This window comes from Gracilinanus agilis, chromosome 1 (assembly GCF_016433145.1).
Source record: "Gracilinanus agilis isolate LMUSP501 chromosome 1, AgileGrace, whole genome shotgun sequence".
Classification (NCBI taxonomy): domain Eukaryota; kingdom Metazoa; phylum Chordata; class Mammalia; order Didelphimorphia; family Didelphidae; genus Gracilinanus; species Gracilinanus agilis.
In genome coordinates this window covers 53,999,752-54,071,840 of record NC_058130.1, presented here as the reverse complement: position 1 = coordinate 54,071,840, position 72,089 = coordinate 53,999,752, and the positions used below count along the sequence as shown (strand labels likewise).

General features: G+C 42.6%; 2 protein-coding genes across 2 annotated transcripts in view; both read left to right on the top strand.

Annotated features, from left to right (window-relative positions):
* Positions 1–28,353: 28,353 nt before the first annotated feature.
* Positions 28,354–47,719, top strand: SEC13 (SEC13 homolog, nuclear pore and COPII coat complex component). Its single transcript, XM_044656848.1, has 9 exons — positions 28,354–28,432; positions 30,685–30,729; positions 32,145–32,260; positions 34,947–35,098; positions 35,408–35,541; positions 37,370–37,503; positions 38,310–38,433; positions 39,806–39,952; positions 47,189–47,719. Exons 1-9 carry the CDS (start codon positions 28,430–28,432, stop codon positions 47,297–47,299), a joined length of 966 nt encoding a protein of 321 aa, XP_044512783.1. The 5' UTR covers positions 28,354–28,429; the 3' UTR covers positions 47,300–47,719.
* A 20,815-nt stretch (positions 47,720–68,534) lies between these two features.
* GHRL (ghrelin and obestatin prepropeptide) overlaps positions 68,535–72,089 on the top strand; it is a 3,885-nt gene continuing 330 nt past the window's right edge. The window contains exons 1-3 of the mRNA XM_044656847.1: positions 68,535–68,665; positions 68,923–69,021; positions 70,244–70,352. Of these exons, the coding sequence (XP_044512782.1) occupies positions 68,558–68,665; positions 68,923–69,021; positions 70,244–70,352 (316 nt within the window). The 5' untranslated portion in view covers positions 68,535–68,557. The remainder of the gene's footprint in view (positions 68,666–68,922; positions 69,022–70,243; positions 70,353–72,089) is intronic.

Genomic DNA, 72,089 nt, shown 5'->3' with positions numbered 1-72,089 from the left:
AGGGAAAACAGAATGAGAACAATTTATAAAGTTTCCAGAACCATGTAAATAGTAATAATTATAACGTATTAACTTACTTATGTGCTTATATAATATATTTATATAACATAATTTATTATATTGTACTATAATGATAAAAACAGCAACAAGATACAGAAATATATTCAGAAAGAAAGGTCTTCCAAAAGGAACATGGGATCAGAGAAGACCAAAGAGCATTTTTTTAAGTACCTACTATGTGCTAGGCACTGGGAACGTTTTTTTCTTCCTATCTTGTGGGCATGGAGGAAATGGGGCATAAAAAGGGGAGAGAGGGGCCCCAAAAGGAGAATTGGAGGATTTGGGGAACAGCCAAACCAAACTGCAGTTTTGTGCAGTATCCCCCTTGTTACCCGTCTTCCTTCTGTCCAGGCATCCTTAAATCCTGATGGCTTTGCCAGTGTGGGTGTGAACATAGCGAGTTTTGCAATACTTGATTTCTTGTTGGGCTCACTCATTTTGAGGACAAGTTGATAAGCTCAGGAGGTCAGGAATGTACCTTTCTGAGCCTCAGATCAGTCAGCAAATGGGTCTTCTCAGCCCTTTTCTTCTAAAATTAACCAAACTGTTGAAACAACCCACACCCCTGGGGCACAGAGCTACCTAAGAAGTCCTGTCTACAAAAGAAACTGGATGGCCCAGTGGAAAGAGCACTCACTGGTCTAGACTTTAGGAGAACAGTATTCAAGTCCCAGTTCTGTTAATAAATCATTGCGTGAGCCCCTCTCAGATACTTCCTAGCTGTGTATGACTCTGGGCAAGTCACTTAACCTCAATGACCTAGATTTTACTGTTCTTCTGCCTTGGAACCAAAACTTAATGTTGATTCTAAAAGAGAAGGTAAGGGTTCTCCTCCTGGTACATGGGAAAGAGGGCTGAGTTTAGGTCTTCCTGACTCCCAGCTATGTCTACTTACTACCTGTGTGACCTTGGGCAAGTCACCTAATGTGTGTGGCCCTCAGTTTCCTCATCTTTAAATAGTGATAATAATAACAATATTAGAGGCAGCTAGGTGTTATAACGGATGGAGTGATGAACCTAGAGTCAGGAAGAGCTAAGTTCAAATCCTACCTTGGCATTTACTAGCTGTGGAACCCTGGGCAACTCATTCATCTGTCTCAATTTACTCATCTGTAAAATGAGAATAATAGCACCTATCTCCCAGGGTTGTCATCAAAGTCAAATGAGGTATTTGTAAAGAAATTTGCAAATCTCAAAGCATTATATAAAGGTTGGCTATTATGATTATCTATAAAAAGAAGAGGTTGGACTAGAAGGTCTCTGAGGCTCCCTTCCAATTCTAAATCCATCTTCTGATAAATCTAAGTCTAGCTACTGAGGCTTCCCAGCAGGGCATAAATGAGCAAGTGACCTTAACCTCTCTGAAATTCATGTTCTTCATCTGCAAAATGGGAATAATAAATCCCATTGTGTTTCCATTCAAACAATGAACGCACAGTGCTTTACAAACCTTAAAGACCTCTATAAATGCCAGTTGTACTATTAAAATTAGGAAGCTGGACTCGATTCAAGGGCTCTTTCCCTGGGGTCCATGAATGTTTAAAAATTGTTATTATTTTGATAACTTTGTTTCAGTGTAATAGATTTCCTTTGTAATGCTACAGAATTCATTTTAACCCTTTAAAACATTCCTTTGATAAGAGGTCCAAAAAGCTTCAGCAGATAGTCAAAGGGGGCCACAACACAAACAACTCCAGACTAGATGCTGTCTAAGGTTCCTTCTAGTTTGAACATTCTAAAATCCTCATGTACCCATTTCTTTCTTCCCAGAAAGGAGAAACAAGAACAGCCTTGAAATCCTGGGAACCTGGGGAGGAAAGACAGTCAAAGGGATGGAGGGATAGGAGAAGGGTACAAAAAGAGCAGTCAGGGACCCCAAAGTAATACATGCCAGCCTTCAGAGTTGTACTAGGGGCTGGTTCTCTTTTACCTTCCTGCCGTTTGGCAAATTAGGTCATCCCAGGACAATTTACTTCCCCTCTGGGATCAGTGATGCTATTTCCTAACTTTAGGAAATTATAGCATCTGAAAGGCCTATTTTTTTTTCTAGCAGTAAGATTGAAGTGTCTCTATTTGAAAACTCTTCCAGGGTATTACCTAATTCAAATCGAGGACAGATCTAGCTTCCTGGTAGGTCTGTGAAATAAACTCATTGTACAAAGGTGCAGACCACTTACCTAAGGTAAGCAGAAAGCCACCCTAAGAAAATTCAGGTCCCAACTGGGACGCCCCCCCTCACCCATACTCCAACATAGGAACTCACCTCTGCATCTCTGAACAAAACATGATTAATTCAAATTTAGATATTCCCCGAGGCCTGAGTGCACTGAGGCTACTGGTAGGCAAGACAAGGCAGGAAGGATTTATTAAGTATTTACCACAGTCTCTGGTCACAAGGAACTTATATTCTAATGAGGAAAGATAACATAAAAAGGAGATGACATATGAAGAAATAGGAGGGAGAGTGTACCTTTAGGAATGTCTTAAGTACTTTAAAAGGCGTACAAGGCGTGCTGGGAGGTCTGGCACCTCTGGTAGGAGGACTTGCTGAACCCTTTTCAGAGCTGCTCATCCACCTTTGGCATCCATCTTTCACCCAACTCTCACCTGTGGCTCCAAGAAGCTGTAGCGTACATAGTGGTCAGTCATACTTTAGTAAAACCATCTTAGCAGTCCAACTAAGCCAGGTTGAGGGGTAACCCACAGACCTCAAACCCATGTTGGAGAGTTAGAGGGATGTCTACCCCAAGCACATGAAGACTTTCCCTGGAGGAACAGGGAGATGAGAACAATTTGCTCCAACTCTATGGAGTGCTTAGAGCTTGGTGAGACATCAAAGGGGCCACAGGCATCCACTGTATCCCACACAACCGCCAGTCATCAGGATTTGAACCCAGATCCTCTGATTGCAAAGCTAGTGCTGTTTCCACTGTTTTCAGATCCTTGGTTCTCCCACATGAGAAACAGATCAATAGACAAGTAATAGAAAGATGGTAAATAATAGAGGATAGACAACAGGTAGATATTCAAAGAGATAGATGATAAAGGATAGATAAACAGAGAGATGAGAGAGGTAGATGGATGGATGGATGGATGAATGGTTAGATAGATAGATAGATCAGATGGACAGACAGACAGACAGACAGACAGACAGACAGACAGATAGATAGATAGATAGATAGATAGACAGATAGACAGATAGATATGGATAGAGTATTTATAATGTTATGTGTTTTGACATGTCAGTGATTCCCAAAGTGGGCACCACCACCCCTTGGTGGGTGCTGTAGTGATCCAGTGGAGTGGTGATGGCCACAGGTGCATTTATCTTTCCTATTAATTGCTATTAAAATTTTTTAAAATGTAATTTCCAGGGGGCTTAGTAATATTTTTTCTGGAAAGGGGACAGTAGGCCAAAAAAGTTTGGGAACCACTAACCTATGTCAACAGAGAATACATATAAAAACAAGCAAAATCATCTGTGACCTCAAGAAGATTACACTTTCCTTAGAGAAGACAACAAAGGGAAGGTAACCAGTTAGGAAGGGAAGCACATATCTTATATCTCTGAAATTATGGCATTCTGTGCTTTTTTTTCTTAGGGACTGAATGATCTAGTCTCTTACTATTCTGGGTATTATATGACTACACCCTGACACAGGTGATGGCAGATCTGTAATTGGGACAGAAATGTGCCCAAATAAACCAAGGAAGAAAAAAGAAGCTCATCTCTGAGGTCAGAGCTAACAGATGATCAGCTAAGGAAGCAGAAAACCCCAGTGGAGTTAGGGTTTAATTTGGAAATATGGCCTCAATGATTATCCACAGAGTTTAGACTGAGTTCCCTCAGTCCTGCCATGGCCTTCTCAACCTGGAACAAACTGGTTCATTCAGCCCCCTTTTCTAGTAAAGTAACTAAAGTTAGTAAGTTACTCCCAGAAGCACCATTTTAAGGAGGGGCCCAGACCAGTCATCTTTCATTTCTCTCTTGCTCTCCTACTGAGTCTCTGGGTTTTGCCACCATGCCTCTACTATTTCCTCACCCTTAAAGTATCCTCATCCCATACAGCCTTCTAGAGTATTCTTCTACTCCTGAGGACCTCTTCTCTCCTTGATGAGTTCCTCCAGAAATCTCTATTTTGAGGAAGAACCCAAGCTGGCCATTCATAATTCCTCTCCTGGCTCTGTTTCTGACTTTCTAGGCTTTGGCACTCAGCCTATCATCACACCAGTGCTTTCCTCTCCTACCTACTCCTTTTCAACTCCCTAATATGTGTTACCTTCTCCCTCCCCCATCAGACTAGAAGCTTGAGGACAGGATTGTTGTTGTTTCTCTCTTTGTGTCCTAATTAAGGTTTTCTTGGCAAAGATACTATCATGGTTTGCCATTTTCTTCTCTAGCTCATTTTGGATAAGGAAACTGAGGCAAAGAGGATTAAGTGATAGCTAGTGTCTGAGGACAGATTTGAACTCAGGTTTTCCTGATTCCAGGCCCAGTGCTCTATCCATTGTTTTACCTTTGTTCTTTTTGCTTGTATATGTATCCCCAGTGTTTAGCATGAAGCCTCGGACTTAGTAAGCAATAGCCCAGGGGAGTGGAGATGAGAGTCTGAGCTCAGTGGCTTCATGTGTGGAGAGAAAGGAATGAATGTTAAAGGTATTGTGGAAGTAGAATCAATAATACTTGGCACCTGATAAGCTATTTGAGGTGATAGAGAGGGAAGAACTGAGGACAAGTAAGGTTAAAAACCCAGATGACTTGAAAGAAGGGAAGTGTTTGGAAGAAAATATCTTGAGTTTGTCTTACATCTATTTAATTTAAGATACCTGCTAAACATCTAGTTGGACTGATGAAGAGGGATGTAAACAGAACCAGGACAATAACCTATATGACTACAGTAATGTAAAGAATGCTAATAATAATAAAACAATTGAAACTAAATACTGTTAAATTATGATGACCAAAGAAAAGATATGAGAAGGCATCTTCATCACTGGAGAGGTAGGGAACAAAGGGATAGAACAATGCAGATAATGTCAGACTTCTTCAATGTGTTCATTAGTTTTGTGGAACAGTTTTTCCCCCTTCTTTTTTCTTTCCTTCTTGTAGGGAATTCCATTCTTTTATATATATATATCTACATATATATATATATATATATATATATATTAAATGGGCAAATGGGCTTGAGTGACTTGACCAAAACGGCTACTAAGTATCTGAGGTCAACTTTGAACTCAAAAGGATGTCTCCCTGACTCCAGGCCTGGTTCTATATCCCCTGGGCCACCTAGTTGACCCAGATTCCATTTTTAATGATACTAAGATGGCTTTCTGGGAGGAAGAAAGCTTGGAAAGAACTATTGGTGAAAGTTCAAACAAAGGATAGCAATAAAAAAAATTTTTAAGAACCACAAAGAAAGGAAATCCGTGGCAACTTTGGAGAGAGGAGTTTCAGTCAAGCAGGATGAAAAACCAGGTTAAAAGGGCTTGAGAAGTAAGTGAAAGGTGAGAAAATGGAGGCATTAAGTATAAATAACTCTTTAATTGATTTAATGTATAGTCCATGTTCATAACAAGGTTTTGCTTTTTCTATTAAAAAGGAAGAGGGAGGAAGACGAGGTAATTTTTCTTCATTGACAACAATAAAATTATAAATAGGCAAGCAAAACAAATCCCCACATCATCCACGTCCAAAAAATATGGCTCCATCTGCACTCTGAAGGACAGCAATTTCCAAGGGGCATTGCTAAGACAGAGAAGACACACAGAGGACAATCCTTTGAGGGGTACCAGGAGCTACTGATGGTTCTTTTGGCATATAATTAGGAACAACTAGGTGGCTCAGTGGATTGAGAACTCAACTAAGCCAGTGGGCAGTATATCCAGCTGAATGTTATGAACTATGCAATAAACATTTTCCAATCATTTGAAGTCTCCCTTAGAGATTACTAAATCATTCATTCTCTTTTGAATGGCCCTAGGTTCCATTGAAAAGGAACATTTGATGTATGAATGAATGAATGAATCAATGAATGAATGAATGAATGAATGAATCAATGAATGAATGAATGAAAAAGCTTTTTTAGGCAATTACTGTATGCAAAGCTCTGTGCTAAGCTATGGTGATACTAATAGAAAAGCAAGGCAGTCCCTCCCTACCCTCCAGGAGCTCGCATTCTGATGGGAGACTCAGCCCATATAGGAGGTTTAGACTTTATGGTCCTTAGAGTCATTCTCATCCATAATGCCATCCACCTCCTAATATTGAACCATTTGGCAGTGCCAAGGCTCTTTGGCATGAGAACATTCTTTCCCAGATCTTTCAGTAGTTGTGATGGGTGGGGGAGAAGCAGATCTGGGGCACCTACACAGGAAACTAGTAGGGTTGCTTCTCTGGATCTTTACCAAGAGAACAAGCTGGAAGTAGAACTAGCAGTGTGAGAGGTGCTGCTCCTCCCAGGGGCCCTTTGGATTTACTTGCCCATGGAAGGCTGGTGGTACAGTGGATAGAGTGCCCAGCCTGGAGTCAGAAAAATATGGGTTCCAATATGACCTCAAATACTTACTAGCTGTGTGACCCTGGGCAAATCACTTCACCCTGTTTGTCTCTGTTTTCTCATCTGTAAAAATGTGGCAAAACACTGCAGGATCTGTGCCAAGAAAACCCCAAAAGCAGATGCCCAGAGTCAGACACAGTGAAAAGACGACTAAACAATAACAGGTGGCAGTTGTTTGGCAGTTGGTAGTGGTAGTGACAAGGGTGTTGGTCTCCTTTTCCTCGAGGATTGCCCTCTAGAAAGTGGCTGCTGGTAGCAGGCTAGACTCAAGACTGGCAGTGGCATGGGGATCTTGGACTTGCCCATCCATGGCATTATCTATAGGGAGCCCATCTTCTATTTGATTCTGTACAGGACATGCTCCAGAGCAGGAATGGAAACCTTTGTCAAGTACAATCTTCCTTAACATCAATAATCAGAGGCTTGCTATTAAGCAAAATCATATCTGGGGTTCTATTGATCAAGGAATCATTTATGATCTTAACTCTCTGTTAGGGGAGGACTTTTAAGGTGGCTATTTTTGCTTCATAAATTAGGTCTTGTTGAATCTCTAGGAAGGCTCTGATCTTTATTGGGACTTTGTTGTTGTTCGGTTGTTTTTCAGTCCTGTCCCAATTTGGCGTTTTCTTTGCAAAGATCCTGGAGTAGTTTACCATTTCCTTCTCTAGCTCATTTTACAGATGAGAAAACTGATGGAAATAAGGTTGAATGATTTATCCAAGGCCACATAGCTAATAAGACTTTGAGGTCAGATTTGAACTCTGGTCATCCTGACTTCACTCCATCTACTGTGCCACTTAGCTGCCTTTGTTAGGGCTTAGCTTGGTGCAGTGGAAGATGTACTGAATTCAGTCACGAAACCTGAGTTCAAATCCTGAGTCTATTTCTTATTTCCCTATGACCTTGAACAATGTCACAGTTTTCTTCTCTTTAATATGAGATATTTGGACTCAAAGACCCTTCCAGCTCGAGATCTAGACACTAGATACAGCCTTGGCTACTACCCTGCTCCCCACCCCAATTTGGAAAGTTTCTGAAGAATGAACATAGAGCTTAATTCACCATCTCCTCAGGTTAGGAACTCTGGTCTATGTGAGTTCCTGTTAATCAAAGGATGCTTGTACCTTGTGAACAAGGCACAGATGTACTTGGGTCCCTTTTCCCTTTGCAAATCTGAGGCTTGCTGAGGAAAATTAATTATCTGACCTTCAAACGTACCAGAGATGACGTTCTGTAGAAAGGCCTCTGCTTGTCACCATGAAGCCAATGATAAATATAGGACCTGGAGCAATTTCTCAGTGAGATTTCATGTCAGTATTTTAATAATCGTCGAGGAGAGCCCTGGGAACCAATTACAAAACTAGGGCAATTTCCCTAAAACTACCTGGTCTCCAACCCACGGAACTTGTCAGCATTTAACACTGACATGACCAGATAGATTCTGACAGTTTTACCCATGCATCAGATGAGCTGATTTACAATTTTTTAATAATAATAATAATAACAGCTCACAGTTCATACAACACTTTACAGGAATAACTCGAGCTTTTAGAATACTACTGTTCAATTCCCAACGGGCTTTCCTTACAACCACCCTGTGAGGCTGAAAGTAAAAGTATTATCCCCATTTTATAGATAAGTAAATTGATACTCATAGAGGTGATGTGACTTGACTACAGTGACACTAGAATGAAAGCCAGGACTTGAAAACAGGTCTTATAATAAAAATTGTATTTATATAGCACCAAGTAGGTATCAGTGAAGCACTTTATTCTTATTATCTCATTTTATTCTTACCAAAACCCTGGAAGGTAGGTGCTATTATTATCCTCATTTTACAGATAAGGAAACTGAGGCAAATAAGTTAAGTGACTTGTCTAGGGTCACACAGATAGTGTCTGAGGTAAAATTGGAACTCAAGTCTTCCATGACTCCAGGCCAAGTGCTTTGTGTACTCTGGTACTCTATGCATTTGGATACCAATTTTAGAGGTCTTTCTACTTCTCCTCCATCAACAAACACAAGGAACCTCACTACAGACCTCTGAAGAAGCTGGGATTCTCAGGGAGAGTGAATATGCAATGGATACTTTAGATGGAAAACACTTTTTCTTTTTAACTCTTACCTTCCATCTTAGAATCAATACTACGTATTGGTTCCAAGGCAGAAGAGTGGTAAGGGCTAGGCAATGGGGGTTAAGTGATTTGCTAAGGATGACCCAGCGAGGAAGTATCTGAGTTCACTTTTGAACCCAGTTCCTCCAATCTCTAGGCCTGGCTTGGATTATACTTTCTGTCAGCTTCTACCAGAAGCACTTATCCCCCGATACCCAGAGATGAATGGTGGTCAATGTTCCCTCAAAAACTCCTGAGGAATTAAGTAGAAATGCCAAGTCCCTAGGAGGAGGAGGAGCCTTGATCAGTTAAGGTCAGCTAAGCTGGCAGCCTCCATCGCATGATACCACTCTGGCCCCCAAAGGACAGATGATCTAGTCCAGAAGGACCCAGATTGATGACTGAGTTTAGAACACTTTCCATTATACCGAGCCAAGGCCCAGTAAGGATCAGTGCTTTGCCAGGTTCAACAAGACCTGATTCATGGAGCAAAAAGCAGCCTTAAAAGCCTTCGTTCAACAAAAAGTCTCCTCTGTATATACTAAGATCATACACAATTCCTTGGTCAATGAAACACCCCAATATGATTTTGTTCAACAGCGACTTGCCAATGAGGGATTGAGTTGGCCTTGGATAGCTTTCCCAGGGCCGAAGCCACATCCTCCTCAAGAGCACAAAAGCCTAGGGCCAGGGTCATGCAGGGAGTTTCCTTCTTTACCCTTCCTCCCAAGCTGCTCCTCCAAACTGCTGGAAGAAGTCACACATCCATACCAACCAATCTCTCTCTCCAAATTCCCCTTCCTAATCTCAACTGGGTCCTATTTTCTTCCCATCAATCTTTCTCTGCTCTCAATCAACTCTCTATCACACTCCCCACAGTAACTGTTCCAAGCTTTAGCTTGCCTTGAGTACTCCAACCACCTTCACCCCCTCTCTCTCAGCAGGCGATCTCACCTCCTACTTTAATGAGAAAATCAGGCTAACTGGTGTGAGCTCCCGCATGTCCCCTCCTTCGCCCCCTCATCTCTTTGGCTCCAGTCTCAGAAGCCCAAGGGAGTTTTTTCATTGCCAAATCCAGTCGTATCTCCTGAGGAGAGCCAATGAGGAAATCAACCAATCAATAAGCAGACATTAAGGGCTAGCTGGCTAGCAGGCACTATGCAAGGCATTGGAGATACAGAAATAAAAGTGATATTGTCCCAGCCTTCAGGGAGTTTTTGTTCTACTGGGGAGGCAGAACAGATCAGGAGGTCATGAGAAAAATGAGGGAGGAGGAGGAGGTTGGAATACTGAGAGGAGGAGACTGAACCAGATATCAAAATTATTGAAGAAGGACAATGTCCTAAAGGTACGTAGGTGATAAAGAAAAAGGATCTGAACAAGATAGTCAGTTTTCAAAGAGAAGAGGTGGTTGCTGGGTGATGGAGGCAGAAGGAGGGTTTCAAAGTGGGCAGGGGAGCACCAAGTATTCCAACTCTCACTCCTGGCCCTGAGAATCAATGGGGTGTGAGAGAAGAAGCAGGCAGCTTTGGAGAGGGTGCCAAGAGAGAGTCCAAGGCTTCAGGAGAAATTTGAGTTTCATTACCTAGTAAAGAAGGAAAGAAGATTAGAGGAAGTGATCCAGGATGAAGGAGAGTCCCTAAATAATCAAGAGCTCTAGAGGGCATGGTGAAAAGGGAAGGCAGGAGGAAACTAGGGATTATTCCAATAGGGAAAAGAATATGTAGAGAGGCACCTGACCTCTAGGGAGAACACAAGGAGAACCTCTAGTCTAGGGAGAACACAAGTATCAGGAGAAAAATCTCAGATGGGTGGACTTATGTCCTTCTCCACCTCCTTCAACCTATGACCAAGCTCTCCAGCCCTCTCTTGGCACTGCCTTCCCTCTGAACCTCCAGAGGAACTTGGTCCAGAGTCATGAGAAACAATGGCAGAGCTCTCCAGACCAAAGTGGAGAGGAACTAATGTCCCATTAAGGCGTGCTGGCAAAAAAGCTCCATCCTAGGTATAATTCTGCACATTGCTAATATTCTACAAGGGCTTATGGGACTATATTCATAAATGGGTAAACTGTAATGTTTGAAAGAACCAAATGATGCTACAACTTTCTAGAAGATTATAAAACAAAACTTCCCAGCAGCCTGATAAAGCTATTCTTCTGGCCTACATGATGTCTGGCCTGGAATCCCAAATAATTCAACAGTTCAATTCAACAAGAATTTATAAAGCTCCTGTTAATTGCAAGAGATAGTGCTAGGAACAGGGGATACAAAGATAAAAAGTGGAAAATAGCCCCTGACCTTAAGGAATTTACATTCCACCAGGAAACTCAAGTTAAGAAGAAAAGTCAATGTAAAGGGAGTAGGATAGGAGATCTGGAAGAGATTCCCATAGTAGATGGCACTAAAACTGAACTTTGAGGGCAGATAAGAAGGAGAGAGGGTGCTCCATGCTTGGGGCAAAGTCTGTGCAGAAACACTGAGGCATGAGAGACCATGCCAAGTTTGAGAAACAGCAAGTAGACTAGAACTTAGAATTTGGAAAGGGGAGTGATGTAAAGTAGGCCAAGAAAGGTAGGTGGAAAGCATACTGTAGAGGACTTTAAATGCTGAACTGAGAAGCTTATATTTTATTCTTAGAGGAAATAAGTCACTAAATGTTTGGGCAACTATTGGTATAGTTGATAGAGGTAGAGTTGGAAAGACCCAAATTCAAATCCTACCTCAGATACTTACATCTATGTGCCTCAGTTTCATCATCTGTAAGATGAAGACAGTAAAAACATCCACTTCATAGTGTTGTTGTTGTAAGTATCAAATGAAACAGCATGTGTAAAGTGCTATATTATCATTAACTAGCTATTATTATAGACAAGAGAATCTGGGTGGTATAGTGGATAGAGAACCCAGCCTGGAGTCAGGAGGACCTGAGCTCAAATTCAGCCTCAGACACTTACTAGCCGTATGACCCAGAGCAAGTCACTTCACCCTGTTTGCCTCAGTTTCCTCTTCATTAAAATGAGATGGAGAAGGAAATGGCAAACCACTCTAGTATCTTTGCCAAGAAAACCCCAAATTTGGTCATGAGGGGTTGGACATGACTGAAATGAATGAACAATTATACATGGACTATATATATATATATATGTATGTATGTATATATGATTATACACAATATGTATTAATCTTTATATATCTCATATCTATATTTAGAGAGAAAAAGACAGAGAGAGGTGGGGTCGATCCAAGAGAGAGAGAGAGAGAGAGAGAGAAGATATTTCTCTTTAGGGCCCTTATCAGCAGTGTTTTGGAGAAACAAAAGTAAATCTGCTTGCAATGTCACAGAAACTTAAATAAGAGTTAATAAACCAAGACATTCCTTAAATCTTTCCTCTTGCTCTCAAACTCCTAGAAAGACTCATCTACACTCACTGCCTCCACTTCCTCACTACCCACTCTCTTCTCAACCCCTAGCAATCTGGCTTCCACCACTCAGCTGAAGCTGCTTGCTCAAAGGTTCCTCATGATTTCTTAATTGTTCAATCCAATGGCCTTTTCTCAGTTCTTATCTTCACTGACCTCCCTACAAAGTCTTGATGCTGTTAATTATGCTCCTCCTCCTCCTCCTCCTCCTCCTCCTCAGTGCTGTCTCCTCTCTTGGCTTCCACTACAATGTTCTCTCTACTCTCCCCACCTACTCTACCAAACCTTCCTTCTCAGGCTCCTTTGCTAGATCACTCTCTACTCCCACCCTCTAAGTGTGGTTTTCCCCCAAAGTGCTAATCCAAGTCTCTTTCTACTTTCTCTCTCAGCAGTTCTATCCATTTCCATGGGTTTGTTTAATATCTCCACACAGATGATTCCCAAAAACGGTTTATCCAGGCATAATCTCTCTCCTGGGTTTTGCATCATCACCAATTGACTGAGAAATATCTCTTCCTTTATGACAAATAGGCATCTCATACTCCAAAAACAGGACTTGTTATCTTCCCCTCTAAGGATGCTACAGCTCTGAATCGTTCATCTCTACTGAGGGCAGAACCATATCCTTCAAGTCACTGAGGCTTGCAAAAGTCATCTTCCATTCTTCCCTCTCCCTTACGCTCCATATGCAATCAGTGAACAAGTTTTGGGTCTATTCCCTTCTCTCCATTCATATAGTCACCACCTAAGATCAGGTCTTCATCTCCTTCCATTGGACTGTTATTACGTTAACCTACAAATTAGTCTTCTTGCCTCTAGGCTCTTTCTTCTCCAATCTATGCTTCACGAATCTGCCATAAAGCAAAGTAATCTGAACATGGCTTTCCCCGGGCTCAGAAACCCATTCCCTCAAGGGTAAAAAATAGTCTTCTTGTCCTAGCTACCTAGTTTTATATTATACTCCTCCCAGCCTAATATTCCATCCCTTACTGTACAACCCCTCAGCCTACCCACCCTCCACCAATGTACTTCCTCTAAATCTCTGCCTCTCAGAATCTTTGTCTTCCTTTAAGACTCAGAGGCTGTTTCTTCTATGAAGCCCTCCCTGATTTCCTCACCCTCCCCCTAAATTTTAGTGCTTTCTCCATTTTCAACTAACCTTATCCTTATTTGTATATTTTGCATCCTCCCCCAATAGAATAATAAGCTCAATTATAAGCTTCCCCAATAAGTTCCTTGAGGGACAGAAACTGTTAAGATTTTTTTAACCCTTATCTACTGTCTTAGAATCAATAGAAAGTATTGGTTCCAAGGCAGAAGAGTGATAAGAGCTTGGCAATGGGAGTTAAATCATTTGCCCAGGGTCACATAGCTAGAAAGTATATGAGATCAGATTTGAATCCAGGACCTCCTGCATCTAGGCTTGACTCTCTATCTACTGAGCCACCTAGCTGCCCCATTATTAAACTTTTAACTACATCTAGCATGGCCAGAGGCTATGGTGGCAGACCTTGTTGGTAGTGTAGTGGATAGAGTGCTGGACCTGGAATTAAGAAAACCTGAGCTTAAATCTGGTCTCAGATACTTAACTAGTGGTGTGACCCTGAACAAATCACTTAACTTTGCTTGCCTCAGTTTCTTCAACTATAACATGGAGATAATAATAGTACCTATTTCCCAGAATTTCGTGAAGATCTAATGAGATAATATTTATAAAAAGTGCTTAGCATCACACCTGCACATAGTAGGTGTTACAGGAATTCATATTCCTTTCCCTCCCTTTTCCCTTACCAGACTGGATAGAGTTGTAGAACTTGAAATCAGAAAGACCTGAGTTTGAATCTTGCCTTAGCTGTGTGATCCTTGGCAAGTCACTTAAAATGATGGGGGTTAGACTGGATGGCCTCTAAGGTCCTGTCCAGTTCTGAATCTATGATCCTCTGATCCTTGCACAGAGTCAGTACTTAATTGATGAAGTTTATTGAGTTGCACTGAATGGTAGGCTTCGATTGCAGGAGAGGACAGAAGGCATTCTAGGGGGAGAGGGGGAATACTAGGATTAGAGGCAGAAATGTCCAAGACATACTCAAAGGACAGAGAGAGGAGCAGTCCAGCTAGAGCTGGGAGCATATAAGGGTGCAGAGAGAGATGGAGTTTGAAAGGTAGGTTGAGGCCAGATTGTAGAGGGCCTTGAATTCCAGACTAAGGGGTTTGGATATTGTGGTTATTTTGAGAAAAGGTCTGTTTGCATTCTCGATAAGGGCTGAGCAGGGGGTGGGGGGCCTCAAGGATTGGGCCAATGTGGAGCTTCAGATTGCTCCATGGGGCTCCTGCTACAGATGGTGCTCAGTACAAGGGATACTTAAGAACCAACGGCTGACAGATAGGAGCTCCCAGAGCAACTGTTCTGGGGAAAATTATAGCAAACTTTATTGTTATAGCAACCCAGGATTTCCATACTCATCCACCTGGCACCATGCCTAAGAAATACACTCACTCTCAAAAAGCCACAGGAAAAAAAAAGGGCTGATTTGTTTTTCTTAAGCCTAAGCTGAACATGGAAATAGAAGCATCCACAAGTCACTGAGGTTAGAATCTTGGACACAGCTGGGAAGAGAACAGGGCAGGGAAGACAAAGAGAGAAAGCGATTCAACTCAGCTCAGTTCAGTTCAGTTCAGAGCTTTGACAAGTATTTTATTAAGCTCCCACTAAATGCCAGGCATTATGCGAGGCAATGCAGATTCAAAGACAGAATTCCTGAACTCAAAGAGCTTACATTCTTCTGGAAGGAAGCAAAGAATACACAAATTAGGAAGGATGAGCATTTATTAAATACCTACTCTATTCCAGGCACTGTGGGAAGCACTTTTTAATGAATATCTCACTTGAGCCTCACAAAAACCCCAGAAGGTAGGTATTATTATCATCCCCATTTTACAGAGAAGAACAGAGGCAAACTGGGTTGAGTGACTTGCCCAGGGTTATATAGCTCGTAAGGGTCTATCTGATATGAAACTTGAACTCAGAACTTCCTGATGCCAGGTCCAGAGCTCAGAGGCAACTAGGTGATGAAGTAGATCCAGGCAACATCACAGGGTTGTTGTAAAGATCAAATGAGGTAATATTTGTGTTGTTTTTTTAAAAAGTGCTCCTCACAGTGCCTGGAATATCACAATAGGTACTTTATAAATTCTGCTGATCAGAATTACTAAATTTTTCAAAATTGTTTTTTACTGTATTGTTATTGTATAAATTGTTCTCCTGGTTCTGTTTACTTTATTCTACATTAGTTCATACAAATCTTCCCAAGTTTCTCTGAAACCATTCTCTTCATCATTTTATTATGCATTCCAAGGGAATGGGCCTGAGAGTCTTCCACTGGTCCCAAAGGTCTTCACCTGCCCCAAAGTGACAGTTTCCATCTGTGCCAGCAAAAAAGCAAATTCTACTTTCTGCTGCCAGCCTGAGCTCCCAAATGGGATGGGTGTCCCTTGAGGTAAAAGGAATAGGAAAGTCAGAGGGGAACAGGATGTCTTTCTCTGACTGTGTAGGTTAGCCTTCCATCTCTGGCTATGCTCTTTTCCTGCTTAATCTCCACCCTTCAGAGGGAGACAAGTAGTGAAGCAGGACTTCCCACCTGGTCATCTCACCTTGTGCCTCCCATCTTACACTGTACTTGCCTCCAGCCCAATCTTCACCCTCCACTGGGAAAAGGAGACCATCAAGTCAACTCTGGCCCCTTCCACTCATACCTGGTCACTTCCTTCACATCCCAGTGATTCTGAACTGCCATGGATCATCATGCAAACCCCATTCCCCAACCCCCAACAATGGATGTCTTTTTTTTAACCCTTACCTTCCATCTTAGCATCAATACTATTCTTTGGTTCCAAGGCAGAAGAGCTGTAAGGACTAGGCAATTGGGGGTAAGTGACTTGCCACCCTATCCAGTACTGGTTGTACCTTCACTCATTTTCCTCTGCTTACAAGGATTATGGCAGCAGTTTGCTGGTGGGTCTGCCTGCCTTCCTCAAGTCTCTCCCCAGGCCAATCCAGCCTCCATTCAGTCACCAAAGTGATATTTCTAAAGCATAGGTTCAATTATGTCACCTCCACCACCTCCATTCCCTATCACCTCCAGATTCAAATAGAAAGCCCTTTGTACACTAGCCCCCTTCTACTTTTCTAGTCTTCTTAACCTTACTCCCTATCACTTACTCTTCAATCAAGAGACATTGGCCTGGCCATTCCACAACAAGATTCCCCATCTCTCAGCTCCAGGCATTTTCTCTGGCTGTCCCCCATGTTTGGAAGGTTCTCCCTCTTCAACTCTGACAACCTTGACTTCCTTTACATCCTAACTTACATTCTCATCTTTGCCCAGAAATCTTCCCCTTATTCTTTTCAATTATTGTGCCTTCCCTCTGTTATTTTTTTTTCTATTCATCCTGTATATATAGCTTGCTTTGTGGATATTTCTTTGCATATTGACTCCCCTGTTAGATTGTTACCTCCTTGGAGATAAGGATTGTCTTTTGCTTCTTTTTGTATCTCTAGCATTTAGTAGGCACATAATAAATGTTTACTGATTTCTTATAGTATAATAAAATTTCATCACCAATGAATACTATAATTTGTTTGGTTATTCCCCTATTGATGGGAGCACCTTCAAATTCCCAGTCTTGATGCCTCAAAAAAGAATTTAGAGAAAAACAACTGCTTGAACGCATGGGTCGGGGTGGACATGATTGAGGGTGTGGACTCGAAACTACCACACCAATGCAACTACCAACAATTTGGAAATTGGTCTTGATCAAGGACACATGACAAAACTAGTGGAAATGCGCATCGGCCATGGGTGGGGGGAGTGCGGGGGGGGGGGGTGAAGGGGAAAGTAGGAGCATGAATCATGTAACCATGTTAAAAATGAATATTAATAAATGTTAAAAAAAGAATTTAGAATAATTTTGTATAGCTTTAGATTTTTTATGCTTACAACTAATTCTTCCTTCTAATTCCATTTTTTCCTTCTCCCCATTTTTCCCATTCCACTATTAAGCAAAATATATTTCTGTACTCAATTCTGTATGTTTTCTTCCTATTTTCAGATAGTGAGGTTCAAGTACCAGTCACTCTCCTCTTTTGCCTTATTTTTACAAACTTTTATTAGTACATCCAAATTATGTAAGATAATTTTCTGTAATATTCCTTTCTCTTTCTCCCTCTACTCTAGTGTATTCTTCTTCCCCTCTCTTTTCTTAAGATCATAATGACATAACAGAACCATTCTCAGGCCTTTATGAACCCTAAGGCTGACAAGGATCAAAAGGGACATATATTATCACCCCATATTAGAAAAGAAGCAGATTATCTTTGACTAGTCTTATACTTATTCCTTTGTATTTACCATTTTGTTTCTCTTGCCTCTCATTTTTTAACTTTGAAGTTTCTATACGGCTCTGGTCTTTTCATTAGGAATGCTCGGAAGTCTTATTTTATAATGCATGGAAGTCCTTTGTACAATTTTATTTTTGCTGTGTAAGTTATTTGTGGCTAAAAGCCCATCTCCTTTGCTTTCTGGAATATTATATTCTAAGATTTTGATTCCATTAGAGTGGTGGTTGAAATCATGTGTGATCCTGACTATGGCTCTTAGTTGCCTGAACACTTTTTTTCTGACTGTTGGCAGGTTTTTGTTTGTTTGTTTGTTTTGTTTTTTAACTTGGGGCTGTGGATTTTAGCTACAATGTTCATGGGAGTTTTCATTTAGGGATTTCTTTCAGGAGGTGTCTGCTTTGCAATTTTGTTCTAAGAGATCTGGACATTTTTCTTTTAAGACTTTTTGAAGTATAATGCATAGCTTCTTTTTTTGGTTACAGCTTTCAGGTAGTACTGAAAGTTCTTAAATTTGTTCTACTTAATTTGTTTTCTAGGTCAGTTGTTTTTACTATGAGATACTTTGCATTTTTCTTTTTCTTTCAGCCTTGACTTTATTTTAATATTTATTATTGTCTAATAGAGTACTGGTCTTTCATTTTGAGAGTATTCGTTCCTTGGGTAAGTCTTTGTACCTCTTCTCCCAAGCTGTTAATTCCCTTTTTAGTTCTTCTATATTACTCATTTCTTTTCCGATTTTTCCTCCCAGTACTCACATTAAAAATATTTTTTTTTAATTCGGTTTTCAGTAGAGAGGTAGGAAACTTTAGATGTGGAGTGTTGCATACAATTAAGCATAAATCGCTGTGATAGTTCATTTTGCTTAACTGTTTTTCTTTTAAAAAAAAAAAAAGAAGAATCTAGAGATAGATGGAGAATAGTGTATCCAGAACTGTGATATAAAAATAAAATGCATCAAGAAATACTTAATTTTTAAAAATCTTATCTTGTACCATGTTGCTTGCCACCTCATTAAACAAAATGTAACTACAAAGGATTATTTAACAAGCATATTAAAAACCAATCCAAGGGGTAGCTAGGTGGCTCAGCAGATTGAGAGCCAAACCTAGAGACAGGAGGTACTGGGTTCAAATCTGGTCTCAACCACTTTCTAGCTATATGACCCTGGGTGAGTCACTTAACCCCTATTACCTAACCCTTTCTACTCTTCTTCCTTAGAACCAAAACACAGTATTGAGTCTTAGACAGAAGGTAAAGATTTTAAAAACAAAACCAAGAATCTATCCATCCAAATAGATTCATTGCCTTAAAAGTAGTCACCTTAGAAAGCCACATCCTTATTCCCATCAGGATGCCACTAGATACCATGGCATGGTATTATGGAGGTCATGATTCATGGAAAACCTGTCTTCAGGACTGCTTCTGCCATTTTGAACATGTTTTCCATGTCAGTTTTTTTTTAATACTTTGCATTTTTCTATTTTTCAGCCTTTTGACTTTGTTTTAATATTTCCTATTGTCTTAAAGACACTTGTCTCTATAATATATAATATTATGATATATAATATACTTATATTATATAATATAAATGCATATTAATGTAATATAAAGTATAATAATAATATATTGTCTTATAGAGTCACTGGTCTTTAATTTTGAGAGTTTGTTCCTTGGGTAAGGCTTTGTACCTCTTCTCCCAAGCTGTTAATTCCCTTTTTAATTCTTTCTTCTATATTTCTCATTTTTTTCCATTTTCTTTTCCAAAGGCAGCAAATCTTGAAGGAGGAATTTTTGGGCCAAAGTCATTTGGAGCCTTGCCTAGCAAATAGGGTAGCAATTGGCCTTCTAAAAACTGAAATTGGTCTTCTCAAGGAAATCATAAACTGACCCAAAACAATCCCCCAAAAAAGAATTTCCAAAATAGTGTAAGAGACTAGAGCCCACCATGAAATAAAAGTGTAGTCTTCCAAGTTAACTGATTTAGAAAACAATACTAATCTGGGAAAGATTTAGTACCTGAATGTAATGGCATACAAGGACATTCAAGGTCTTTCTGAAGAACTTTAGTATCAACTGTGAAACATGGGGGACATTAGCACAGGACAATCCTGCAGCTGTACCCACATCAAAGAAGGTCCTGTGCTCTATGAGCAAAGCAGAATTGCAGTAGTTCAAAAGAAATGTGACATGTGTAAATTTAGAGACATCTCCATCCCAAATGTTCATATGGGCTATTTGTGCCTAAGCTGCATCATGTCGGTTTTATCAGCCACAATTGGACACATTACACTGACCCCAACATAGGGATGTCATTTTTGTCTTCTTCAAGTATGAAGAACAACAACCAACCAACCAAATGGTACGGGAATGTAATGGCATACTGCTGTGCCATTAAAATATGATGAACATCTGTGTGGCCCTGGGCAAGTCACTTGACCCCCATTTCCTAAAATAAATAAATAAATATATAAATAAATAATCAATATGATGAACATGAATAACAAAGAAGCATGAGAAGATTTATATGAACTGATAAAAAGTAAAGTAACAATATACATAATAAAAATAGAGAGAAAAAGAACAAAATAAAACAATGTTGTGTGATTATAATGACTCATCTTAGTTCTAAAGAAGAAGTAAGAAAATGTACTTCCTTCTTTCCTTCTTTGCAGAAGTGGGGGATTATGTGATTTATGCATCTACTGTGAGACTCACTTGATGGGTTGGTTAGTTCTGCTGAACTGCTTTGGTTTTTCTTTTCTCTTTCTTCTTTATTCTATGGTGACATTTTTTCATGCCCAGCAGCCATGATCTAGTCAACCAATCATCTCTTGGAATGGTGTCAGTGGAGCATTTATGTTTTTAGGGAAAGGGTACCTTTAGACCCTGTCAAGGAGACAGAGTTAGTGCCAAAGTAGATATCTAAGTCTTAAACAGAGATAACTTCAAAACCAAAATCCCATCTTTTAATTTTGTTAAATTAATTAGCACCTAATTTACTTGGCTTAATATGTCTCTATTTCTTGTTAAAATATTAATACTTATGATAGAGATTATACTTTGTAACTCAACACAAATGAATTAGCAATCATTAATAATCCTATGTACTGTTTTACAGATAAAGAAACTGAGGCCTGTAGTGAAGTGATTTGTCCAAAATCATAAAGTCTGCTCATGATAAACCTTGCATTGGAACTCTGGTGTCCTGATTCATAGTCCAGCAGTTTTTCTAATATATGGCATTGCTGCCTTATGGTGTCATTAAATTTAAGAACAGAAAGCCGTAATGCTTTAAGAGGAGAAGATAGGAGGGAAAGGGTCAGAGCACAAGGCCTGCCCAGGAATTGATGGTGTATCCAAGCTAGCACCATGGGCCAGAGAGAGGGATTGCAAAAGGATATCCAAATAGACAGAGAGGGAGACACTGAAAGGAAAATGAATGGACCCAGGAGTCACCTGCCAAGGGCTAGTGCCCGGAGCTAGGCGAATATGATGAAGGAAATTCATGTCTATAAACATGGTAAAAGCCTGCCACCAAGTGATGGTTCTCTCTGAGATCTCTGCTACTATGTGGAAGAAGCAGAAACAGGCCCCACCTTCACCCATCACGTAAATGCACAGTCTGAGACTTTAATGAATAATTCCTTTCACCTAAATATGCTTATAAACTAAATTCTCAAGCCTGAACTTGAAATCATAGGATTTAAAAGGAATCTTAAAAATCCTCTAGTCTAATATCTTCATTTTACAGATGAGGAAACTGAGACTCCAAGAAATATAGTCAAATTCAAAGAATCAGCATAGTATAGTGACTTGGGTTCAAATTTTTATTCTAACACTCGCTGAGTGTCCCTACGCAAGTCACCAAACTTTTCAGTAGTTGCTTACTCAACTATAAAATGGGGATAAAAACAGGTATAATTGTGATTAAAGAACTTTGTAAACCTTAAAGTACTTACTTAAAGTAAGTGAACATTAAAGCAGCTTGGTGGTGCAGTGGATGGAGCTCTGGAGCTGGAGTCAAGAAAACTCATCCTCCTGACTTCGAATCTGGCCTCAGACACTTCCTAGCTATGTGACCCTGGGCAAGTCACATATTCCCCATTGCCTAGCCCTTACTGCTCTTCTACCTTGGAACCAATATACAATGTTTATCCTAAGAGGGAAAGTGAGCATGTTTTTAATTGGCTAGGGCCAGATTGTGAAGGACTTCCAATGGCAGACAGAAGAGTTTAGGCTTTATTTATATAAAGGCAATAAGGAGTTACTGCAGTTCCATGATTAAAGTCCTGTCAAGGTTATGCCTGTGGTTTAGGAATATCATCTGGGCAGCTGTGTGAAGGATAGAATGGAGAAAAAAAGGGCCTGGAGGCAGGGAAACCTGTGGAGACTTGTGCAATAGTTGAGGGAAAAGGTGAGGAGGGCCTGGGTTATGGTACTGACTCCCTAGCCTAAGGTTCTTTCCCTTCAGCTGTCAGTAAACCAGTAGGAAGGTATCTTTTTTCAGATGGGGAGATTCTACCTGGCTCCCCTGAAATCCTACTCTGCCTATAGGTAAGGCCAGCATTATAGAGTACAGCCAACCATGTCAAGAGACTTTTGGATATCATCCTGGGGGAAATAAAGAAAAGGCTTCTCAGATGGGCCCCTTTTAGCTCATTTCTAGGTAGGCAAAAATGATCATAAAGCCTGGTTTGGTTAAGTAAAATAATCTCGACTTCTAACAACCTACATCAGAAGGATGAATGTTCTAGGTCATGTTCACCAAGTAAGCTCACAGTTTTCAGCTTGTGGACTAAATAATAGGAAGTTAAACTAGTCCTTTTCTATTTCACAAAGTCCTTCAAAATTCTCCAAATCTTAGAGCCTAGAACCCATCCAAATGTGAGCTCCTTGACAGCAGGGTCTGTCTTTTGCCTTTTATCTCCAGTGTTTGGCATGATGTCTAGCATATAGTGGGGACTTAATGTATGGTTGTCCTCTGACTGTTGAATGATTGACCTATAGGGTCTCCTGAAGGATGGAGGCAGGCTGGTATAGAAGATGTGCTGGATTTGGAGTCAAAGTATCTAAGTTCAAATTCCAATTCTGCCATTTACTACCTACAGACCTTGGTAGCATCAGTGGCAGGTACTGCCCCTCCGGGTTTGTGCCCTGGCCTCATTTCCTACATATGTGTCCATATTTGACCACTCTCTGTATCTAGTCTTCCAATACATTGGACCACATGCCCCAGATTTCTGGGAAGAATGTTCTATTGTTACTTTTCTCACTATACTAATTCACCAAATGCCTTTGCTTTGAATAAACTGCATCTTCTAGTTGACTATAAAAAGGAATCAATGGGGTCGTTTTTGAGAGGACACAGACCCAGATTGCATCTTGACCTTGGGGTGGCTTTTCTGGGAATGCCTCTAGATATTACTATGTGGAAAAGGTTGCTTTAGGTGACACCTATCCTGGAAGGCAGGTGTGTTCAAGCACAAACCTCAACACAGCTATTCCAAGGCCTTGGGACCAAAGGCAAAAACCTCTTAGAGAAAGCCATTGCAGGCACCAAAGGGCAATAGAAGGGCCTGAGAATCAGTTAAGACCTCATTTACAAAGCCAAGGAGAGTTCTAAGGGAAGTTAATTGAAGTGAATGAAATCCTGAAGAGTTTAGCACTCAATTGAAGGAACTAATTTTAGACTAACTGAGATGAAGAGACCAGAAAAAAAAAACTGCACAAAAACTAAAAAGAAACTAATTTGGAATACATAATAGGAAGCAAACTTCTCAAATTTTCTAAGAACCCATGAGACGTGATTATTCAAGAAATAATTAGATGCTATCCTGGGGGGAATGAAAGCTAAAAATGAAGAGGGGGGAAAAGGGAAGATGCCAAAAGGTCATTGCTTGTTCCCAATATTTTTCTCTTTACAGTTTCAAGATATAAGAATTACCTGGCAAAAGGACAATAAAAAAATCAAAGGAAATGATCATCAAATGAGGTTGGAAATATTCAAATTGATTTGGTCTGGTCTTTTTCTTGACTACTCCACTTTAGTGTTTAATGTAAATAAGGAAAGGCTTAGGCAGGAAAGACTTTGGATAATGCCACATTGGTGTTGGCCCAGTGCACAAGAGGAAGATGGGATAATTTAACAGCAATATGTCACTCTGCCCCAAATCTCTCCATTCATACATAGCCGAAAATTCTAAGGCATCAAATGTTGCTGTTAATATACAAATACATTCTTTGCAATTGGTTAACACAATCATCCATTATCAGCCATTAATACTTCACCATTAATTAGTATATCAGTCACTTGAGTGGGAAACTTTAGCTTTGAGGGAGGGCACATAGGGAAGGGTTTTTAACACTGGAAATCAGAGCCCATTAGATAGGAGAAGGGAAATTCTCTAGGCTATTGACTATCAAACTGAGCCCTGCCTATGCCCACACTGTCATGTTAACGTTAACTCTCTTTCTGGTCATTCTCCTTACCTTGCCCCATAACTTCACATTCTCACATCACCTGCTTTGAGCTTTCCTTTTCCTTCTGCTCCTTCTTTCACATTCTCTCTCTACAACTCTAAAAATGAGTTTAGTTATGAAGGTCCATGGGAGTTCTGTGGTATTTGGGGCATGAAGAAGTTTTTAAAAATATTTATGACCAAGTCTTCCCTATGAAAGAGAGATTGATGCAATAAATAAGAGGATGGATGCCCATCAAGGGTGCTTGAATAGACAGAAAAATAAGTCAAGTCACAAACTTCCCAGAGCTGAGTCTCCAAACATCTTCCCTACTTCTTGTTCACATGGCCTAAATCAGTCTTGGCATAAAGTGAAAATTCATCAGAACCTTGGTGTGTTCTGGTCTCACAGTTGTAAAGAAAAAGGCAACCAGAGAGTCCTAGTTGTATGGAATATAGAAAGAAGAGACTTGGGGGTCTGGAAAGTCAAACTCTCTAGTCCTGTCCAGGGAATTCTGGATTCTGATTCTAGATCAGTAGCCTCTAGATTCGAGAAAGCAAGTCATCAGACTATTTAGCTCAATTGTTATATAGATCATAGATTTCCAGCTATCTAGTCTGATCTTCTTCATTTTAAAGATGAGAGAATCGAGGCCCAAAGAGTTTAAATGGCTTGCTCCTGGATCACACGGGCATTAAGTGGCAGATATAGAATTTAAAGCCAGGTCTGCTGACTCAAAATCCACTGCTATTTCTACTGCACTGTGTCTAAGGACATCTGAATTCCTTTGGCCTAATTCCGTAGGAAATTCTCTGAACAGATTTCTCGTCTATTATTTTGTTTTCTGACTGAACGAGGCTTCCAGAAAAAGGGTGCTTTATACAAATAATTAGAGCCAGATACATATAGCTATAGATCAGTAAATCAATCAATTGTCATTTGTGGTCCTAAATAATTCTCTTTGTGAGTTGATTGAAGAAATTAATTTCTCCAGAGCCTGATCAACCTTAGTTGGTATCAAGTTTCTGGGACTTCAGGGTTAAAGGCCAGACCTTGGACCATGATTCAAGCAAATAATGGAGCCTAACCTGAAATAGCAAAGAGGCCTTTATTACTACAGTAGTTAATATTAGTATCCCTGACATATTCCCTTGAAGGAATATTATTCTCTCTTTTTAGGGAGGTAGGAGAGGAAGGGGATGAGGAAGGGGAAGGGATGTTTCACTTCTCCCAAGACTTCTCTCAACATAGGCCTTGTTTTATCCTTCCTCCAGATCCATGTTCTCTTCAAGAACTTTCTCCTTCTGCATGGTCTAATTTCTTCTCTTAAAATCTATTCCCTCTCAAAGCATAATCTCCTCTCTCAGGTGCCCCTTTCCTCTCTTAATTCTTGCCCTAGTCTTCAGGATTTGCTCTCTTTTCCCAATCCCACCCCACTACCAAATACATACACACATATCTCTCCTCCTTCATTAACTGGGAATCTTCTCCCAAGCATTTCATTTTGTTGCCTGCTACAGTGGCCCAGACTTTCAGAGATCTCAGAATTTTTTCACTTGTCAAATTCCAGGTAAAGGAAGTTCACTAAATTGGGAAAGGCTCCAATGGGGTAGGGAATTAAAGTAGAAGTATCAACTCATGGCCTAATTTCTGAGTCCAAAGAAAACAAGATTAAAACATAATTGGGAGGGGGCAGCTGGGTAGCTCAGTGGATTGAGAGCCAGGCCTAGAGACGGGAGGTCCTAGGTTCAAATCCAGCCTCAGACACTTCCCAGCTGTGTGACCCTGGGCAAGTCACTTGACCCCCATTGCCTACCCTTACCACTCTTCCACCTATAAGTCAATACACAGAAGTTAAGGGTTTAAAAAAAAATTAAAAAAAAAAGGTAAAAAAAAAACATAATTGGGAAAGGTTTAACAAAATAAATAAAAAATACAATTCAACATAAATAATGTTAATTTGTGCTTTTCTTTTTCTTTCTTTTTTTTTTTTTTTAAATTCTTACCTTCCATCTTAGAATCAATACTATGTATTGGTTCCAGGGCAGAAGAACAGTAAGGGCTGGGAAATGAGGGTTAACTAACTTGCCCAGGGTCACACAGCTAGTGTGAGGTCAAATGTGAATCCAGACCTCCCATCTCTAGGCCTGGCTCTCAATCAACTGAGCTACCCAGCTGACCCCTAATTTGTGGTTTTCTAAGTCAATATGCAGCCATCATTTATTTCTATTTGAGTTTGGCACCACTGAGAATCCCCAAATGTCTTAATGGTGTTCAAACTGAAGCTGGAGGATCAAATTAATAGTAGTAGTTAGTAAATAGCTTACATTATAGATCTTTATGACTAGCAAAGTGCTTTACTTACATATCTCATTTGACCTTCAACAACAACCCTGATAGATAGATACTATATTCTTTTTTTCCCCTTAATCTTTACTTCTTGCCATAGTCATAACTCTAAAATAGAAAGACAAGAGCTAGGCCAGTGATTCCCAAAGTGGGCGCTACCACCCCCTGGTGGGTGATGCAGCAATCCAGAAGTGCAGTGATGACCACACTTTTTTTGTATTACATTCTATTCTGGGTTCAATAAATAATTTCCATGTGGCACTGAGTAATATTTTTTCTGGAAAGGGGGCAGTAGGCCAAAAAAGTTTGGGAACCACTGAGCTAGGCAAATGACTTGCCCAGAGTCACACAGCCAAGAGTGTCCGAGTCCAGATTTGAACCCAAGTCCTCCCTATGCCAGGCTTAGCACTTTATCTACTGGGCCACCTAATTGCCCCTGGTACTACATTATAAAGAAACTGGATCAGAGAAATTAAGTGATTTGCTCAGGGTCCCACAATCACTAAGTGTCTGAACTAGGATCTGAAGCTAGATCTTCCTGACTAATTCTGGAGCACTATCCTGGCTAGATACTGCCTTACTTGTCAAAATGTTTTCAGAGGAAGTGGGGCCTCCACCCCCCACAACACACTAACTAGACACCATGCCCTGAAAGTTCTCTTCTAGCCCTAAAATTCTATGATCCTCCCCCTTTTTTCTCCCTAATACCATTTTCTCTCCCTTTTTTGGATCTCACCCCAATTCCTCTAGCCCCAGCCTGAACTGACTGATTAGTAATATGCTCCTATTACTTTAGAGTTTATGCCCTTCAAAGACAGGAACCTGTCAAACTAGCTTTGCTGAGACATTCAACACCTTTGTGAAAGTTCCCCATGGAGATGACAAAGTGCCTAGCACTCTCCATAGTGAATAACAGCAAAATTTTAACTCCAGGAACTTAACACAGTGAAACAAGAGTGGACCAGGAAAGGAAGAAAAACTTGGAAGAGAGGGGGGAAAGAGAAGAAAAAGAGGAAAGGAAGGAAGAGCATGCTATAGTTGAAAGTGTGCCGGATTTTAAGTGAAAAGACCCCAGTTTGAATCTTGACTTTTTTTGTCTCTTAACAGCTGTGTGTCTTTGAGTAAATTCCTACTTCTTCTGGTCTTCAATTTCTTCATCTGTAAAATGAAGGGAGTTGGAATAGATCATCTCTAAGGTCCATTCCTGTTCCTATTAAATTAGATTTGGGGATTATTTTTTAAAAGGCAGTAATTGAGAGCATTAGGGTTGAAACAGACAGAGGAGAAAACAGCTAGATTGTAAGGGAAGAAGCTCAGTTCAATTGATTGCCAGTTAATGTATTTATATAGTCTTAGTTTTCCTTCCAGCCCAATGAGGTAGGTAGTTCATATTTTCTCATACCCATTTCACAGAGGGGGAAACTGTCTCAGAGAGGGTAGGTCAGGGTCAGAAAGGGAGTAAGCAGCAGTGCATGGAGGATTCAAACACGGGTGTCCTTAGCCAGCACTTTGTCTACTCTCTCTATGGCAGCCAAAGCCCTGGGATCAAGGACTTGTGGTACCTGACCCAATGGCACAAGGCACTAAGAAGGTAAGGTCGCAGAATGTAGCGGGATGAGCGTGGGCTTGGAGTCTAAAGACCTGGGTTCAAATCCCAATTCAGGCACTTAATGGCTACACTTTGGCCAAGTCCCTAAAATTCCCCGAACTTCGGTTTCCTCCTCTGTAATGGACTCGATGGCTTTTGGGATCTCTTCCTGCCCTTAGTCTCTGATTCCCTCGCCCCAAGCTCTTAAGTCTCTTCTCCCATAAGAGCGAGAGACACGAAACACCACACTCCAGCCCTCTACACGAGATCAAGTTGTTGCGCCTGCGCGGCCTAAGACGCCTCGGAACCGTTATGCCACAGCTCCGTTTCCGCTCCGGAAGCCTTTCCGTGGAGGACCAGGCCGGATCTTCTCTTGGACTCTGACAGCGGCACCGGAAGTGACCCGTGGTTAGCGCCGCTGCCGTCGGGAGTAACTGCCACGTCCGAGCCCGGGAATCGCCGCCGCCACCGCCGCCGCCATGGTAAGCGTCCGCCGCTTTACTAGCCCGTCTATGTGAGAAGACCCGGGATGGGGTGGGAGGGAAGATGGGACCGGGCCAAGGGCCGCAGCTTCCCTCACACACGCACACATACACACCCCCCTCTTCCTCGCCCGGTTGTGAGGAGACCCGCGGCTGCTCCCAGCCCGGCTTCCGAGGCGGCCTGGCCCTGAGTGATTATCCCCATGTCGGGGCGGCTTTCGAAGTGTCACCCAGCCTGTGGGGCTGCACCTCTTCTTCTCCCGCACATATATGAGGGGCTCGAACCGGAGAAAAAGACCCGGCTTGCCCCGGTCTTTGCCGGTCAGTTTTCGACTGGGCGCCGGTGTGTTCCCATTCGCAAACCAGGCACCTTACTGGACAAATCGGGGCTATGAAGATTAAGAGAAAAGCGCCCGCCCAGTCCGCGCTCTCCTAGAGCCAGCTCGAGTTCGATTAGGGGTGGGGTAGGGGTGGATTAATTTGTAAACAGTGGAGACTGAAAATGGGCACTGGGACCTCTGGGGAGTGGGAAGGAGATGAGTGGGCGGGGGGTCATGATCCTCCTCCAATCCGGGCCCGAAGGCTAAGTTAGGAGCATTGTCTGAGTGAGGTCTGAAACTTCTTAGTGATCGGGAGAGTTAAGATTCAGGGCATCTGGGTGACTCTGTGGGTAGAGAGCCAGACCTGGTGTCAGAAGGACCTAGCTTCAAATGTGGCCTTAGCCACTAGTTTTTGTGACCCTGGGTAAGTCACTTAACCCCCATTGTTTAGTTAGCCCTTACCACTTTATTGCCTTGAAACTGATACTTCGTATCGAGTCTAAGACAGAAGGTATCATAGAATCAATCAATACTAAGTATCCATTCCAAGGCAGAAGGGAAGACTTTTAAAACTTTAAAGATTCAATAAATCTCAGTTCCACTGGGTGTCCCAAAAGTCTTAGTATAGCCTAAAATTATGCTGAGACGTGTGGGGCACCCTGCCTGGGACACATGTTGGATAAAGGAAAAATCATTTATAATGGATAATAGAGGCACCTGGTGCCCTGAAAATACTGCTGAATTAGGAGTCAGGAGGCCTGGGGACCCTGAACAGTCCTGCTTGAACTCCAAAGATACCCCCAACTCTAAAATTCTGTGAGTCTCTTCTTTAAGTCTTAAGTTCACTGCTTAGGCTAGATCTTTTATGAGGAAGCTCTGCCACTGGGCATTTATCAAAGTCCAAACAATTGACTGAACTGGGAAACAATGCAAATTGCTCTACTGATAATCAAGCCCATAGTTCATCCTAAGGAATGTTGTACCTCTGAGGTTGGTTTTCCCCCTGGGACTTTTACTAGGAAAGTGGTTCATGTTCTCCCTGCATTGTCATGCTGTAAAGATTAGGAATAAACTCTGAACATCCATAATCTAGCCTTTTTTCTTTTTTTAATCTTTACCTTCCCACTTAGAATAAATACTATGTATTGGTTCTGAGGCAGAGGAGTGGTAAGGGCTAGGCAATTGGGGTTTAAGTGACTTGCCCAGAGTTATACAGCTAGGAACTTTGTGAATCCAGATTTGAACCCTAGACCTCCCATCTTCAGACCTGACTCTCAGTCTACTGAGCCATATACCCAGTTGCCCTTTGATTTAGCCTTGGTAATGCATTATGATGGATCTCCCATTAATGTTTTAAATTATATTTTTATCCTTTAGAACCATTTTGATTATAAATCAGTCAGTCAGTAAACATTAAGTGCCATCTTTGTGCCAGACACTGCTAAGGGCTGGGTGTACAAAAAGAGGCAAAAGACAGGCCCTGCCTTTAAGGAGCTCACAATCTAATGAGGGAGACAATATACAAACAAATATATACAAAGCAAACAAAGTACAGAATAAATAAGCAATTAGCAGAGGGAAGGCATTATTTCCCTTTTAATTAAGACTTAAGAAGGTTTTTGAGGAAAGGCTTCCTGTAGAAAGCAGGATTTTAGTTGGGGCTTAAAGGAAGCTGGGGAGGTCAGTCATTGTAGCAGAGGAGAGTCCAGAGCCCAGAACTCATGGAACAGATCTTTATGTCCTTTTTTTTTTTTTTTTTTTTTTTGCTCCACAGTTCACCCTTGTAAACTTCAAGAGATAGCCCCTAGTTTCTATTGAGAAAATTTTGAAAAGATATGAGGCCATCACATGGAAATAATAGATCAGATTATCTTCCTAAGGACGTTGCTTTATAATTGCCATGATTTCGTTTAATGTAATCTTTGGTTTTAGGTCTCAGTCATTAATACTGTGGATACCTCCCATGAGGATATGATTGTGAGTATTTCATTTAATAATTATTTAAACATATCTGAAATTGACACTTCTGTGGGATAGTGCAGTTTTCATTTTAATTATGCAGTTTTGATATGTTTATGAACCAAGATGGGTTTTTTGGTTTTTTGAGAATTTGCCAGACTAGTAATTAGCCATTAGAAGATCACATCTATCCTTTCTTAGGGTAACAAGTCTTCTTCAGAAATACTCCTGTTATTTGACAGACTGCCTCATGTGAGTATGGAGTAGGAATCCTTTTTGTATCATGGTCTTCTTTGGCAGCAGTCTGGTAAAGAAGCATAGCAACACCTCAGAATAATGCTTTTTAAATGCATAAAATACAATATGTAAGATTACAAAGAAAACCAGTTATATTGAATTACAGTTGAAAGCTTATAGATCCCAAGTTAAGGACTCCTGGTATAGAAGCAGTTGTTATTTTCCATCCTAATGTTTAACAATTTGTCTGTTAGGTCACACAGTGACAGCAGCTAGTTTTTATTCCAAAGAGTCTGATGAAAGTGTTTCACATCCTGGATTGTTTTGTTGGCTAATGGTAATCACACATTCATGGTCTGTGATGATTTTGAAGCAGTTGTCGGAAAAGAGGAAATAATTATCCCATGATTTAGAGATCCAGGTTTGGCTAAACCTGAGGAAAATGATGGAGAGGACCTTGATTTCCTGAAGAAGAATCAGGATATTTTCCTCAAATAGTTTAGTAACTGCCAATACCTGGTTTTGATAAAATAAAAAAAAAATTGGAAAGTAAATGGCGGAAGCAGAATGTGAGCATAAAATAAATAAGCTCAACTAATCTAATAAACCTAGTTATTATAGGAAACAGAAGAAGCAGAGATTTGCTTGAAATCCATATGGTCCAAGCCAACAGAGCAGTCATTATATACAGTAAAGGTGTCCAAAGTATTTTGTGGGAAAGAAACATCAAAGATATTGGAGTGGGTAAGATTGTGAGAAGAAAGAATAAGAGAATAGTTCTAAGCCCACTTATCAGATTCAGTAACCTTTTATCACAAATTTTGAACGTCCTATGTACTAGATACAGATAACTAAAGATACAAAAGTGAGTAAGATGAGGTTTCACCCTCCAAGAGCTGTGAAGTCATGATACACAGTAGGAAAATGTATTCCATTGGCAAGATTTAAAGGAGCTTTAATCTTTAACACTAGCTGTATCTTTAATTTATCTCACTTTCAGAAAAACATTTTATGTTGGAGAACACAATTTATAATCTTCATGTAGTATAAACTAAATTCCCTTTCTTCAAATTTTTCTAGAACCGAATTGCCTTGAGCAGTGTTTTTGTTTTGTTTTGTTCCAATTTAAAATCTCTGCCATAGTAATGTGTAGGCTCTAAATCTACAATCTCCTGAATTCTCTGTTCCATATTCAGCATGATGCCCAGATGGACTATTATGGCACCCGCTTAGCCACCTGCTCATCAGATAGATCTGTCAAAATCTTTGATGTTCGGAATGGAGGTCAAATTCTAATTGCTGACTTGAGAGGGTGAGTATGTCCAACACTGAGAAAATTCTGAGAAAAAAATAGATTTTGCTGCTTGGATCTTGTACAGTCACTTTTGGGAAATGAATTGACAGCCCAGATTGTATCAAAATCTAATGTGTTTATAAGAAAGAAAGCCATTATCCTAAAAAAGCATACATGTCTTTAAAAGCCTCCTTTTACCCAAAATGATTTTCACATTAGCTGAAACTCTTTAAAGGAAACAGCTTCATTGGAATAATATCCTTAATCCCTTTAATTCCCTGATTCATAAGGCAGGATTTAATCAGTTGGAAAAATGAGGCTCAGAGAAGTTGGTTAACTTGTCTACAAAGAGTTAAGGAACGGAAGGAGGAGGGACCTCCCAAATTGTAAATGAAATGCTAAGTTGGTGATTTTTTTTTTAAATATAAGCAAAATAAAGAATTACCATTGATGTGTTATAAAAACCCACCAAGGGGGTTGCGTTTGCTAAAACTAAATCTTGTATATTAGCTGTTCTTACTTACACTGAATTGGTATTTATGCCTATGCTTAAAAAGAGTCAACAATAATTCTTCCACACTCAGTCCAGTACCAGTAGAAACATCAGTGGTAATAGAAATCACTCTAGTCATTGCTTAATTATCAGTTCTTTTACTGTGGCCCAAGTTGAACTGTTAGGCCAATAAACCAAAGGGAGAACAATTGCCTGGTATTTGAAACCCTCTTTAAGGAAGGAAGTAGAAACTGATAATGAGGAGACTGGTGTCTCTTTGGGCCAGAGCAATGGAACCCATGAGAAGCTGTGGCAGGTCAGTTCAGCAGGTGTATTCTATGTTCAAGGCACTGAGTTAGATACTAGAGTTACAAAAATGACACTGACTCTGCCCTCAAGGACTTTATATTCTACAGGGTAGATATAACATGTATACTGATAAGATTAAGATTAAGGAGGGAGAGAGTACTAACAACCAGGAAGACAGGAAAAGGCTTCACAGAGAAGACACCTGAGGTGAGATTTGAAAGAAAGGGAGGATTCTGAGGAGCAGAAGCAAGAGCAAATTATATCTCATACATCAGAGACAGCCTGCGCAAAGGCATAGCTGAAAATGGAATGTAATAATAAGTTCAGTGAATAGAAAGTAATCCAGGAATTCCTCTCCCATGGAAGGAAATAATATGAAAAAAGTCTTCCAATTTGATGGACCCAGATGGTGGAAGATTTTAAGTGCTGGAGTAAGGAATTTATATTTTATCCAAGAGACAATGGAAAGCCACTGAAATTTTTTTAATAAGTGAGTAACATGATCAGGCCTCAGAAATATGATTTTGCCAACTATTTAGAGGATGGTTGGAGAGAAAAGACACCAATTAGGAGATTATTATTATGATTATAGACCAGGTAAGAAGTGATGAGAACCTTATTAGGGTATACCGAAGGGGATAGATAAAAGAGAAATGGAGTAAAGTAGATTAGACTTGGCAACCAATTAGATATATAGGAAGAAAGATTAAGGAAGAGGAAAGAATCATGGATGATACAGGTTATAAACCTGAGTTCCTAAGAGAATAAAGTTAACTCTGTTTTCCCCCTACCTTCTGGGAAGCAAGAAACAGGATTCAGAATTCAGATCTACCTCTTACTAGTTGAATGAGACCTTGAGCAAGTCAGTATGCCTTTGGGCTTTTGTATCTTCTATAAATTAAAGGGAATGGACTAGATCAAGGGTTCCCAATATTTTTTTAAGTAAACACCTTGGATCATAGCTTTAGGACTAGAAGGGGCTTAAAGGTCATCCAAGCCAAATCTCCCATTGATGAGGAAAATGAGTTGGAGAAAAGATCCTGGGCCTTTGATTCCCAATTCTTTGCTCATTGCCCTTTACCACACTGCCTCAAAACCCATTTATAACTTAAAAAACTGTTGCTTCCCTTCATATGATAGTTATACTATTAGTGTTCACTGAAGCTACAGTTAATTTAGTAATATTTTAAAATGAATTCCTATTTTATTAATTATAGTGGCATCTACATCCATTTGAAAAACCCATTATCCATAACGTTTATTTTGTCAGAACTAAGAACAAAAGACACTTAATCCACATCTGATTCCATAGGTCAGAAACTATGAGCAGGATTGTCTTTGGGGTCCTTCTAGCTCTGAAATGCTGTGATTCTACCTAGCACTGGATATTTTGGGAAAAGCCATAAATCGTTTCCTGGACAATCTTGTCATATAGGCATTGTCTCAGCCTATAATTGAACTATAGAATACAATATTAGAGCTGAAAGGGACCTTTAAGATCTAGTCTAATCATCCCTTATTTCACAGGTTAGGAAACTAAGTCTGAGCAGATGGGCTTCCCTGGGTTTATAGAGGGAACAATAGTAGAGGCAAGATTCTTGTGTGGTACAGTGGACTGGGTACTGAATTCAGAAAGGCGGTACCTAGATTCAGAGCCCAGCTCTACCACTTAGGACTTAGGTGGCCTTGGGTGAAGGACTTAACCTCATTGGGCTTCAGTTTCCTCATCTGTAAAATTCTGAAGGTCCTTTTCAGCCTTAAAGCTCTGATCCTAAGCTGATGTTCATCTTTATTTACACTGTACACCCCAGGAAGCCATTCTCAGATCTTTCTATTTGGAAATCCAAAACTTGATCCCAAACTCCATTTCAGTCATTTGTAAATCTTTGGTCTGTCTTATAGTCATGAAGGTCCTGTGTGGCAAGTGGCCTGGGCTCATCCTATGTATGGAAACATCTTAGCCTCCTGCTCCTATGACCGAAAAGTTATCATCTGGAAAGAAGAGAATGGCACTTGGGAAAAAACATATGAGTACACAGGCCATGACTCTTCAGGTATGACATGGGCTGATGGGAAACAGCTCTGTTGAGAAATATGAAATTATGTGAATTTTGTACATCTAAACCAATGTTCTTTCTCAAGCCCATCCACTGCCCCCATCTCCCAACCCCTGATTTTCTCTCTTTTTAAAATTCTCATGCTTCACTGCTAGCTTTTGGTTGGCTTCTGTCTAGTCTGTCCCATTGCTAGAAAAACATCCTGTTCCTCAGACACCCTAGAGTCAGGCCTAGAGTGAATGCTCACTGTTTCTCTCTCCTTCCTGGGACACTCCTCATTTTTCCCTGTCCCTGTTTTTTCAACAGTGAACTCAGTCTGCTGGGCCCCCCATGACTATGGGCTCATTCTTGCCTGTGGCAGCTCTGATGGGGCCATCTCACTGCTGAGCTACAGTGGTGAGGGACAGTGGGAAGTGAAGAAGATCAACAATGCTCACACCGTAAGTCTTGTGCCTGTGGGTTCTGGCTTTATTAAAGGTAGCTTCAGTCAGCAATCTGACAGTTCATTTATAAATCTCCTCTCCTACAGCAGAGCAGCCCAAGTCCCAGAGGACTGACTAGATTTAAGCCAAGATCATAATTATGCTCAGTGGAAATAGATTTAATTTTTGTCACTCAGTTTATCCAGGTGACCGAGAGTTAACAGCCTTTCCAAAGTCAGGTGCCAGTTTTGACACATCTATCATTCTTGGATGTAAGAAGAGGTAGGGAGGCCTAGTGGCTGTTCCAGGATGGGCCGCATACAGCACTGATTTGCTTAGGTCGTGAGAGTTAATATTATGTGTCACTCTCATAGGCAGTGACTCATAAGTGAAAAGGGAGGGGACTTGGCAGTAACTATTCCATCCATGGGGAATCTTTGAAGCAGTGCCCAGCCTGGCAACTCCTGTACTCAGATTAAGTGTGCACTTGACTCCCAAGATCTTGCGAATGCATTTCCCTCTGCTCCAGAGCATTAAAACAAAACCAAGTAAGAGAGAATTTTTTTTCCTTTTTAAATGTTTTATTAATGCTTTTTTATATACCACTATCGACTTCACAATGATTCCTCCATCCTTCCACCCAGCCCTCAGAAAACCGTCCCTCTTAATAAATATTTACATTTGAGAAAAACAAATCCATATATTGTCCACATTTCGAAAGTTTTGCCTCAAATGGCCACCATCTTTCTGTGGAGAAATAGGAAGAGTGGGGCTTGCCTTCTGAAGTCACAATATTTTATAGCCTCAGAGTTCTAAAGTCAGAAGTGCTACTCTTAACTATTTCTGCATAAATGAGACTTCTTCCTCTGTCTCTGACCTCAGAAGGATTGGTGCATAATCCTGGCAAGATTGTGCCAATGTACTTGAGTATGTACATGTTAGTATCTTTTTTGCTACAATTCCAAACTCTATTCCATAAGGATTAGACCGGTTTTCAGTGCTGCCTATCTTACCACAGGCCCGCTAATGTTTCCCATTCTGATCTTTGAAACTTGAGAGTTGTTCTAATTTGTTTTTCTTTTAAAATTGGTGACTTGGCACATTCTTTCATAATGCGGTTAAGAACCTGCATTTTACCTTTCAAAAACTTTGTGACCTTTAGTCACTGTCCAGAGAGTAATAATAAAGCTAATGAAAGACAATAGGAACAGAACAAATTAGCTCCAGATTTTAATTACCACAAATACAACTACCATTAGCTCAGTTGAAATCTTAGATCAGGAGGCTAAAAGCTTCAATAGTCTTTTTACCAGTGGATTCCTAAATCCCCCTCAAACCTTGTGCCTTGTTTCAAGGAACCCTGAAAGCCTCATTTGGACTTTCCATCAGAGACCTGGCCATTTCTTCTCTCCTCAATAGTCCACTTAGAAAATTGGAGTGGAGCGAGGATGATTTTTCTCCATACTTTGACTCCCTCTTCACATACATCAGAATACCTCGCTTCCTTCATGACTCAGCTTAGGTACCATCTCCTACAGGAAGCCTTTCTTGATCCCCCTAGTTGTTTGTGCTCTCTTCTTCTTCAATCAATCGTGTCTATACCTATGTTTATGTCTAGTATATAAGCTACCTGGGTACAGAATTTTTTTACCTGTGTCTTTTTTTTTCCCCTAAAACTTTTACTTTCTATATAAGAATCAAAGGCAAAAGAGCAGTAAGGACTAGGCAATTGGGGTTAAATGATTTGCCCATAGAGTAGCTGCTTTTTCTTTGCAAGGGCATGTATGTATCTTGTTAATTTGTGGGGCAGAAAACCAAGTAATGTCTTATTTCGCTCTCTGCTCAGATTGGCTGCAATGCTGTGAGCTGGGCTCCTGCTGTCATACCTGGGAGCCTGGTAGACCAGCCATCTGGACAGAAGCCAAACTACATCAAGAAGTTTGCCTCAGGCGGCTGTGACAACCTGGTCAAGCTCTGGAAGTAGGTGGGCCCTCTGGGTGACTTGTCATCTTTGGATTTTCTCGGAGACAAGCGTCCTTGCCATTCCCCCAGATTCTAACTGCAGTAGCCAGCTCGCTTTAAACAAGGCTGTCTCCTTTTCCTCTTTATTCAGACCCAAAATATTTTTCTTCAAAGCTTTCACTAGGTCAAGGAGTTCCTGAAACTATATTTCTTTTCATAACCTCTGGCATTTGGTAATAGTCACCTGTATCCCATCATTGTTCAGGATCCATATGGACAGGTGAACTGTCCCGAGGAGCAGCCTTTTTACAGGATTGTTAGTTGCATTAAGTATAGATTTCAACAGAGAAAATCAAAATAATAATAATAATAATAATAATAATAACAACAACAACAATAATAGAGTCTGTAAATCTCTTTAAGGATTGCAAAGTACTTGTTAGCTGATTTGATCCTCAAAACTACCCAATAAAGTAGATCCCCTTATCCCCATTTTACAGATGACAGAACTGAGATAGATAGAGGTCAAATGATTTGCCCAAGGTCCCCCAGTCATTAGGTATCTGAGGCAGGATTTGAACTCATGTCTCCCTGATAATCCAGACCCAGTGTTCTTATCCATTGGACCACTTTAATTCCCAAAAGAATGAAGGGCCCACCCGTGCTCAAGTTTCAGCTTGTATTGTATTGGTTTAAGGAAATTCCCATTGTCCAAATGCCCCAGTACTTAGAAGCATCATTACTTACTTAGAAAAAAAAGAGTCTTTCAAGAAGACCACAAGCCATAATCTGCTTTCATTACTTTCTTCTTGTCCCCTCTTTAGGGAGGAAGAAGATGGTCAGTGGAAGGAAGATCAGAAACTGGAAGCTCACAGCGACTGGGTTCGAGATGTTGCCTGGGCTCCCTCCATTGGCCTGCCAACAAGCACCATAGCCAGCTGCTCCCAGGTAAGCCTCGGTTGTATGAAGGAGAGAGCTGCATTATAACGTAACCACATTTTCAGAATCTTAGTGAGACCCTCTCAGAGAAACCAAGCGATTCATCTTAGAGGTGAACAACAGCCCCCTTGGCTGCATGCCAGATGGGGATAACCTGGTTTACTTAAGGACTAAGAATGGCCGGTCAGAGGGGCAACCCAATACAGTAAGTGCCACACTGTGTGAGACACTTTCCTGAGAGCAATGTCACCATGAACCAGGGACAGATGGTGTTTTCCAGCTTTGGAGAGCAAAGAACATAGGGAGACCAGAGAACAGGTTTCAGACTACAGGAAAAGTCTCCTTGTCCCAGGGGAAATGACCAGTGAGCAAAACCACCAGCAGTGTGACAAATATGGCAGTTTCCTCAGTGGTTATTAGTGTCCTCCCTCTAGAGACATTGTTGGTCATAGTATGTACTATTCAAGACACATGATTATGTCCTTCTAGAATGTAGGATTTGTAGAATCCCAAAGTATATTGTTCCTTTTTTTCATTTCTTATTATCAGTTTGAATTCTAGTTTATGAATTATATGTGTCTTGTTTTTGTCTTTGTATCTTTGGCGTCTGTGAAGTTCACATTGTAGGCACCTAATATAAATGCTTATTGTTTGATCTAGACAGTTTTACTCAGACAACTGGGAGAATTCTCATGAACGAATTCTAAAAGAGAAGGGAAAGTGGGGAGGTCCTGGGCTTCAAATATGACCTCAGACACCTCCTTTCTGTGTGACCCTGGGCAAATCACTTAACCCCCATTGACTATCCTTTACCATTTGTCTGCCTTAGAACCAATACTTAGTATTGGTTCTGACAGAAGGTAAGAGTTTAAAAAAGAGAGAAAGTGTGTGTGGAAGGGACTTAGTAGATATGGGAAGGTAGATTTGTCCAAGTTTTTAGTCTATATAGACTTAATAGCAGAATGAACTAAGGGAAGTTTAGTTAGCTGGAACAAAGGAAAGAGCAGGATGGCTAGAGAGTAAGACACTGTAGGCCTGTCTGAAGGGAGGCTATCTTTGGGGCACTGGAGGGTCTTAAGTCTCAGAGCAAGAAAGTCTAATTTGGTGGTGGCAGGGACCTGGATGCCATAAGAGAAGAAATGAGCCAGGCATGAAAACTTACCCATTGTCATCATGTGAAACAGACTTTGGGTATAGGCATAAAATGATGGGGTTTGTTTGTTCTCTGTCAGAAAGTTGGGTAATAGTCCCAGTGAAAGCCTGGGCCAGGTTTAGTTACTGTGTGGTGGGGAGATACTACGGATGCCCAGCCCAGGCCTCAAAGTTCTCCACACAGCCCACTGAGGCCAAGGTAACTATTGCTGACTGCCCTTTTTTCCAGGATGGCCGAGTGTTCATCTGGACCTGTGATGATGCTTCTGGAAACACCTGGTCTCCCAGGTTACTGCACAAGTTCAATGATGTGGTGTGGCATGTGAGCTGGTCTATCACAGCCAACATCCTGGCTGTTTCAGGAGGAGACAACAAAGTAAGTGTTCTCTTTCAGAAACTCACCAGCTCTTGGCCTGGGGGTGAAGCAGATATCAAGGATTCTTTAAAAAACACTTTTATTGATACCTTTTGTTTTTAAATCACAGTCATTTCAGGTTCTACTGTCTTGCCCTTCTACGCGCGCGCACACACACACACAATGATGGAGGGATGGAGGCATGGATTAGATTATATTAGCTAGATAGGAAGGACTGACCGAAGCATTCTGCACCCAGCATCCTCTCCTGCCCACACCCCAATAGAAGAGGATGGGGCTAGATTTCTTCAACTCTTGTCCAAGATTGGTCTTTACAGCTCCCCAGTTTAGCCTCATTTGAGACTGTCATATGTGGTTCTCCTTTTTTTGCTTCCTTCATTGTGTCTCATTTCAACAAGCTTTCCCATGTATGCTCGCCATTTCTTAGGGCACAATAATATTCCATTGTACCACTTACCAGTTCCGGCCATGTAATCAGTGGGCACCTACTTTGTTTTCATCCAAACCCAACCAATGGGTAGCCACTGTGTTTCTAGTGTTTTTGCTACCATGAAAAAAGTGCTGTTATAACTATTTTGAGGCCTTTCTAGCTTTGACTTCCTTGAAGAATATGCCTAGCAATGAGATCTCTAGATCAAAGGGCATCAACAGTTTAGACTTTCTTGTATTACTCTGAATTATTAGCACAGGTCCATGTTTCAGAGTTGCCTGCCTTCCTACAGTCCTTCCACCATTGACTATTTCCATCTTATCCTGATTTCTGTTCCAAAAAAGACTTTGAACAGGCAAAAATCCTAAATGGAAATGAAGGTCTTCCTCCTCTAAGACTTATCTTTATTTTGACCACTAGAGGGTAGCATTGATCTTTTTCCAGTGAAGACTTGGCTTTCTTAATTTTGCCCAGCTCAGAGGCAGGAGGGAGTGGTCTGGCAGAGGGGAGCCACCCTGACCAGTTTCCATCTTAAACAAGACACTGATTTCTCAACTCAGTTTTGCAAAAAATAAATAAATAAAAATTAAAATGAATGGGATAGGGATTATTTTTTATGTTTGTTAAAAAATGTTCCCAGATACTAAGGAGGCAAATTTTTAAATTCATTTAGATCTTAACTGAGCACAAAACTACATACCCAAGAAGAGTTAAGGAAGACACAGATGTATTATTACATAATATATGACATACTCCTTCCCATAGAGCTCATGTTCTCACTGGAGATTCAAGGCATTCATGTGTGAAACAGTTAAAGATTAAGACAAGACAAGTTATGACTCAGTGCTAAAATATGTGCTATTGGCCAGATTCTCTAGGTCAGAATAGGGTGATATTTCTGTGGTCTAGAAAAATTGGGGCAGGCTTTGTGGGAAAAGTAGACCAAACTTCAGAAGCAGGGTGATGCCTGTTATAGAAACCAGCTGTTATGAAACATATAGGCAAGCCTACCTTTAAAATGAAGCAGATTTTAAATAAGTTCTGTTGGAGAAAAGTTATTTTAAAAACCTGCCACTCTCCTGGACCTCTCTGCAGCATTCGATATGTGAAGTACCACTTCCTCTGCATATTCTCTGCTCTGCACTTCATAAACACTCCATTCTCTTGGTTCTCCTACCTCTCAGACAGAGCCCTTCTCTTACACTAGTGCCTTGTCTTTCCAGCCCTTTCTGGTGGCTAAGGGTATCTCTACACTGCCCTTGTCCTTCCCTCTCCCTGTGCTCTTCTCCTGGCTCCACTCTCTGGGCTTTATCCCCTTTAGTTCTTGTCCCAAGTCCTTCCTCCCCTTTATATGTTATTTCCACATTAGATGTAAGCTCTCTGAAGAGCAGGAACAGGCTCACCTGCTTGTATGTAGCGCCGTGCCCCCCAGCACATCGTATCTGTTCTGTTAGATATAATCCCAGCTCAGGGCGGCCCTGGTTTCTTTCCTGAACTCAGAGCCTTCCATCTCTACCACCATGAGGGTCTCAGGCTCTTCATGTCTTTGACCTACAACCAAACGTACTCACTTTCCCTCCCTACCTCCTTCTGTTTCTGTGGTGCTTCCTGGGTCTAGGCCCTGTCTGTCATTAGACTGTTCCCTCTCTTCTCTCCAGTGATCACCTCATCAGTGGAGGCCTCTTTCCCTCCCTTTCACTTCCCTTGGACACACTCTTGGCACCACACACCTGGATCTTTGCTTGCTGTCACCTCCTCAGGCCTTCTGGCTCCCTTTTCTCTCTGGCTCTAGTCCATCTTTCATACAACTCCCAAGAAACCCCACCATTGCTGCTTCAGAATCTTAGATTGGGACATGGAGTAACGGCCAAACTCCTCTGCCTGGCATCAGAGGACACCACAGCCTCATCCCTGACTCCTCACTGCTGTGTTCTCTGCCTGAGATACAACCAAAACACTCTTGATTCTGTGCCTTTGTTCATGCCAGTCTTTTGGCCTGGAATCTCTTCCCTTCCCCACTATGCCCACTGATGCCTCCCCTTCCACTCTGTAAGCATTTTTTGCACAGACCCATGTGGTCTTACACCTTCTGGTACATTGGTATTCCAATCGCATGTAGCCTTGTGTCTTGCCGGCCTGCACTTCTCAGAACCATTACCTGGCTCCCTGCTGTACCTGGCATTCCACCTCAGGGCCTCCTCTTCCTGAAGGCTTTTCCTGATCCTGTGCCTCAGTTACATTGTCTGTAGAGTTTCATCCCCTCATCTCTGTGTATGTGATCCTGTCCCCAGCCCCAAAGGACTGAACTTCTGGAGGGCAAAAGCTGTTTGCTTTCTATATCCTGAGCACCTCCCACAGTGCCTGGTGTCTGGTCCGGTAAGCACCTCATGAATGCTTTTTGTAGGCACTTAGAGCTTACTTGTTGACCTCCAAGAAGGCCCAGGGATGCTGAGGAGCAAAAGATTGCTCAAGAGATCCCAAGAAAGAATAGGGAGCATCCAGGCCCCTGCTGACTGAGGATCCTGCATGGGAGTTTCAGGGTGTGGAAGTCCTCCTTGGGAGCAAGAAATCTCTTTATTATATTTTTGAAACTTATAAAGCATTTTGCCTTCAGGCATTGGGCTATGATGATTTCACTCATCTTGGCTTCATGGATCTCTCACTGGGATACCTGCCTGATTGTGCTCCAGGACAGGAGTGAGGAAACCACTCCTCACTGGTCTGGGAACAGTCCAGTCTGGATTTAAGGCCAGAGATGGACAGACCCTTGCTTTGGGGAGCCTTTGCAGGTCACTTCAGTGAAATTGGGCAAACTTTTTCAGCATCTTCTGTGTACCAGACACCATCCCTAGGGATACAAAGACAAAAACAAATGCAAGATGACTGAGTAGGATGAAAGCTGGGAGAACACACTATAGGTTTTGGGAAGATAGTTTCGTGACACATTGTCCTCTTGGTTCTGCTTCCCTCCCTCTCCATCTGTTTATACATGTGCGCAGCATAGTTCAGCAAAACATGTACCATGTGCTACTGTGTACAAAGCTTTGAGCTAGGGAGACAAAGACAAAAGCTGATCACCTCTGCTCTGGGTGGGCAGGAGGAACAGCATTTACCAGGCAAGCAAATATAGAATCTGTAAAATCATTTTTTTTTAAAAACTCAAAATTATTTATTTATTTATTTGGTTTGGAGTATTTCCCCATGGCTGCATGATTCATGTTCTTTCCCTCCCCTCCCCCCACTGTAGCCAACATGCAGTTCCACTGGGGTTTATATGTATCACTGGATCAAGACCTATTTCCATATTATTAGTATTTGCACTGGGATGATTGTTTAGAGCAGTGATTCCCAAAGTGGGCACCACCGCCCCCTGGTGGGTGCTGCAGCAATCCAGGGGGGTGGCAATGGCCACGGGTACATTTGGGGGCGGTGAATAACTGTAAGGGGGCAGTTGATAGTATGTGACAGGGGGCGCTAAGTAATATTTTTTCTGGAAAGGGGGCAGTAGGCCAAAAAAGTTTGGGAACCACTGGTTTAGAGTCTACATCCCCAGTTATATCCCCATCAATCCATGTGATCAAGCAGTTGTTTTTCTTCTGTGTCTCTGCTCCCACAGTTCTTTCTCTGGATGTGGATATCGTTCTTTCTCATAAGTCCCTCAGAATTGTCCTGGATCATTGCGTTGCTGCTAATAGAGAAGTCCATTACATTCAATTGTGCCACAGTGTATCCTTCCCTGTGTACAATGTCCTCCTGGTTCTGTTCCTTTCACTCTACATCACTTCCTGGAGGTCTTTCCAGTTCACATGGAATCCCTCCAGTTCATCATTACTTTGAGCACAATAGTATTCCATCACCAACAGATACCACAATTTGTTTAGCCATTCCCCAATTGAAGGGCATCCCCTCGTTTTCAGTTTTTTGCCACCACAAAGAGTGTAGCTATAAATATTTTTGTACAAGTCTTTTTCCTTATTATCTTTTTGGGGTACAAACCCAGCAGTGGTATGGCTGGATCAAAGAGCAGGCAGTCTTTTAGTGCTCTTTGGGCATAGTTCCAAATTGCCATCCAGAATGGTTAGATCAGTTCACAACTGCACCAGCAATGCATTAATGTCCCAATTTTGCCACATGCCCTCCAACATTTATGTAAAGTCATTTTAAGAGGAAGGGCATTAACAAATGGAGGAAGCAGGAAAGGCCTCCAGAAGGTGGTGGTGCTTTCACTGAGCCTCAAAAGGAACTGAGGATCCCAGAAGGTACCAGTGAAAGTTTGGGAGCAGCCTGGACAAAAGCCTATAGGGCTAGACATTGAAGTTGTGCCTAAAGTGACCATTGTGGCTGGACTATGGGGCAAGGAAATGTGAAAGAAGCCTAGAATGGGTACCTGGAACCAGTCTACGAAATGTTTAAATGCCCAACAGAAAAGTTGGAATCTTGTCCTAGAGACGAGAGTGAGCCACCAGAACTTTTTGATCAGGAGGATGTGGTCTTACAAAGGCTTTAGGAATTTCAGTTTGACAGCTATGGAATATGGATCAGAGAAGGCAAGAGGAACCAATTGGGAAGCTGTAATGTCCTTGTGGAAAAATGTGCTGTGGGCCTGAACTGGCATGATGGCTTGGGAGAGGATGGATGTGATACACAAAGCACTCTTATGATAGACCAAGTAAATTATTGCGGTGGTTGCCTTTCCTTAGCTTCCTTAATTTGCTGATCCATCTCATAGATGTGTAACATATAGCCTATGAAGTACTGACAAACTCCCCCTCCTAAAAAGAAATGCTGCCACCTCCCAACAGGGAGAGGGAATTAAAGGCAGAATGGTCAGGGAAAACTTCATGAGAAAAGCAGGAACTGAACCTTCTCATCCCCAGAGAAGGAGTTTTCATTTCGTGACAACCTGAGCTGACCTCCTCTGGAACAGGTGCCAAACCCTAAGCTGCTCTTGCCAGAACCAGATTAAAATGTAATTGGGAAAGATTTAACAAAATAAATAAAAATCCAGTAAGACATTGTTAATAGATTGTTTTCAAAGTCATCGTGCAGCCCCAGGGATGCTTCTGGACAGTTTCTACCATTTCTCAGTTCAACACTTCCCTTTCATTAAGTATGAAAAGGAACAGAAACCTTCAGTTGCATTTCTTTGAGGTTAAAGTAAGTTTTTCCTCTTTATTTTAGAATATCAGTAATTTCATCATTGTCTTTACTTCCTCCAACACATTGATCACAAACCCTGAATTCAGACTTTGTGGTGCCATGTAGTGCTTCTCCACAGGAAACCAGCCAAAGAGCCAGAGGCATCCTCAGACTCACTGCATGTTTCTCCTTTGCCTCTGATGTTATTTGGAATTTTAGTTATTTGAAAGTCAAGGTGTGAGATATGGAAAAACTGGCTGACCATTAGAGCTGGTGGGAAGTAGAAGAGGCTGCCTCCTGGAGGCCTCGAGGTAAAGTCGGGTGTACTTTGAAGGTTGCACTGGATGGACTCAGGCCCCTGGAAGTTATGGGAGGCCATGATTCTCTACAATTTACAGCCAAATAGGGTTGGCAAAAGGGTTTTTGTTTTAAAAACATGGGCTTTTGCAAAGGTGAGCTGCTTGTAATTGTGTGTTTAGTTGTTGTCAGTTGTTTTAAGCCATGTCTGACTCTTTGTGGTCCCATTTGGGATTTTCTTGGCAGATATCCTGGAGCAGTTTGTCATTGCCTTCTCCAGCTTATTTTTCAGATAAAGAAATGAATGCATACAGGGTTAAGGGACTTGCTCAGGGTCACCTAGCTACTCAGTGTCTGAGGCCAAATTTGAACTCCCCACAGTGAGTCTTCCTGATTTCAGGCCCAGCACTTTATCCACGGCAGCACTTGGCTGCCCTAGTTGAGCATTGTATCATTTTCCAAATCCAGCCCATCCTACCACAGCCCTGGATGTGTCTGAAACGCTTCTTTATGCTGAACGGTGGGGATTGGGGGACAGAGGGGAAGGGCTGGGCCGGAACTCTGACCACACAGCTGGGCTCCCCCTCTGAGACGAGGCTGAGAAGGTGGCCCAAAGCTCTGAAGGGGACTTGCCTGCAGTCCTACAGCCAGTATGTGGCAGAGCTGGGACTTGAACCCGGCCTCCCTGACTCGGGGAAGAGGCTAGACCCGCTCTCGAGGCTGTCCGGTGCTGCTTTGCACATTGTTCTTCATTTAAATGAAGCCAAAGGCCTTGCTTTATGCATACATCGAGCTTGAGGCCAGTCTCCCCTCCTGTAACCTATGGCCTGGTTAGGAGGTTGGCATGGGCTACCTCTCAGGGTAGTTGTAAGAACAAAGGAGAGGACATGCGTAACGCAGGGAAGGGAGAGAGCGCGCATTCGTGTAGCGCCTGCTGTGTGCCATGCACTTCACAAATACTGTCTCGTGTGGTCCTCACAACAACCCTGTGGGATGGTATGGCAACCCTGTTTTACAGATGAGGAAACTGAGGCAGCCAGCTATGTTTTTGTTTTTGTTTTTTTAGTGACTTGCCCAGGGTCACACAGCTAACGAGTGTCAAATGTAAACTCAGATCTTCTTAAGTCCAGGACCAGCACTAGCCACTGCGTCGTCACCCAGCGGCCTCCCCTGAGCCCTGCCTGTCAGCCGTCATCATTTTAGCAAGTGCTCATCACTGTGTTCTTTCTGTTGTGGACAAGAAACCAGCATCTGTCCTTCATCGGGGCCTTCTGGGGAGGCTGCAGGCCCTCCCGCTCTGGTGGCCTCGTCCGAGGGGCTCTGTGTGCCCGCCTCTGCCCGGTCTAACGCTCTCGCCGCTTCCCTTTCAGGTTACTCTGTGGAAGGAGTCTGTGGACGGCCAGTGGATGTGCATCAGCGACGTCAACAAAGGCCAAGGCGCCGTGTCTGCGGTCACAGAGGGCCAGCAGAACGAGCAGTGACCCCGGGGTGCCGGCGGGGCAGACGCAGCCAGGACCGGGCCTGCCGGCGGGGCCGGAAGACACCATCCCCGGACACCGTCTCTGGCGCTGCCATGGCACGGCTCGGCGGGCGAACACGGTTTTCCCAAAGAGGGAAAGGAAATGAGATGATTCTGAATTCCATTAAGATCACGTGTTCCCACGCATCGATGCAGCCAGTCTTGATCATCTGCCTTAAAATGATTTCTTTGGTCTCTAACAACCTGACTGGTTCAGAGCGCTTATAGTTTAAGAAAAATGATTCCAAATGGTTTTCAAAGTTGTTCACTTTAAATATTTTTTTTATCAGCTACTTTGGGTACCCCCGTCCTTTGGGGTTTGTGTTTGGGGGTGAGGCGGGATTGTTTTCAAAATAATTGAATAAAGTGAGTCATAATTCTCTGTTTTTGCTTAATAGCTTACATTTTACAAAGGGCTTTCACAGCTAGCATTTTTGAGATAAGCAAGACAGGGAGAAGAAGGGCAAAGCCCGAGGTTTGGAGAGTGGAAACGAGGATTCCAACCCGGGTCTTCCCAGTCTTAAGTTCCACGCTCTTTGCCACGGACGAGGCTGCCCCCGGGGCCTCCCCGCGAGGAGAGAGTCCGTTTTCATTCTCCCCCCAGCCTGCCCCAGACCTAGAGGGCCCGGAATGTGGCCTCCACTTTGTGGGGTTCTAGAGGCGGTCAGATCTGGCGCCTCCCTCGCTCTCCGGCCTGGGCTCTGGGGGGTACAGGAGGAGGACGAGGAGGCCTTTTCCTGGGCTTTGAGCCGCTTTACAGACTAGACGGCGGCCTGCGGGGCGACTCACGCTTAGGAAATGCTTCCAGGTTATTAAAGGTATATAAAATAGGCGCCGTTTCCCTCCTTTGCACTGTCTTCGTTTTAAAACAGGCAAGTCCCGGGGCCAGGGAGGGCCGGAGATGGGCGGCTCCCCTCCTGCCTCGGCACAGATGCTTCCTCTCCTCTTACCAGAAAGGCAGACTTTCACGGCTTCCTCTGCCCGCATGGACGCCGACCAGCTTTGCGAGCACCCACCAGCCCCGGCCCAAAGCTTCATATGAAGGCCATCCCCAGCCGCCCCGCAGAGAAGCGAGGCAGGAGCCCTCGGGAGAGCCAGCCGGCGCCGGCTTCCCTCTCGCCGCTTGCCTCATCCTCAGCCGTCTCCTACGCCTGGTGGGGCCAAAGTTCTCCCGGCTTCTCCAGGTCCTGCGGCAGAACCGCAGCACTGACAGGGCCGCCCTGCCGCCAAGGCTGCTGAGAGCTCCCAGATGGAGCCCTCCTGTCTCAAGAGGGGAGCCTCCCCTTTGGATCGGGGCGGCTCTGGGCGCACCCCGACAGCCAAGGCGTGGGGGGCCTTTCTGAGTGCGGGAGAGCGTCCAGTCTGGAGAACAGAGACGGGAGCAGCCTGCAACGATTCCCGGCCCCCACGGCCCCGCCGAGCCGCCTCAGCTCGGAACTAGAGCCCACGAGCGAGGCGAGAGGGAGGCCAAGAAAGAAAACGTGAACAGCAACAGATGAGGACCCCCATCTCGGCGCCTGAGGAGCCGCGCTGACACGCTCACACTCACACACACACACTCACACACTTTCTCTCTGTCTCTCTCTGTCTCTGTCTTGGCATCTGAGCTTCTGACCCTCATCTCAGAATTGGGAGCCGGGCTGCTTCCCTCTGACTGTGGGGTCAGTACAGAACAATGGGGGGGGGCCTGGAGGAAAGAGGAGATCCGTGGCAGGAGCGGCGTGTGCTGGGGGGACGATTTGGAGGAGGGTCAAGGGACCAAGGAGACGCCGGGGAGCAGTTCCTGTTTACCCCAAGGAGACTGTGACACTTGGAGAGGTACAGGGGGGCCCGATGGCCTCCAAGACCCTCTAATGTTCTCCAGTTCCATAAGGATTTACAAATTAGCAGCGAGGCGGCTCAGTGCAGAGCGCTGGGCCCAGAAAAAGGAAGATCTGAGTTCAAATCCAAATTCAAATCTTGGACAAGTCACTTAACCCTGCTTGCCTCAGCTTCTTCATCTGTAAAATGAGCTGGAGAAGGAAACTGCAAAACACTCCAGTATCCTTGTCAAGAAAACCCCAAATGGTGGGGGCAGCTAATGAGTGCTAGAGAGAGGAGGTCCTGGGTTCAAATCTGGCGTGACACGAGTTGGGTGACCCTGGGCTAGTCACAACATTAATTCCCCTTGCCCAGCCCTTACTGCTCTTCTGCCCTGGAACCAATACACAATATTGAGTCCAAGAAAGAAGGTAAGGGTTTGGGTTTTTTTAATCCTAAATGGAGTCACAACTCTAGTCACACAGGATTATAGGGAGCCAGAGAAGAAGGAGGGGCCCATCTAGTCCAACTCATTTTACAGAGGAGGAAACTGAGGCCCAAAGTTAAACCGCTGCCCAGAGTCCCACAAGAGTCAGCGGCAAAGCTAGGACTCAAACCCCAACTCCACAGGCTGCCTCCGGACAGGATGGTTTTACTGATGGTCCAACTTTGCCCAAACGCTGGTTCAGAGATGACTCCTGCGGGGGTAACTAGACGTTTCCCGTCACTTGTTTGTGCCGATGGCTGATGACCTCCGAGGTCGGCATCCTCAACTTTCTTCTTGAGGGAAAAGTATTCGTGCCACGAAGCCGTGGAGTCTTTGGCCTCTCGTTTGTTCATTCAGGGCCGTATTTCCAATCATAAAGACCTGGAAGGGTCCTAAGAGGCCATCTAGTTCAAATGGCACATTTTACAGGGAAGGAAACTGAGGCCCATGGAAACCAAGTGCCTGCCCAAGGTCAGACGGGTAGGAATGGCAAAGGTGGGGTTTGAACTCGAATCTTTGGCTCCAAACACAGCACACTTTCCACCGTACAAAGATGCCGTCCGTAGACCACATTCTGCAGCCCACACACCGGACATGGGTCTCAGTTTATCTAATCAGAACGCCAGAATGCCCGGGTAGAACGAGATCTGAGAGGAGGCTGCCCTCCCCGTCCTACACTCTGCCCTGCTTGTCTCATGACCAGTCTTGGGGGGCTTTAGCCTGGCCCCACAATGGTGCTGTCATTCGTGGCTGACCTCCAGGACCATCTCACAATCTGGGGACAAGAATCTGGAAAAACTGATCTCGGGAAGGTGGAAGAAAAAAACTCTGAGCAACATAGTCCCAAGAAGGTCAGAGCTAGAGCTTGAGGGGACCACAGGGACCATCTAGTCTTAATTCCTCTACCTTCCAAGTGAGGAAACTGAGGCACGCATCAAGCTATAAAACAAGTTTCTTAGCCTGGTGACACACATGTGGGACCCCTGCTCCCGGGGAGGCTCAGGCTGGCGGATTGAGCTCAGGAGCTCTGAGCTGGAGCCAGGCTAAAGAGGGTCAGATGCCCTCACTAAGAACCCCTCGAAGCAAGAGGACCCCAGGCTGCCTCCAGAGGATCAGACTAGCCCCGGTTGGAAACAGAGCAGGGCAAAGCTTCTGTGGCTGCTGCAACTCCAGCCTAGACAAGACAAGGAGACCCAATCTTAATGAAATAAAATCTAAGAGACCCCATAGTGCATAGAGCATCAGCCTGGAGTCAAGAAGACCTGAGTTCAAATCCAACCTCAGGTACTTATTAAACTGGATGACCCTGGCAAGTCACTTAACTACTGTCTCTCAGTTTCCTCAAACGTTAAATAGAAGTCATAATTGTACCTAACCCTCTGCCCCTCACCCCCTGCCCGAGGTTATCATGAGGATCAGATGAAGTAATATTTGGAAAATACTTAGTATAGTGCCTGGCACATAGTAGGTTCTTGATCTCGGATTATTGCCATCCTCTTCCCTCTCTGAAATATCTCCCTTTGCCTTTCTATCTCCACATGTCTGTGGCACTTGAGAGAAATGATTCCTTGTTTGATTGACTAATAAAGATCTAAAGTTCGTACTGGACATCCACATTGGCTTCATTCTCCCAATGTTTTTTCTTCCTGTCTTCAGTATCATATTCTTCAGTTCCTCCTACTGGTTGGGCTGACCTCCCCTAAAGGGGTTCTAAGCCATAGGATCCCACCTATCCTTTCCCTGAATCCTCCGAAATCTCTCCAGAAATAAAGGCTGTGGGTCAGACTCTTTCTGATTCTCTTCTCTTTCTTTATCACAAACTCTCAAGCAGAGAGGTCGTTGCCACTCCAGCAAGCATCCCCAGTCCAGAAGTGTTCCCCCAGGGGATTCCTCCCCCTCTGAAGTATGAAATGACCATTAAGGCAAATCCCCAAACTATTAGCTCTGCTTCTGCTTAAGACAGTGGCATGAAGTACAACATGCCAAATAAGAAAGTGTATTTTATATGATTGCACATGTATAACCAAGAGACAGAGAGAGAATTTGGAACTCAAAATGTTAGAAAGTGAATGCCAAAAATTGTTTTTACATTTAATTGGGGGGGGGAACAAATCATTACTGAAGGGGGAGCGGGGAATGGTGGCATTAAAAGTCATAGAGAAAAAAAAAAGTCATAGAGAAGATTGAGAACCAGACCTAGAGAGAGGAAATTCTGGGTTCAAATCTGACCTCAGGCACTTCCTAGTTGTGTGACCCTGGGCAAGTCACATACCCCCCACTGCCTAGCCCTTACTGCCCTTCTGCCTTGGAACTCTTGGTTCTAAGATGAAAGATGAGGGTTGGGTGTTTTTTTTAAGTAGTAGTGACACCCGGCTCTCCAAAACCTAGAAAATATCTGAAAACAGACCCAAAAAGATCAATGATAAAAGAATCCAGAAAGACCCAAAAAGATCAATGATAAAAGAATCCAGAAAGAGACAGGAACTACTCCATTCAGTCTATAACTACAGCCAGAAGACAATGGAGTCTGCTCAAGGAGTCAAACCAGAAATGTCAGCTCATGTAATTGCAAATACACAGAGGCAAAGAAGTGGTGCCAAAAAAAAATGGTGCTAAAGAAACTAGCCTAAACTCTGGCACCCAGGTCACAAAACTAGTGGAAGGGAGGGGAGCCAGCAAAAAATTCTATCAAATGGACCTGAAGTTAATCAGCACTCACAAAGTCAGCACCAACTCCTATAATCTAGTACCTGAAGCTAAATCCCAGACTTGGTCTTGGTTAGACAGAAGCAGCCAGCAGAACCATATCCCAAGGGTCGCCTGCAGGGAGACACAGCCCAGTCCTCCCTAGAGCATTGGAATCCACAGCAGGAGAGAGGAGACAAAGTTAACTCAGTACCTGGATAGGGTTCAGGGGTGCAACTGAGGCGTACTCTGCAGAAGACCCGAGACTAGCAATGATTTCCAACATCCCACTGGAGCCTCTGTTGGGGCCATGACAGGGGCATAATCCTGCCACATGTTGCTTAGAGGAATAAGTCCATCCAAGCAAAGGAACAGCCTAGAAATGAAAAAATAGAGAATTCACTCCATGGATAGACTAGTTATGTGGTTAGATACAGTGTGGATGGCTTCAGCTTATCAGTGGAAGCATCTCCTCAACAAAGAAACCACATTTACCAAAGGACTGTTATGGACAGCTCCTAGGATGAGGGGAAAAGCTGAGGTTTGCAGTTCCAGATTTATGAGTTACCTTGAACACATGGGCTTTCCTCATGTGACTCCTTAAAAGGTTCTAAGAGTGTCCACTCTCTCCAACAGACACTCCATGCATTAGTGGGAGAATTTGACCTAGGCTTATGTGTCAATTGTAATATATTTATTACTTTTTCATTTACTTTAATACATGAATAGCTTTGGTGTTGTTACTTCTTTTGTCTTCTCCTAAACAAATGTTTATGTTTAAGAACTAAATGTTTCATTGTTGTGTGTGGCTGGTTTTGTATAAATGGAAGCACAGTAGTGGAATCCCATTGAGTAGCGAAAGTGTATTCCTCTACAACAGGAACCCCAAGAGAGTTTTATTGTAACCTTGTGGCAGTAGTCTTCTCCATAAACTTAGACCAGCTAGTGTAAGGGCAGGTAGGACATAGTGAGCCATCCCAGAAAATAAGTAGGTGTTGACATACTCATGAGAAAGGTATGAGGTGCTATGGTATGGGTGGCCACCCCAAGTTTATTACATTACAAACTTATCCCAAACATAACCCACACATTACACAAGTCAAGGAAAAAATACTGCAAGCAACCAGAAAAAACAACAACAACAAATTCAAGTACCAAGGAACCACAGTCAGTATCACACAAGACTTACTAGCAACTACTTGAAAGGAAAGAAATTTGGAATGTTACATTTTGAAAGGCAAAAGAAAAAAGGTTTACAACCAAGAGTAATTTACCTCAAAAAAACAACAACTACTAAATAAGACCCTCTAAAGGGGAAATGGACTTTTATAGAATAAAAGATTTTCAAGTATTCCCAGTGAAAAGGCAAAAAAGAACAGAAATTTTGAAATGAAAATATTGAAGACAAGAGAAAGCTAGAAAGGAAAGGGGGGGAGGAAGCAAGCATTTATTAATCATCTACTACATTGCCAGACATTATACTAAGTACTTTGAAAATATCTCATTTGAAGACAGTTGATCTAGAAACAAAGAGTAGCAACATAAACAAATTAGTAGAATATGGAAAATTTTACCTGTCATACTTATGGATAAAGGAAGAATTTATGACCAAATAAGACAAAGAGAACATTATCAAAAAGTGAAATGGATAATTTCAATTACATTTAATTAAAAAAGATTTTTACAAACAAAACCAATGCAACCAAGATTAGAAGAGAAACAACAAATTTAGGGGAAACTTTTATAGCAACTCTATCAGATGAAGACTTCATTTCACAAATATAGAGAACTGAGTCAAATATACAAGAATATAAAATATTCTCTGATTTATAATGGTCAAAGGATATGAACATGCAGTTCTCAGAGGAAGAAATTAAAATTATCTATACTCATATGAAAAAAGGCTCCAAATCACTATTGATTAAAGAAATGCAACTTAAAACAATTAAGAGATACTATATCAATCTATCAGATTAAAATGACCAAAAAGGAAAATGATAAATGTTGAAGGGGATATGGAAAAATTAGGACACTGATATACTGGTAGTGGAATTTTGAACTGATAAAAACCATTCAGGAGTGTAAAATGGAACCCCCAAAAAGCCATAAAACCATGCATGCCCTTTGATCCAGCAATACCACTACTGGATATACATCTCAAAGACATCAGAGATAAGTGGAAAGGACCTACCAAAACAAGAATATTTTAATAACTCTTTTTAGGGGCAAAGAATTGGAAACAGGGAGTTGGTTGTCCATCAATTGAAGAATAAGTTGGGGTATGTGATTGTAATGTAATACTATATTGTGCCAAAAGAAATGATGAACAGGATGAGTTCAGGAAGAAAAACCTGGAAAGACTTATATGAACTGATGCATAGTGAAGTGTGCAGCACCAGGAGAACAATGTATACAGTATCAGAAATATTATACACTAGCCAACTGTGAACGATTATCAGCAAAACAAGTTTCCAAGATATCCACAAGGGACTCATGATGAAAAATTATATATCGATATAGTCAAGTAGGGAACTGCTGAAGTCTGATTGCAGATCAAAGCATTCTATCTTCTGCTCTATTTTCTTCATGAGTTTTTTATTCTATGTGTGATATGTCTTCTACCACAGAATGAGCAGTATGGAAATATGCTTAGCAAGAAAGCCCTAGTATAACCTATATTCTACTATTTACCTCCTAGGGAAGGGGAGGATGGAGAGAGACAATCTGAATCATAAAATATCAGAAAACAATTGTCAAAATCTGTTTTTACATGTAATCTTTTTTAAATAAAAAGAATGAAGTATATTGGAAAAAGTAAAAAAAAAAAGAATAAAGTATATTGGAAGAAGTAAAAAAAATACCCCATTTGAGGTAAATGGATGTAAAACCATTGGAAGAGGCCAAATGAATATTTACATGCTAAATAAGAAGAAATAAGTGTCCTTTAAATATTCTAATGTCTTCAGGGATCACAGGAGATAAATAGTACAAACAAAATGGGTCTGGACTCAAGTTTGTTCTGTTTTATCAGTCTCAAGAAAAGAAAGAAAGGGGGGTGAAGAAATGAGGAAAAAGCAAGAGGAACTTACTATTTCCCATAAGTAGGTACATAAGAAGGAAAAGTATATAAACATGAGATGGAGAGAACTGCAGGAAGCAAACTTGCTTTTCTCTGAAAATAGCACTCATCTTCTGACTGTATAATTAGAATCTGCTCCCCAGGACTCAAAAGCCCAGCATCCCACTCTCGTTCTCACATTATGTCCTTGGGTTTTGGAGATAAAGTTTGTGTGTGACCCCGCTCCTTCCCTTCTCTCTTTTCTTACAGATGCAGCTGGGAAAACTTTCCTTTACTCAGGCTTTTACGTTTGTCCTTTTACTTCTTCTACTTCAAGTGACTATTAATAAAACTTCATAAAATACAATACTTAGAGTTATTGGATATTGATTTAAATCTTACATGACTCCATGAATTTGCACTAACAGTTCCTCATTCTTCCTCACCCCTAACTCTTAGCTTTCCTGACTTTCTTCAAGGCTCAGCTCAAGTTTCACCTTCTAGAAGTCTTTCTTGGTCCTTTCCCACCCAGCTTCTAGTGCCTTTCCTCTGAGATTACTTTCCATTTATATTGTATATATCTTCGATGTACATAGTAATCTGCATGGCATCTCCTCCAATAGAACGTGAGCTTCTTAAAAGCAGGAACTGTCTTTGCCTTAATTTCTCCCTCTGCTTAGCACAGAACCTGTATGTCCTTCATTTTCAAAGAGGACCCATGACTTTACAGTGATGACTCCAGCATGAACTGGATTTCAGTGAAGCAGAGTTGCACAAAGTCATCAGCCTCACTCTCTCTTCCAATGTCATCAAAGTCCAGTGGCAAGGCAAAGGTCAAGACGACTGCTCTTGTTGTTGACCCTTAGTCAATGCTTGTTGGCAGAATGACTGGGTTTTCCCTTTTAATCTCTTGCCTTTGATGGGCAGCAATCATGAAAACATTACTTGTGTCCCTAGTGTTATCAGTTTCTTGCCCAAGGCAATTTTGATTCTTTCTGAAATCAATACCATCCCATAATTCACAATTCCATCGAGAGAATGCTGGTTGTTAACAACAGGGATTGGTCGGGGATTTTTTCAATCAAATCATAGAAATCTCAATGAGATTCAGCACGATCTCTTCTTTCCATTCTATTCTGAGCCCAGTTTATGATCCATAGGCAATGTCTATCAAAGAAAAAAATACTAATGGGCTTCCTTACTAAGTTGCCGGTCCTCCTGCATGGTCTTACATGGACCAATCTACTTTGTCTACTTTGTTTTTCCTGTGTGGATTATTGAAGAGATCCCTTTTTATGACTGGATTTCACTGACTCATTTATAGATAAGTAACTTAATTACTACTGTGGGCATGCTCCTCTCCTCTTGGCTGCTTCCTGAGAAGTTGTAAATTCTCATTATCCTGGGTCCTCATTGCTCTACCGATGCAGTCTTTATTCTGTTATTGAGTCATGTTCACCACTTCCAAGTTGGAATAGCAGAGAACACCACCATGTTAATTAACCCTTCAGGGCTGATGGAGTGTACACATCTGAGTTGCGTCTTGGGATAGACCTTTAAAAAGAGAGACAACAGAAGTGCTGGAGGACCCCCAGACCTTCAGAGAGACCTACGCAGCCATACAGTCCCTACAGAAAAAAATCTGCATTGGAGAACCCCAGGCACCCAGACCTACTCTCTCCTCTGGTACTGATCCGAAGAGATTTTGTAAGAGACTTCCATTCTCCAGCCTTCAACTATAGCCAGATCCATTGTTGCAGAGACTGGTACATAGCTAATCCAGAGTCAATAAATAGTTCTCACCTACTTAAAAAAGTGAGTTCCTAAGGACTTCTGCTAGGCAAGAATTAAGAAGCTAAATCAATGAGGATTTAGAAGTCTCTTTTCTTTTCTTTTATTTAAAACCCTTACCTTCTGTCTTGGAGTCAATTCTGTGTATTGACTCCAAAGCAGAATAGTGGTAAGGGTAGGCAATGGGGGTCAAGTGACTTGCCCAGGGTCACACAGCTGAGAAGTGTCTGAGGTCAGATTTGAACCCAGGACCTCCCATCTCTAGGCCTGGCTCTCAATCCACTGAGCTACCCAACTGCCCCTAGAAGTCTCTTTTAAGTCACCAAAATGATGAAACATTAACTTTGTAGAGAGCCCTGTGCCAGACCCTAACAGAGACACCCAGACATAAAATGTAATATAACAGCTATGCCTTTGACTGACTTGCAAGCTAGTTGTTAACCACTTTCTGATTACTAGCCATACTTAAAAGAAATTAAGTCATTCTTGTTAGAGAAAAAAAAAACCTGCAAAAAAGAAGATGCCTATCAACTGGGGAACAGCAAAACAAGTTGTGGTACAGGAATGTAATAAAATCACACAAGGGGGGCAGCTGGGTAGTTCAGTGGATTGAGAGCCAGGCCTAGAGGCAGGAGGTCCTAGGTTCAAATCTGGCTTCAGACACTTTCCAGCTGGGTGACCCTGGGCAAGTCGCTTGACCCCCATTGCCTACCATTACCACTCTTCTGCCTTGGAGCCAATACACAGTACTGACTCCAGGACAGAAGGTAAGGATTTTAGGAAAAAAATTTAAAATAAATAAAATCACATGAGAAATGGCAAAAGCGAACTTGTATGAACTGATGCCACATGAGATGAGCAAAACTCTCAAAATGCATACAATGACCACACTGTAAAGAAAAACGGCCTCAGTGACCAGTCTCACCTCAAATGACTCATGGGGAAATATGTGACACTTACTGTTGGAGAAGTGATTGATGGGTTCACAATACAGAATCAGGTACACATTTATAGACTTGGCAACATGGGAATTTGTTTTGCTTGGCTGTGCACATTTGTTCCAAAGGTTTTGTTTTCCTTTTGTTCAAAAGCAGAGGATGGGAATGTGGGAGGGAGACAGAGAAGTTCGTGTTAGATGGCCAAAAATAAAAGAGAAGAGAATCATGGGAGCATTTTTTTTTTTAATGACAGAAGGAAAATAAGAAGGAAACACAAGAGAGCTTTGAAAGTTTTATGTTGAATTGTAATTTATAAACTTTAAAAGCAAGTTCAATTTAAGAAAGATTCACGAAGTCGTCTCTAACCCTCTTTCTTTGGTCTGCTTTGTGTTTGGAAAGATATTTGATTTGGTATTGGTCAAGTTCGGAGTAGCAACAAAAATACTTAAGTAATAAGCTCCATTCCTTGAAAGAATGTGCAATAATTCGGACTTCCCATTCAGCGTCACTGGTCTTCCTCTCAAAAGGTCTGAATCAGTAAGATTCGGCTATATTTCTCAACTCACATCTAGCTCAACTTCAGAAATTACATTGTGGGGAAGTTGGGTATTTTTTACCAAGTGTCTCCTTGAAAGAAAGTCATCCCAACAGCTTCTTGACCCCTTCCTTACTGTGTGTCCCGGGAAGATCAGCCCTTTACTGGTATTTCCTCTACTGGCTGCCTCAAAACAAACTGGATGGGACCTGTGACTGGAGCAGTTTCTACATTCTTACATAATCATTTCCTTTCCATGAAGACAAAGTGGTTGGTGTTTATCTAAAATCAACACTGGTGGTTGGAGCTGGGGAGATTTGTGCTATGATTAGAGAGGATGGATTCATTCACCAGCTGGAGGACAGTTACCGTAGACAGAGCAGGGACAGATGGCCCTAGACAGATTGATATATGGGTATATTGATATAATATGATATATTGATATAATAAAGGTCTTACCAGTTCTCCTAGTCCTCTTCCCAAGCTTTCTGTCTTTCAGCACCCTTTCTGTAGCTCACCCTGGGTCCCCATCTCTGCTTGCTCCTGCTGGACCTTTTGTTATGCCCAGCAATAATCCAGGGTCTAACTTTTTCCCATTCTTCCAAGTGCCCACTTTATGCCCCATTTCCCCAGAGTTCAGTTCGAAAACTGGGTGATCTAATAAACTAATCCAAGGTAAGAGGTTAAGAGCCAATGGTAAGGACGAGAAATCCTTGAAATACCACTCCGCATCTTCATATGCATTATCTCACTCAATCCTAACAACCGCCATTCAAAGGAGATAGAGAATTATTGTCCCCGTTCTCCCAGTGAGGAAAATAAAGGCCCTACCAGCTCTGGGTGCCCAACCCTATAAAATGGGAATAATAATAGCAGCTAGCTCTCAAGACTGCTCAAAAGAGATTACAGGAGTAAAGCTTATAGAGTCCTGTGTAAATGTGAGCTTTTATTCATTTCTTTCTTATTTAACCTGATGAAGTTCAGAGAGAAACCGTCTGGATAAGTAACTCTCCTGATATTATTCACTTTTACATTGGATATTCTACTATGCAGGGGTCTAACATGAAAATTTTCTGTCACTGAATAAAAAATATTAGGATGAAAAGTCATTTCAGTAGGTCCAATGAAAAGAAAAGCCTCTTAGGGGCAACCTTGACAGCAGCCAAGTCGATAGGAACGATAGGGACCCCCATCCTGTTCCTGGCTTCAATTTCCTCTTCTTCAGATCAGTGTTTCTTAAGCTTCTAATTCCATGTGGTTTAGAGACTTTGGTATTTAGTATGCAACATCTGGTGTGTTCCAGGAGGACTAACACCTCTGCTGAACCTTTCCAGGGCTGCTCATCCACCTCTGGTAGCCACGGAATTTCGCCTAGCTCTCACCTGTGGCTTCGAGAAGCTTTAGCATTTGCAGCAGCCACGTCCCAGCAAAACCATCTTGGCAGATGGGCTAAACCAGTTTGAGGGTAACCAAGAAAGCCTCAAATCCATTGGTGACTTATCCCAAGGATACGAAGACTTCCCCATCGGTCTGAGGGGTTGAGAATGGTTTGTTCCAATGGACGCAAAGGTTGCTCTCTTGGGTGCGATGGCGGGCTTGGGGCTTGCTCAGACATGGAAGATGCCAAAGTCATTCTGGGCCATCGCCAGTTGGCCTGACTTCGGTCTTGCCACTGGACTTTGATGACTCTGGAAGAAAGAGTGAAGCTGGCGAATTTTCGTAACAGCTTCACCTAAATCCAATTTATGAGTGAGTCAAGACATCGTCTCTTGATGTTAGTCCTTTTCAAAAACTGAGAACAAACCACATCGAAATATACAGAATATATAGAATGTTAAATAGCTTTTTAACCTATTTTGCTCTTAAGCATTTATATAGATCAGTATCAAGTCTGGGCGATGTTTATTTGCGAGAATTCTTAGGTTCCAGGACTGTTTATTTCCCGAGTTCTCAAGGATTCTTTGGGGTTTGTGTTCATAGGATTAGGACTCTGAGGGGTTCAGATGATGAGGGAGCACATTCCAGGCATGGCACAGTACCTGGCAATAAGGAAATGTTTATTGATTGAAAGATGGCTGGATGGGCAGTTGGGTGAGGACAAACTGGAGAAGGGGACAGTCTCTCCTGACACTGCCCAGTCCAGCATTCTTTCCACTATACTGTAAAGCCTCTGGAAGGCTAACCTTTGAGCTCAGACCTAGGACTTCTGTGGTGATAGTCTTTAGGCCATTTAGAAGGATGATGGGAATCAGGGATGGTCCTGGGAGTATCCCTCCTCCAGGTGTGTGATACCCAGATGCCACCAAACTAGTCCCAACTCCCAGCCCTGGTCAGAAGCGGGAGGAGGAGCAGAGTCCAACTCCACACCAGGTCAGCTTAATGGCCCCAAGGAAGGATGTCAGCTTCAGGATCTCAAGGAAATCATAGGCACCTTGAGCTGATCTAACTCCAGGACATATTGAATAATTTAGAAAGAAGCCCTGGATATACACATTCACACCCAAAAAGAGGCTTCCAGGAGCTGGGTGCCCTGGCCCCATTCCCTGCCAGCTGCCCTGGCACTTTCTTGGTCTAGCTTAGGGAAATGAGATCACTCCTGTACCACATCCCTGAAGGTCAGCTCTATGTAGACCAATTGCTTGATTCCAGATGGTTCAGCGAGACTAAAGAGAGCAAGGCTTTATGATGGAGTGAGTAAAGGGAGATTGGCCCATAGACAAGGTTGCCAATCTGAAGCAATGAAATGGGCACATCTTACATTCATGTCCCATCGGAGGTACATTCTAGTTGGTCCTGAGGTCTTCAAGAAGTCCTTCTCCCACTACCCTCCAAAGATGGAGAGAAGCCCAAGGCCAAGACTAAAGAGTCCATGTGGGAAGGCAAGAGGTTTTGTAGGGTTAAATAGGATCTCCCTCAGTTAGGGCTGTGATTCTCTGATTCTAATTAGGTTTTCCATCTCTGATGTCATAGGCAGGGAGCCACTGAGGCCACCCACTCTACATGCATGGAAGATTCCAGGGAAAGGTAGGACAGGGGTGCTGAGGAGGGGGCATATCTGGAGAGAGGTCTGCCCTAGGAGAGGATAGGCTCAAAAAACTGGAGAAGGTTTTTTTGGATTACTGTAAGATACAATTGACAAGCCTTAGTGACGGGTTGTATGTGAGGGGATGAAGGAAAGGGAAGAATCACTCTCGAGTTAAAAAACCTATTGAACTCAGGGGGTGGGGAGGCGTGGAAATGAGGGGATATGTGAAAAAAAGAAGAAAGTTAGGAGAAGGGATGGTTTTAGAGGGAAAGATAGTTCTGTTTTGGACATGCTGCCTTTGAGATGTCTATGGGACATCCACGTGGAAATGTCCATTAGTCAACTGGAGAGAGAAAGAGACATAAATCATCTTCAAAGAAAAGATCATTGAACCCATAAGAGCTGAATGAGACCCGGCTGGGGGCCAGGGATAGTTAGGAGACAAGGGATGAAGGAATAAGGAAACAGCAAATGACACTGAGGAGTTATCAGATAGGGAGGAGGAGAACCAGAAGAGAATAGTGTCATGGAAGCCAAGAGAAGAAATAGTATCCAAAGGGAAGATACATTTGGTACCAACAAAAACTAAAGGGTCAGCGAGCACTGGGAAAAGGCCATTGGATGATCCCAATAATAATAGGTAGTATTTATATGGTGCTTTAAGACACACTTACAACAGCACTTTACAAACATTATCTCATCTCGGAGTCTTGTTCTATCCTCCCAACAACCCTGGGAAGTAGGTGCTCTTATTATCCTCATTTGCAGCTGAAGAAACTGAGGCTGAGAAAGTTAAAGTGACTTGCTCAGGGTCATCCAGGGTTTAAAAGCAGGTCTTCCTGGCACCCACCCACTGCACCACCTAACTTCCTCCAAAGAATGGGCTGAGGTGATCAGGAATGAGAATGTGGGAAGAGGTAACTCTGGGGATGGAGTCTCACCTCAACAAATGGGAAATTTTAGCCCTGGGGTAGAATCAGTAGTGATGAATGAAACTGGCAAAGAGGCAAATTGAGACTTGATGTCAGGGAATATTTCCTAAGTGTGAAGACACCCAAAAGTGGAATTGGCTGCCTTGAGAAGTAGTGAGTTCCCCATCATGGAAGGACTTCAAGCTAAGGTTGAGTGACTGACTGTACAGTAATAGGGATTCTTCTTCAGTTACAGGTTAGATAAGATAGCATCCTTGGATGCCTCCTTGTCTCTTCCAACTCAAAACTTCCGTGGCTCTGAATCATAGGGATAAACAGAACAAAAAGTGAGAGTTTTCCTGCCATAAGAGAAAGGAGCTAACTAATTAGGGCCCACCTTCCCAGGTCCCCCAATAATGGAACGTGAATTAGTTCCAGGAGAGGATCAGAGCATTAGCTCTTACGGGATTGGAGGCAGGGGCAGAGAGAGCTGTAAAGTACCTACTTACCCTCTTCAAGGTCTCAGTTTCCTCCTCTGTAAAATGGGAATTGTAGTAACAGCAGCTAGCTCACATGGTTATCATAAGGATCAAACAAGATAATGCATGTCAAGTGCTTTGAAAACCTTAAAGCACTATAGAAATGCTAGCTATTAATTTACTATTATTATTCTATAAATCCAGGTTGGCTTATTGGAAAAGGAAATGGCAAACCACTCCTGTATCTTTACCAGGAAAAGCCCAAATGGGGCCACAAAGACTAGCACAACTGAACAATAAGAAGACCTTAGTTAAAGCCCAGTTCTGCCATTTTACTACTTAGATGGCCTTGGACAAGTCACACCTTCTCTGACCTTTGGTTCCTCCATCTATAAAATGAAGGAGGTGAATGAGTCTTGATCAATGAGGTATGTAAAACCCAGTGGGATTGCTCATTGGCTTATGGGAGAGGGGTGGGAAGAGGGGAGGGAAAGAACACAAATCATGGAACCATGGAAAAATATTCTTAATTAATTAAGATTTTCAAATACAAAAAAATAAAATGAAGGGGTTGGACTAGATTAGCCCTTTCCAGCTCTCAGTCTAAGATTTTCTTCCCACATCCATACTTCCCTCTCTTCTCCCCTGACTAGATTCTCCACCTGACTTCCCAGAGCATCTCCTTCCTGAAGGGAGGAGGTGTGTTTTATTCCCCTTTGTCTATCCCCCACAAGCCTAGCACAGAGCTGCCCTTACCAAGTATTCAGTAAATACTGGTTGATTAAGTCAAAAACTATCTGAGGAAAGTGAGGAAAGCTGGGCCATCAGAAGCCACCAGGGCCATCTTCCCAATTCCCAATTCATTAGGCAACTGGGACATCTCACCAGTTGGTAAATATAAGGTAATGGGCATCTAGGAGGTGCCATCGTGCACAGAGTCCTGGCTCTGGAGTCACAAAGACTCTTCTTCCTGAGTTCAAATCTGACCTCACACACATATGACCTGGGTGACCCTGGGCAAGTCACTTTACCCTGCTTGCCTCAGTTTCCTCTTCAATCAAATAAGAGAGGGTCTTGTAGAGAAGTCTGTCTCTCATTCAAAGTAGCCAAGCCTTCCTGGAAAAGGGAAATGGTAAACCATTCTAGTATCTTTGCTCAGAAAACCCTAAATGGGGTCACAAGAAGTAGGACACACCCGAAACGACCAAACAACACCAACAGCCCTTTCACCATGGTTGAGGGTCTAGATATAACCGAGAGACCTGCTCTCTGCTCATCCACCGTAAATGCTTATTTCAAAGAAGAAACCAAAATTCCAAACCCTGTTCTAGTCATAGAACGATTGAATTTACCAGCTGAAAAGACCTCTGAGAATGAAAGGCTGGAGCTAGAAAGGACCATGAATGGAGCATCATCAACAGCTCCTTCAAAATGGAGGCCTGGGGGATGTGAGGGGGTGACATATGACCTACCCAAAGCCAAACCAAACATCAGAAGCAAAATTTGAACTCAATTCTTTTAACTTCCAAACCAGTTCTCTTTCCATTGCCAATGGCAGAATAGAGAGTGAGTACACTGAGGCAATTCAGCAAGGTAGCACCTTGGTACTACCTTTATAAGCATAAGACCTTGGGTTCTTTCCAAAGCACTTACCAAATACCAGTATCATTTGGCAGGCATATAGGCAGGAAGACCTGAGTTCAAGTCCAGCTACAGACACCCAATAGCTATGCGATCTGAACAGGGAACAGAGATGGGGATGATAAAAATGGTACCCACATCCCAGGACTGCCATGAGAATAAAATAAGGTAATATGTATAAAGTACATTGGAAGCTTTAAAGCACTATACAGATGCTATTTGTTGTTTTTGAAACCCTTACCTTCCATCTTAGAATCAATACTGTGTATTGGTTCCAAGGCAGAAGAGTGGTAAAGGTTAGGCAATGGGGGTTAAGTGACTTTTCCAGGGTCACACAGCTATATTTGTTGTTATCACTGTCATCACTATTAATAACTTTTCAATACTAAAAAGAAAAGTGGAGGCAGCTAGGCAGCACAGTGGGTAGAGTACCAGTCCTGAAGGTGGGAGAATCTGGGTTCAAATCTGGCCTCAGACTCTTCCTAGTTGTGTGACCCTGGGCAAGTCACTTAACCCCGATTGCCAAGTCCATGTCCTTCATTCTTAGACTTGTGTCTTTAACTAAGAAAGTAAAGGAGAGAGAAATGAAGCTTATCTAACCTAAGAATTCAATTTAAAGTGTTGACAGGATAGGGAAGTTGTCCAGATGTAGAAATGATTCCCTTCAACCCCTATATAATCCTCCTCTCTTTAGAGACCTTGGTTCATGCATGGACTATGGCATGGAGTAGCCTCCTGGTTGGGCTCCCCATCTCAAGTCTCTCCCCTCTCAAGTCCATTCTCCACCTAGCTGTCAAATGAACCTTCCTAAAGGGGTCTGTTCATGTCAGCCTCCCTCTTCGGTAAACTCCGATGGCTCCCTGGGCTTCCAGGATCAAATATAAAAGCTTCTTTGGGCTCATAAAGGCCTTCCTGACCTGGCCTCTCCCCCTCTTTCCAATATTCTCCTTCTTCACTGTCTTCCCCTTATTGCACCCCCCAATACCCTCCTATCTGGCAGCACTGGTCTCCTTGCTGCCTCTGGTACCCATCTCTGCCTCTGGTACCCATCTCTGCCTCTGGTACCCATCTCTGCCTCTGGTACCCATTTCTGATTCTTGTACCTACCTCTGCCTCTGGGCTTTTCCCTGGCTGTCCCCCATGTTTGGAAAGCTTTTCCTTCTTCCTTCTGTCTCTGGCTTCCCTTGGCTTCCTTCAAAACAGCTCCATCCAATCCTACCTTCTGCAAGGGTCTTCTCTTGGAGATCAGCTTCCTTTTAGCCATCTATAGCATTGCTGTTTCCTTGTCTCCTGCATTAGAAGGTGAGTTCCTTAAGAGGAGACTGTGTTTTCCCCTTGCTCTGTATCCTCAACGCTTGGTACTATACCAGGCACATAATAAGTGTTTAATAAAAGCTTTAATATGGGGCAGCTAATGCTGGATCTTGAGCAGGGGAGGAACCTGGGTTCAGATCTGGCTTCAGACACTTTCTAGCTGTGTGACCCTGGACAAGTCACTTACTCTCAATTGCCTAGCCTTTGCTGGTCTTCTGTCTTAGAATTAATACTAAGATAGAAGATAAGGATTTTTTAAAATAAATAAAATAATAAAAGGATATAATAAAAATAAAATAAATCTAAATGAAATTAAATGAATATAATATAAACTTTAAAATTAAATAAAATTAAATAAAAATATAAAATGTAATTTAAAATAAATGCTTTGATCGATTGGTAGAGAAACTAAGACCCAAAAGAGGAGGGTCTGACCCGAAGTCCATATAGCAAGGTAGTGGCCCAGCTAGGACTAGAACCAGATGTCCTGGTTCCCAGGGATAGATGGTATGTCCTTCCCCTTCTTTCTGCTTTCTGGTGACAGCTGGAATAGGTTTCCTGCCCCAAACCAACCCTGTAATTCCTTCAGACCTGCTGACCTTTCTTGTTGACTTCCATCAAGGTGATGAGAACATGTTCAGCTTCCAGGGTACATGAAATATCTCTGTGTAAACTCCCCTGTTTCTGGGAGCCAGGTGGGGGCTTGGGCTAGAACAAACTCGGCTCACTATATAAGAGCCCAAAATAGAAGGGGGCCAAGTCCTCTGTGAGATCCTGCAGGTAAGAGTACCATTCTAATAAGATTTCTTGATCAGTTTACCTCTGTGTTTATCTCTTTGCAGGTTTAATTCCCTGGGAATTTCCTGATCTATAAAATAAAGATTAGTGGGTGGCCAAGATGTTGAGCCATCACTAGAAATCATGGCACCCAGGGAAAATCCAGGCAGTTTGGGGGGTGAAGAAGGAAGAGGACATAGGAGATGAGAGCAGGAAGCACTTCTAGGCTGCTGCCTATCTGGGCAGCTATTACCCCAACCCTTAGCTGGAAAGGCCCAATCTTGGAGCCTAGAGGGTCTAGAATAATCCCCCTCTTTGGGGAGAATATTTGGGGCTGCCCTGCTTTAGTTAAAACAAGGGGTGGCTGGGGCTCCTTCCTCCTCTGCCATTCTTCAATCTCTTAGCTCAAAAAATCTTTCCCATTATATTCCCATTATTATTTCCCTGATTATCTCTTGGGAGTTAGCCTTGTCTCCCCAAAGAGACTGGAAGCTCCTTGCAGGCTTCATGTCTTCTTTTTCTCTAAATTAACCAAGAAGGGGGCAGCTGGGTAGCTCAGTGGATTGAGAGCCAGGCCTAGAGATGGGAGGTCCTAGGTTCAAATCTGGCCTCAGACACTTCCTAAACTGTGTGACCCTGGGCAAGTCACTTAATCCCCATTGCCTAGCCCTTACTGCTCTTCTGCCTTGGAACCAATACCCAGTATTGATTCCAAAACAGAAGATAAGGGTTTTAAATAAAAATAAAATTAATTAATTAACCAAGAAGCATTCATTAAGCCCCTACTCTGTGGCAGGACCCACATCCAAAGCATGATACAAATCTTACTCCTGATTTGCATACACGTGCAAAATTGCTAGTGCATATAAAATCATATCCTTATGAATATTCATCATTAATAATATCTGAGTACTCCCCAAAGTCCCTAGCATAGGATGTGGGAATACAGAAGGCTCAGGACACATAATTTGAAAAGAGAGGCAGCTAGGTGGAGGCATAGAGTGCTGAGCTTGGAGTCGGGGAGACTTGAATTCAACTCCAATCTCAAACACTTCACCTCTGCTTGCCTCAGTTTCCTCATCTGTAAAATGAGGGCACCTACCTCTCAGGTTGTTGTGAGGATAAAATGAGATAATAAAGGTAAAGAACTTAACATAGTAGGGGCTAAATAAATGTTAGCCATTATTTTTGTCGTTGTTAGTAAAGATATTGAAAGGTGCAGTCATAAGATCGATAAATAACTGTGTGAGACAGGAAAAAAAATAAAATGAAGAATTTCTCCTCTAGTTTCAACATCACCAACATATCATGGTCCAATGGAAAGAGCACTGGCTCTGGACTGAGGGGACCTGGGTTCAAATCCCACCTCTGAGGTTGCCTCACTGGGAATACATTGGTAGATTGATTTTGATAGTTTCCTTGACCTTCCTGGACTTGAGTTTCTTCATTTGCCAAGTAAAGGACAGGGGAGAAAAAGGAGGACGGGGAAGAGCTCCGGACTCGATCATCCCTAGCTTTAAGTCTGCCCTTCATTGCAGGTCTTTCTCAGGACAGAGGCTATACTATGGAGCTATGAGAAATCAGGAGGAATGAAAAAAGAGAAGCTGGGGGGGAGGCAGAGAAAGGAGAGGCGGAAGATAGACTTGCCAGAGTGTCCCAGGAGCCGGGGAGACACAGTCTCTCAGCCTGACCCTTGGGGCTCGGCAGGGTGGGAAGGAGGTGCCTGTCTTGCTGCCTTTGTCTCTTCAGGCTCCACTGCTTCCTGCCTCATCTGAGAAGATGTTCCCCAAGGTGGCCATCTGCAGCCTGCTTCTCCTCAGTGTGCTCTGGATGGATGTGGCCTCGGCAGGCTCCAGCTTCCTAAGCCCTGAGCACCCAAAGACCCAGGTCAGTATCCATCCTCCTCCGATTCCCCCACAAAGAGCTCTTCCATCCTCCTCCGATTCCCCCATAAAGAGCTCTTGTCCTGGTTCTGGGTTCTAATCACAGCTCTGCTGCTGTGTGACTGTGCCCAAGGGGTGTCATCTCTCTGGGCCCCTTTTCCTTGAATTTCTCCCAAACCCCTCGTCCCACAAAGAAAACATGGTGGAGAGACTCTAGAGGGGCTCACTCCCTGAAGGAAACATTCTGTGTCTTTCCAACAGCGGAAGGAAACCAAAAAGCCATCTGTCAAATTTCAACCCCGTGGTGTGGAAGAACCTTTGGGCCAGCCTGAAGGAGTAGATAAGGGTCTGGAAATCCAGGTTGGTGCTTCTGCAGGGTCTAATGGGGGTGGAGAGGGGGAGGGCAGACGGGAAGATGGAAACTGGTTATAGTCAGACACCCTTTGATTTGGCAAGAGGACCACATCTAAACCCCACATCTCCAGGGGCCCAGCCTAGAGGGCTTTCTCTTTCTCTAGCACATCATGATGCTCCTTATCTGGCTCTTTCCATTGCATGTTTCTTTCCATCCGAGGATGGTCTAAGGTCTAATCATCATCAGTTAACCACAGAGTGAAAGCAGAATCCAGACACCAGATAGCAGAGTTGGGCCTCAGAGGCCATCTAAACCACAAACTGATGCCCAGAGACAGAAAGGGGTTTTCCCAGGGTCACACAGTCATCGGCAGAGCTGGCACCAAATCCCAATCCCAGCCGTCTTTGTTTTTCATTCCGTTGCTTTTGGCAGACCAGGTGAAGGTGAAACAAATGAAATTCCCTGGCCTGAATCACAAGAGGGTTAGAAGGGACCTCAGTCCAATTCTTCACTCTTAACTCCAGGACAGAAAGCGGCTGAGCACAACTCAAATGCGTGTTCCAGTCCTGACTGTACCACCACTGCTACAATCTTGAAGAGGTCACTTCATTTCTTCCCCTGTCCGAAGGAGAGCGCTCAGACCAGATGGTCTCTTTTGGTCCCTTCTGGCTAGCTCTAAAAACTATTCCATTCAGGAAATATTTATTAAATATCTGCCACGTGCAAGACATTGTGCTCTTCTCTTGTGATACAAAGACAAAAACGAATTAGCTCCTGCCTTTGAAGAGCTTCTAAGCTTCTGGAAAATAGAGTTTGGAGGTAGGAGGCATATATCTATACAAATAAGCACAGGACAAGGAAAATTGGGAGTCAGAAAACTAATGACTGGAGAGATCAGGGATGGCTCCAAGGAGGAGGTGGTATTTTAATTCAGGCTTCAAGGAAGACAAAGATTGTAAGAGGTATAAATGAAGAGGGAGTGTTATGTGCGCTGCTGGGCAGGGGTTCAGGGAATAGCTTAGAGCCCAAAGACAAAACTCGGATCAAGGAGGAGGCCAACACTTGCCAGCATCAATTACTGGTGTTAGGGTTAGTCAACGGCTGTTGTGTCCCTGGACCATGTTCCCTTCTCCAATAAGCATGATCTTGGGAAGAATCTGAGTAGAGGGACGTCTCTATGCTGAGACCTTCCTAAAGGAAACGTTTGTTTCTGTCTCCTTTCCTTAGTTCAACGCTCCCTTTGACATTGGGATTAAAGTGGCTGAGGCTCAGTATCAGCAATATGGTCATGCCCTGGAAAAGGTGCTACAGGAGATCCTTTTGGAAGAGAACCAAGGTAATTCCTTAAACATAGGATAATTAATATTAATAATAATAATAATAATAAACACTTCCTAACTGGGTGACCCTGGACAAGTCACTTAACCTCCATAGCCTAGCCTTTACCATTCTTCTGCCTTGGAACCTTGGACTGCCTTTCCATTGTCCACTGAGACAAGGGTCTTGTAGACAAGACTCACTCTCATTCAAGGTAGCCAAGCCTTCCTCAAGGATCAAATGAGGCACCTGAAAGTGCTGTCTAAATGTCTGAGCCATTAAGCTTCCTCTGGGTGGGGGGGGGAGTCTCATTTTAAGAACGTTTGAGCCAGGTGGAACTCTCACCACAACTTTGAAGCTGGAAACTCTTGTTCTTCCAATTCCCCTTCTCCTCCTTCCCAATTCCTCTGGGCTCACACTTTCAGCACCTCAGCCAGGTCTGGTCTGAAACATCTCAAGCTTCTCACACGTAAGGGTTTACTATGCCATGATCGAAGGGGGAACTTCTTAGAGGAACCCCCCCCCCCCATAGTTGTCTGTGTGACTAATGGGGATCGTTTCTGAGTTCCTGGAGATATTACCTTCTCCCACCCCTGGAGGAAACTGGTTGGAGGAGCTTCGGGGAAGCAGGGAAGAGGCGATGGGATTGGACTCTCTCCCACTGCCAGCAGAGGGCACTTTCTCCCAATAATTCCTCATTCCAGCTCCACCTCCAACCCCAGCTGTATCCATACCAATCTCTGATCTGGCTTTATTCTTTGCCTTCTGTTATATAACTTTCTCCTTCCAACATTCCAGTGGGACAGGAAGGGAGGGCACCGGATGATTTCCTTTTATAGGAAACTGAGGCTAGCTTCTCAATGATTGCTACCAAATGCTCCAATTTAACCTTTAGCCAGATTGAGTCCATTGGGTGGGGCTGGGTGGGGTGGGTGGGGGTATTTAATTATGATAAGAGTTGATGAGGTTAGCTGCTGAATAAGTCAGATGGAAGGGTAGATTCAGAGCCAAGACCAAGGTGCAGATCCCAACTCCCACCCATATTGGCAGTCCAAGAGTTCTAGGCAATTCTAACTATAAATGGCGGATGCAATTGGTAAGTTTCCCCAACCTGGATTCCTTTACCTATAAAATGGCACGTCCAGTTCTTCTTATTAAAAAAGCCCATATTTATTTATATAAACACTCCACATTCATACTTAGCATTCATAAAACTAGAATCCAGAGCCAATTGAATGGTTCTTAACTGGCTTTTACCTCTTCCTGCCCAATTTTAGGAACTTTTGCTTTTCTTTGGCAATCTGGAATGATAAAACAAAGTCCAAGGAGACCCTAGAGGTCAAGCCCATCCTCTCACTCAATGCAAGAATCCCCTCTACAACATTCCTAACAGCTCCCCATCCCATACTCCTCCACCCCAATGTGTCTAGTAAGACCATCACTACTTCGCTAAGCAACCAGATGATGGTTGAAAGCACTTTGGGTTATGTGCTTGTAAGAGGTGATTAATACCATTCCCTAGACTTCTCATCCAGATTAAACAGAGGTGCTGCCTTCGGCGGCCAGATGGGGTACTGGAGAGAAGACTGGACTTGGAGTCTAAAAGATAGGAGTTCAAATTTAACTAGGGACTCGAATCCCGCCTCTAATATTTAATAGGAGTCTGGTCTTGGGCAAATCACTTAAGCTCTTCTAACATTCATTTCCTCGTATGTAAAGTGAGGATAATAATAGTGCCTTCCTCAAGGGGTGTTGT

Coding starts and splice junctions, on each gene's coding strand:
- SEC13 (XM_044656848.1), top strand. Junction 37,504..38,309: donor AACCTGGTCAAGCTCTGGAA/GTAGGTGGGCCC, acceptor TCCCCTCTTTAG/GGAGGAAGAAGATGGTCAGT. Junction 39,953..47,188: donor TTTCAGGAGGAGACAACAAA/GTAAGTGTTCTC, acceptor CTTCCCTTTCAG/GTTACTCTGTGGAAGGAGTC.